The sequence below is a fragment of the Hyperoodon ampullatus genome (assembly GCF_949752795.1).
Source record: "Hyperoodon ampullatus genome assembly, chromosome: 17".
NCBI lineage: Eukaryota > Metazoa > Chordata > Mammalia > Artiodactyla > Ziphiidae > Hyperoodon > Hyperoodon ampullatus.
The window spans coordinates 27,312,910-27,384,998 of record NC_136930.1 but is presented as its reverse complement, the minus strand read 5'-3'; the positions used below and the strand labels follow the sequence as shown (position 1 = coordinate 27,384,998).

Here is a 72,089-nt window from a genome sequence, read left to right as displayed (position 1 = left end):
TTGGTACACAATCTCTAGATATACAAAATCAAGCTGGAGAGAGAGCAAGAGAGAGAGAAAGGGAAAAGGGAGAGATAGGAAGGGAGGGAGGGAGGAAGGGAGGGAGGACATATTGAGACTTTATGCTTTTATGATTTGCTTGTTTTGTTTGTCAATAATTTTTTAATGTTCTTCCATGTCGGTTAATACATTTCTATAAGGTAATCTTTAATGAAAAAATAGTATTCTAGTAAGTCATAGTATTCTAGTAAATGCTATAATTTATTTCACAAATCCTTTACAGTTAGACATTTGAGTTGTTGTCAATATTTCTTTTCGGGTGACTCTGAGGTGATTGTATTGAACAACATGTACATAAATATTTACACACTGTCAATTTTTTTCTTGGCATAAATTTACAAAAGATGAAAGAGTAGGCATATTTCAAGCTTTTGGTGCATAATGTCCTCTGAAAGGCACACCTGGTGTCCTAGGGACAGTGAGGAGTCCTCTTCCAAATGGAATCACAGTTGTCATTGCTCAGGGACAATCAACAAAATATAGGCTCTAATGCTTTGATAAAGAGAATCTCCTTAGGAAAAAATAATATCGGGTTTTTGCTCTCACTTGAGGGAAACTTGAGATTCCCTAAATCTTGCAGACTAGCCTTAGCACCCACAGCAGATCCATTGGGCCATGTCTGATCATCTGTGGTAGTTGAAGGTGGCTTGGGGAAATGAGTTTCCTGACTTTAACAGGGTGTCAGGAGCTCCTACCTGCCCTAGGGGAGAAGAAGGGGACATTGTTATTCTTCATTAAGTGGGATTTAGGGAATCCAAATCCATCCTCCCTCTACTATAAAGCCTCAAGTCATAGACTTGACAACTTTGAAACATGGCTCTTCCAACTGTGACTTATATTCACAGAGTGCAGCTGCTTTGCGTTTTCTCTATCATGTTTCCATGAATACACCCATGTTTTCTACCTTACATAATTTTTATAATCCTTTATAAACTATGTACCTCTTTATTTACACTCCCTTCTCACCCTCTTTTATTTACCACATACACTTCCCTCTTGCACAGAATTCCTACATCTATATTTTATTTCCTGTTCCTGAGTCTCCTTCCAGATGACCTGGCTCCTTCTAAGAAAGGGCAAGAGCTAGACCACTAATGATCTGAGAGTAACTTGGGGAGTAGTAGCAAACATCATGGAAAAACAACATAATTGATTTCTTTTCATTGCTGTCAAAATTTTCAGCAATTGTTTTGAGTTTAAAAGTTCATTTACACAAAGCCACAATGAGATACCGCATCACACCTACCAGGATGGTGTTGATGAGGGTGCAGAGAAATTGGAACCCTTGTACATTGCTGATGGGAATGTAAAATGGTGCAGCCACATTGGAAAAGAGTGTGGCTGTCCCTCACAAAGCTAAACCATACACTACCATATGATCCAGCAATTCCACAACTAGGTATATACCCAAAGAATTGAGAGCAGGGACTCAAATAGATACTTATATGCCAATGTTCATTGTAGAATTATTCACACTTGTCAAAACGTGGAAACAACCCGTGTCCATCAACAGATGAATGGTAAACAAAATGTGGCATATATATGCAATGAAATATTATTCAGTCATAAAAAGAAATGTTCTGTTACATGCTGTAAAATGAACAAACCTTGAAAATATTATACTAAGTAAACAAATCAGACACAAAAGAACTCTACTACATGAACTATCTAAAATAGACAAATTTGTAAAAACAGAAATCAACAGATGAATGGATAAAGAAGATGTGGCATATATATATAATGCAATATTACTCAGCCATAAAAAGAAACGAAATTGAGTTATTTGTAGTGATGTGGGTGGACATAGAGTCTGTCATACCGAATGAAGTAAGTCAGAAAGAGAAAAACAAATATCGTATGCTAACACATATATATGGAATCTAAAAAAAAAAAAAAAAAGGTTCTGAAGAACCTAGGGGCATGACAGGAATAAAGACGCAGATGTAGAGAATAGACTTGAGGACACGAGGAGGGGGAAGTGTAAGAAAGATGGGACGAAGTGAGAGAGTGGCAAGGACATATATACACTACCAAATGTAAAATAGATAGCTAGTGGGAAGCAGCCGCATAGCACAGGGATATCAGATCGGTGCTTTGTGACCACCTAGAGGGGAGGGTTAAGGAGAATGGAAGGGAGACGCAAGAGGGAGGAGATATGGGGATATATGTGTATGTATAGCTGATTCACTTTGCTCTAAAGCAGAAAATTGCACACCATTGTAAAGCAATTATACTCCAATAAAGATGTTAAAAAAAAAAAAAAGAAGTCACAAGGACTGACAGGAGGGAGGGATGAGGAGTTATTGTTTCATGGTTACAGAGTTTCTATTTGGGGTGATGAAAATGTTTTGGAAATAGTGGTGATGGTTGCACAACATTGTGAATGTAATGAATACCACTGAATTGCACACTTAAAATGACAAATTTTATGTATATTTTATTGCAATGAAAAAACTCAAAACTGTAATGCAATAAAAAAAACATTGAATTTTACACTTGAAATGGGTGAATTATGTCTCAATCGTGCTTTTTAAAATTTCACTTATAGAAATTCTCCCTCTCTGCATCTGCACTACTGTAGTTAAGAAGGAAGCACAGGTAAATTTCAAGCATGTTTAATACTTTTTCAATCATCTTTCAGGGGCTTATTTTCCTCTTTCCTACCTACAGCTCCTGGTAGTATAGAAAAATGCCTTACCTGCACTATGCTATACTTTGACTATATTTATTTACAGGAGTGCACATTTCTCTATGTAGCTGCTTAATTTACATTATCTGAATAAAGCAGTAGCTGATATTAATGGTTTCCATCAGAGCTAGGCTTCCTGTTGTGAAAAGGGTATAAACCACTCTCAGTGATGCTAAGCAAGCATTAGCTAACCTAAGGCTGAGATAACTCCAACTTTTTAATTTTTGAAATATTTTCAAAAACAGTTTGGGGAAAATAGTAGATATACATTTTTGCATCGTAGGTAGAAAACAAAACACAACTTCTGGAGGAAATCTTTATTGTGTTTCAATACTCAAGGATATGTAAGAAGACTAGGAAAGAGAATGACCCAGTCTTACCGTAAAAAAACTTCTGTTTTGAGGATGAGCAGAACCTGCAGGGCATCGTGATGGGCTCTGAATCCTTCTTCCCCACTTTTTGGATGGACTGTTTAACATCTTACCTGTAGTTTCACTTAACTTTTACCCACAGTTTTTCTTATATAAAATAAGAATGATACAAATCAGGGTAGTTGTGAGGATCAAATGAAATATTTTGTAAAGTGATCAATAGCATCTTAGTTCTCAGCAATGAACAAGTAACGCCAAGTAAGAATCAGCTAATAAGAATTTGTTTGATCATTTCCAGATTTCCTGGGCGGTGGCTAAAGATTTTATTTTCTCCTTTTTCCAACAGAACTCTTTTTTTTTAAAGTTAAGTTTTATTGGAGTATAGTTGATTTACAATATTGTGTTAGTTTCAGGTGTACAGCAAAGTGAATCAGTTATACAACTACATATATCCAATCTTTTTTAGATTCTTTTCCCATATAGGACATTACAGAGTACTGAGTAGCGTTCCCTGTGCTATACGAGGTACTTATGAGTTATCTATTTTATACATAGTAGTGTGTATATGTCAATACCAATCTTCCAATATATCCTTCCCCCCCTTTTCCCCCTTGGTAAACATGTTTGTTTTCTACATGTCTGACGATATTTCTGTTTTGTAAATAAGTTGATTTGTGCTGTTTTTTTAGATTCCACATGTAAGTAATGTCATATGATATTTGTCTTTATCTGTCAGACTTAGTTCACTCTGTATGACAATCTCTAGGTCCATCCATGTTGCTGCAAATGGCATTATTTCATTCTTTCTTTTTTTTATCTCTGAGTAATATCCTATTGTGTATATGTACCATACCTTCTTTATCCATTCTTCTGTTGATGGACATTTACATTGCTTCCATGTCCTGACTATTGTAAATAGTGCTACAATGAACATTGGGGTGCAAGTATCTTTTCAAATTACAGTTTTCTCTGGATATACCCAGGAGTGGGATTGCTGGACCGTATCAGAGCTCAATTTTTAGATTTTTAAGGAACCTCCATACTGTTCTCCATGGTGGCTGTATCAGTTTACATTCCCACCAACAGTGTAGGAGGGTTCCCTTTCCTCCACAACCTCTCCAACATTTGTTTGTAGATTTTTTTTTATTTATTTTATTTTTATTATTTTTTTTTGCATTACACAGGCCTCTCCCTGTTGTGGCCTCTCCCATTGCAGAGCACAGGCTCCGGACACGCAGGCTCAGTGGCCATGGCTCACGGTCCCAGCCGCTCTGCAGCATGTGGGACCTTCCTGGACCGGGGCACGAACCCGTGTCCCCTGCATCGGCAGGCGGACTCTCAACCACTGCGCCACCAGGGAAGCCCTGTTTGCAGATTTTTTGATGATGGCCATTCTGACCAGTGTGAGGTGATGCCTCATCGTAGTTTTGATTTGCATATCTCTAATAATTAGTGATGTTAAGCATCTTTTCATGTGTTTTTCAACCATCTGTATGTCTTCTTTGGAGAAATGTCTGTTTAGATCTTTCACCCATTTTTTGATTGGGTTGTTTGTTTGTTTGTTTGTTTGTTTTGATATTGAGCTTCATGAGCTGTTTGTATATTTTGGAGATTAATCCCTCGTCCATTGCTTCATTTGCAAATATTTTCTCCCATTCTGTGGGTTGTCTTTTCATTTAGTTTATGGTTTCCTTTGCTGTGTAAAAGCTTTTAAGTTTAATTAGGTACCATTTGTTTACTTTTGTTTTTATTTTTATTACTCTAGGAGGTGGATCAAAAAAGATCTTACTGTGATTTATGTCAGAGAGTGATACTGTACATAGAAAATCCTAAAGATGCTACCAGAAAACTAGTAGAGCTCATCAACGAATTTGTTAAAATTGCAGGATACAAAATTAATGCACAGAAATCACTTGCACTCCTATACACTACCAACAAAAGATCAGAAAGAGAAATCAAGGAAACAATCTCATTTACCATCACATCAAAAAGAATAAAATACCTAGACATAAACTTACCTAAGGAGGCAAAAAGACCTGTACTCAGAAAACTATAAGGTACTGATGAAAGAAATCAAAGATGACACATACAGATGGAGAGATATACCATGTTCTTGGATTGCGAGAATCAATATTGTCAAAATGGCTATACTACCCAAAGTAATCTACATATTTAATTCAATCCCTATCAAATTACAAATAGCATTTTTCATGGAATTAGAACAAAAAATTTTACAGTTTGTATGGAAACAAAAAAGACTCCAAATAGCCAATGCAATCTTGAGAAAGAAAAACGGAGCTGGAGGAATCAGGCTCCCTGACTTCAGACTATACTACAAAGCTACAGTAATTAAGACAGTATGGTACTTGCACAAAAACAGAAATATAGATCAATGGAACAGGATAGAAAGTCCAGAGATAAACCCACACACCTATGGTCACCTAATCTATGACAAAGGAGGCAAGAACATACAATGGAGAAAAGACAGTCTCTTCAATAAGTAGTGCTGGGAAAACTGGATAGCTACATGTAAAAGAATGAAATTAGAACACTCCCTAACACCATACACAAAAATAAACTCAAAATGGATTAAAGATCTGAGTGTAAGACTGGACACTATGAAACTCTTAGAGGAAAACATAGGCAACAGAACTATTAACTCCCTCCAACTGAGCGACACTACTGAATGGGAACTACCTCCCAGCTGATGGCCCCCATGAAGAATCACAATGAACTTTGCAGTGCATCCTTCTCTATGAGTCAGACTCAACTGTTTTGTCAGATATTTATAATTATTATCATAATGCATTCCTGTGTAAGTTTTCTATTGCTTCCTTAACAAATTAACACAAACTTGTGGCTTAAAACAAATTTGTTACCTTACAGTTCTCTAGGTCAGAAATTCTACATGAGTCTCATTAAGCTAACATCAACTTATTAGTATGACTGAGTTCCTTTTTTGGTAATTCAAGGAGTGAACCTGTTTCTTTAACACGTTTCTAGCTTCTAGAGGCCACCTGCTTTTCTTGGCTCATGGTCACTTTCCTCCATCTTTAAAGGTCACAGAGAAACAAATGGCCAACAGGTATATGAAAACATGCTAATCATCAGGGAACTGCAAACTATAATGAGATACCACTTCACACCTTTTAGGATGGTTATTATCAAAAAGATGAGATAACAAGTGTTATCAAGGTTATGGAGAATAGGGAATCCTTGCACACTGTTGGTAGGAATGTAAATTGTTACAGCCACCATGCAAAATAGTATAGGGTATTCTCAGAAAATTAAAAATTAAATTACCATATGATCCAGCAACCCCATTTCTGAGTATATATCCAAAGGAAATGAAATCAGTATCTCAAAGACATACCTGCTCTCCCATTTTCATTGCAGTATTATTCATAAATAGCCAAGATAATGGACAACTGAAATGTCCATCAATGGATGAATAAATGAAATGTGAATAGTATTCAACCATAAAAAATAAGGAAATTCTGCCGTTTGTGACAATGTGTATGAATCTGGAGGACATTATTTTCTGAGGACATTATTTTGTAATGCTAAGCAAAAAAAGTCCAAACACAGAAAGACAAATACTGTATAATCTCATGTACATGTGAAACCTTAAAAAGTAAAGCTCAAAGCAAAATACAGATTCAATGCAATCTCTATCAAATTACCAATAGCATTTTTCACAGAATTAGAACAAAAAACTTTACAATATGGATGGAAACACAAAAGACCACATATAGCCAAAGCAATCTTGAGAAAGAAAAACTGAACTGGAAGAATCAGGCTCCCTGACTTCAGACTATACTACAAACATACAGTGATCAAAACAATATTGTACTAGTGCAAAAACAGAAATATAGATCAATGGAACCGGATAGAAAGTCCAGAGATAAACCCACACACTTATGGATGGACCTAGAGATTGTCATACTGAGTGAAGTAAGTCAGACACAGAAAGACAAATATCATATGACATTGCTTGTATGTGGAATCTAAAAAAAAGGGTACAAATGAACTTATCTACAACACAGAAATAGAGTTACAGATGTAAAAAACAAACTTATGGTTACCAGGGGGAATGGGGGAGGGTTAAGTTGGGAGATGGGACTGACATATACACATTACTGTATATAAAATAGATAACTAATAAGGACCTCCTGTATAGCACAGGGAATTCTACTCAGTGGTCTGTAATAGCCTATATAAGAAATGAATCTAAAAAAGAGTCAGTATATGTATATGTATAACTGATTCACTATGCTGTACACATGAAACTAACACAACATTGTAAATCAACTATACTACATGAAAAATTAAAAAAAAAAACTACCCACCTACGGTTCACCTAATCAATGACAAAGGAGGTGAGAATATATAATGGAGAAAAGACAGTCTCTTCAATAACTGGTGCTGGGAAAACTGGACAGCTATATGTAAAAGAATGAAATTAGAACACTCCCTAACACCATACACAAAAATAAACTCAAAATGCAATAAAGATATGAATGGAAGGCCGGATACTATAAAACTCTTACAGCAAAACGGGCAGAACACTCTGATATAATTTGCAGCAAGATCTTCTTCCATCCACCTCCTAGAGTAATGAAAATAAAAACAAAACTAAACAAATGGGACCTAATTAAACTTAAAAGCTTTTGCACGGCAAAGGAAACCATAAACAAAGCGAAAAGACAGCCCTCAGAATGGGAGAAAATATTTGTAAATGAAGCAATGGACAAGGGATTAATCTCCAAAATATACAAACAGCTCATGCAGCTCAATATCAGAAAAAACAAACAACCTAATCAAAAAAATGGTTGAAAGATCTAAACAGACATTTCTCCAAAGAAGATATACAGATGGCTAAAAAGCACATGAAAAGATGCTCAATATCACAATTATTAGAGAAATGCAAATCACAACTACGATGAGGTATCACCTCACACCAGTCAGAACGGCCATCATCAAAAAATCTACAAACAATAAATGCTGGAGAGGGTGTGGAGAAAAGGGAACCCTCTTACACTGTTGGTGGAAATGTAAATTGATACAGCCACTATGAAGAACAGTATGGAGGTTCCTTAAAAAACTAAAAATAGAGCTCACATATGATCCACCAATCCCACTCCTGGGCATATATCCAGAGAAAACTGTAATTCAAGAAGATATATGCACACCAATGTTCATTGCAGCACTGTTTACAATAGCCATGTCATGGGAGCAACCTAAATGCCCATTGACAGATGAATGGATAAAGAAGATGTGGTACATATATACAATGGAATATTATTCAGCTATAAGAAAGAATGAAATATTGCTATTTGCAGCAACATGGATGGATCTAAAGATTGTCATACACAGAAAGGCTAACATCATACGATATCACTTGTATGTGGGATCTTAAAAAAGGGTACAAATGAACTTATCTACAAAACAGAAATAGAGTTACAGGTGTAGAAAACAAACTTATGGTTACCAGGAGGTAAGGGGTGGAGGTAAATTGGGAGATTGGGATTGACATATACACACTACTAGATATAAAATAGATAACTAATAAGAACCTCCTGTATAGCACAGGGAACTCTACTCAGTACTCTGTAATGGCCTATATGGGAAAAGAATCTAAAAAAGAGTGGATATATGTATATGTATAACCAATTCACTTTGTTGTACACCTGAAACTAATACAATATTGTAAATCAACTATACTCCAATAAAAGTTGTTTAAAAATATAAAGTTCATAGAAGCAAAGAGTAAAATGGTGGTTTCCAGAGGCTGAAGGACTGAGGAAATGAGCAAATGTTGGTCAAAGAGTGCAAGCTTTTTGTTATAGGATGAATAAGCTCTGGGGATCTAATGTACAGCGTGGTTAATAATAATTTAATTAATAATACTGTATTATACACTTGAAATTTACCAAAACAGTAAATTTTTAGAGTTCTCATCACCAAAAAAAAAAAAAAAGGTAACTATGTAAGGTGATGGATGTGTTAATTAACATGAGTGTGGTAGTCATTTCACAATGTATATATATTAAATCATCACTTTATACACCTTAAAAAACTTAAAGGTATATAATTTTTATTTTTCAATCTACTTCAATAAATCTGGGGAGGGGAATTATACAAAAAATTTTAATTAATATTATAAATAACAAAATGTAGCATCTCTCTGACCTTGCTTCTTTAGTCACATCTCTTTCTCTAACCACAGCCAGATATGGTTCTCTGCTCTTAAGAATTTATGTGATCAGATTGGACCCACCTGAGTAATCTGGGATAACTTCCCATCTCAATGTCTCTGCCTTTATTCATATCTGTGAAATCCCTATTCCCATGTGAGCTAATATATCCATAGCTCTGAGCGTTCAGATATGAGCATCTTTAAGGGCCATTTTATAACAATGAGGATATACATCTCCATGCAATGCCTGCTCTGAGGATGCTTCTCCCTGCATCTATCTCATAGAGCGCTCTGATCTCAAACCCAAAACCTAGTCCAAATAAGCCTTGGTTTAAGTCATATTCTTCCATTACCAAACCAAAACTTATTGTCATTACCCAGGTCAATTTTTACAGACTCCTACATCACAGATTGAGAGACTTCACTTCCCATGTGCCTCTTACTCTTTTCTGGAAAATGGTAGCAAAAGGCATAAAACTTCTTTAGAAGCTGTATTAAATTTTGGGAAAGCTGACAAGGGAGAGAAGAAAGACAATACGTTAAAATAGTTGAAAATAATATCACAGAACTGGTAATTAATAAATATTTTTACTTATACTGTGAAGAGCTTACTGTGCCTTTGCCAAAAAAAAAAAATCTTAATAGACTCTTCTGATGCTCCAGTGACCCTGGGTCTATAGTTTTGCATTTGCACATCTGGAGCCAATACTCACCCCTATACTCCCAAGGAGACGAGCAGCTCACTTCCTCCTACAGCAGAGGTGACATTTGTTTCTACAGTATCTTCAAGAGCATGCATCTCACGGTGTTGTACTCTATCACATCCTGATATAATAGAAGCAACATTGTACTATCTTTCTTAATTAAAAAAACCTCACTCTCAAGAGATGAACAAAGAAAACTGATAATACAGGTAAGAAAACTGTGAAATGTCTTAAGAGTTCCTTGCTCTTCTAGAACATCAGCTCATATACCATGCAGATGTTAATGAGCCATTTGCTGGAAAAACATTTGGCTTCCAAAAATAGGATCTGGTTTATTGAGTTCATTTTCTTTTCTCTTGGTTTTTTGAATGATTGAATATCCTTCTCAAAGGCAAGGGCTGAACTGCCTTTCCTCCTGATGTTCCCTTCTAGTCTTATATTTCTATGCATCTGGATTTTCCTCCCTGTATAGTGAACAAATGATTGTTGCCTCTGCACAAGTCCTTTTTTAAAATTTATTTAATTTTTTAAAATGTTTATACAATTATTTACAGTTACTTTCTATTTACAGTTATTACAAAATATTGGCTATATTCTCCACATTGTACAACACATCCTTGAGCCTATCTTACACCCAATAGCTTGTTCATCCCACTTTCCCACCCTTTTATTGCCCCTCCCTATTGCCGCTACCAGTGGTTATCTCACTGGTAACCACTAGTTTATTACCTATATCTGTGAATCAGCTTCCTTTTTTTTATATTCACTAGTTTGTTGTAATTTTTAGATTTCACATATAAGTGATATCATACAGTATTTGTCTTTCTCTGTCTGACTTATTTCACTTAGCATAATGCCCCCCCCCAAGTCCATTTATGTTGCTGCAAACAGCAACATTTTTTTCTTTTTTATGTCTGAGTAGTATTCCATTGTATATACATACCACATCTTCTTTATCCACTCATCTGCCAATGGACACTTAGGTTGCTTCCGTATCATGGCAGTTGTAAATAATGCTGCTATGAACATTGAGGTGCATGTACTTTTCAAATTAGTGTTTTTGCTTTTTTCGAATATATACCCAGGAATGGAATTGCTGGGTCATTAAGTCCTTTTATAGTAACCTCTGACCTTTACTAAATTCCAGTTGATTATCTCAGGTTGTCCTTTTATATGTCAGGGTTCATTAATAACTGGGACTCCTGGTCTCACACTGCAAAACTAGAGGAGGGCTCTAGCAAACCCTCACTCCAAGCCTATAAGGTAGGCTTATACTGAAATCAAAGACTAATGCAAGACTCTCTTCTAGTTATCTGGTTAAGCTCTCACTTTACCAGAAGAAGGCTGAGGATGTTTGCGGAGGATTGCTTTGCTGCTAGGACTCTTGGAACAGTAGAGACTCTCAGCAGGGTTCTGGCAATGAAGGATGCAATCTCTCTCTCTCTCTCTCTCTCTCTCTCTATTTCTAGCACCACTGCTCTTCTCCCTGGCATTACAAAAGCACCCAGGACTGTGCCCCTGCTGGTAAAAGAAAGAGGTATTACTCTTAAACATATATTTTCTGAGTAGTACAGGCCAGAAATTAAATATAGTTTAGATGTTTTTGCCACTTACACTCTTAACATGCCACTACTTACTCTAAATTCATGCAGAAAAAATCCAAATTTAAGAACCTTTTTCCATTTTGCAAAATAAATAAATGAATACATTCCACACTTATATGTCTATCTCCCTCACAAGGCTGTAAACCTCTTTCAGATCAGGAGCAATGACTTAGCCGTCTTCCAATACCAGTGCTCATCACAATGCCTGTCACATAGTAGGGACTCAGGAAAGAATGGTTGAATAAATAAGCAACAAATATTAGTAAACAGCCATTACTTACTTACTTTTTATTAATGCACCAGTAACTATAACCTATTTATAAATAAGTTTGTTCAAAAATATTAAACAGGGGCTTCCGTGGTGGCGCAGTGGTTGAGAGTCCGCCTGCCGATGCAGGGAACACAGGTTCGTGCCCCGGTCCGGGAAGATCCCACATGCCACGGGGAGCGGCTGGGCCCGTGAGCCATGGCCGCTGAGCCTGCGCGTCCGGAGCCTGTGCTCCACAACGGTAGAAGCCACAGCAGTGAGAGGCCCGCGTACCGCAAAAAAAAAAAAAAAAAATATATATATATATATATATATATATATATATATATATGTATATATATATATATATTAAACACATGCTATGTGTCTGAACTGTGTTAGTTCTGGGGGTAAAAACATGAAATAGACACACACCTTGTCCCAGAAGAGCTGCAGTCTGCCAGGAGTGGAAGAGGTAAATACAAAGAATTGTATTATAAGTCGGGCATGCTCCAAAAAAATACATGGTAGCAGATTTGGAAAAGCTCTTAGTTCTGCACAACAGAGAGAGATGGTCAAAGAAGGATTCTGAGAGGAGGCTACATTTGTGCTGCTACTTACAGGCCAAAGAAATAGACAAAGTGAACTTAATGGAAAAGAAGAAAGTATGAACACGAGCAAAGGTAGCAAAGAACAGGGCTTGCTTAGAGCTTGGCAAGTTGTCTGAAGAGTCCAGATGCTGGAGGGTAGGGGTGAGGTGCTGGCCAGGCACGAGTGGCAGGAAATGAGGCTGGAAAATGGAGTTGGAGACAAAGAGAGTAAGCTTTTGAAGGCAAAACCTCTTGAATGTTAGGACTCTGTCGACTGTGTAGTCCTCATCAAAGGTTTGTAGTCAAGGAAGAACCACCAGCTCTGTGTGGTAGAGAGATGATCAGTACAGCAGTGAAGCATTGGACTGAAGGCAAGACAGTGGGAGGTGATGAAAATAAAGACCTGAACTTGGGCAATGGATGTGAGGAAGAGTTCCTGCTTCCAAAGACCTTCATGCTGCACACAGGATTCCCAGGTTCACAGATCTGTGTGAATGTGTGAAGGGGGGTAGGTATTCAATGGACCCATTCATCCAATCCCTACTGTATCCCACAGGACCAAACTTAAAATGAATTTCTCTATGCAAAAAGGCAAACGTGACTTTTGCCAGTTAAAATCCTGGCATCTCCTTGCGCACAGATTTAACAAAAAAGACATATTCTTTCCTTGTTTGCTCCGCCCTTAATCCTAGCATCTGTGTGACATCATAGACTGAATGTTTCTGCTTTATGAGTAAAGAGCTTAGCACCACAGGACACTGTATGACATTCTTCAACCATTTGCCACCACCCTGCCATGGATGGTGTCATGTGAAGGTGAGGAAATTGTACAATTTTTCCTGCCGTCCTATTTTCTGCCTTGCAGACAGAAAAGCCCGCTGGAGGTTTTATATTTGACTGAGGAAAGTAAACTAGTGCTCTCGGATAAAAAACAGCCTTTATCCTTCATATTATACAATACATTGTAACTTACTGCAAATATGGAACTTACAAGCATGGAGTTACACCCAATTTATTTAGTTCCTTCAATTTTCCACTACATGATCCAATTTATAAAAAGTAAAACAAATTATCAAAACTTTATGACAGCAAGATGCACTAGAGAGTCATATGCTAACACATATATATGGAATCTAAGGGGGAAAAAAGGTCATGAAGAACCTAGGGGTAAGACGGGACGGGAATAAAGACACAAACCTACTAGAGAATGGACTTGAGGATATGGGGAGGGGGAAGGGTAAGCTGTGACAAAGTGATAGAGTGGCACGGACATATATACACTACCAAACGTAAAATAGATAGCTAGTGGGAAGCAGTCGCATAGCACAGGGAGATCATCTCGGTGCTCTGTGAGCACCCAGAGGGGTGGAATAGGGAGGGTGGGAGGAAGAAGCAAGAGGGAGGAGATATGGGGATATATGTTTATGTATAGCTGATTCACTTTGTTATAAAGCAGAAACTAACACACGATTGTAAAGCAATTATACTCCAATAAAGATGTTTAAAAAATGGCAAAATAGCGTGATATTGGTGTGGAAGTAAGAACATGAGTGATCTTTTTCTCTTTCTTTTTCTTGTCTTCGATAAGTGATATTTTAAAGCCACTATCTGCATGTGGTAAATGCATTAACATTTTCCCAATAGAACCTGTGAATGAGCTGCACCAATTAAATTCTGCCTGTCTAACTTTCAGAGGCAAGATATCTTCTGGGAAAGTCCAGTTGCCCAAGCTGGACATCCCTCTAGGATGGCCCCTCACAATTCCAGGAGGACCAGGGCCTCTTACCTTTTCAATGGTCCCTGAAGAACCTTTTAGGAACGGCTCCTGACAGTCTTCTACTTCCACAGACTCCCTGGACAGAGTTATACCATTTTCGCATGGACCCTCTGGCCACCCTACCACAGCCAACTCAGCTCAGCCATGGGCAACCTCCAGTTGTAGGCACCTCTTAAATTAGGTTATTTTAAACACACTAATTTATGTTGCTGATTTTTGTATTGGTTGGGGTTTTGTTTGATTTTTGTTTTGTTTTTTAAAGCTATTACTTTTGGGTTGTGGGCAAACTGCATGTGTGCTCACATTGCCATTGGCAGTGTAAATTGTAAATTGCCTTAGACAGGGCCACTTGGCAATGCTGCCTAAAACTCTTATAAACATCCATGCCCTGTGGGCCTAAATCAACTCTCAGAAATTTAAACTAAGGAAACAGTTTAATTAAAAAATTAAAACAATTAAAAGGAAAAAAAGAGATGCTCTTAGGAGTATTATTTATAACAATAAAAATAACAGAACTAACCTAAATGTTCAATAGAAGAATTATAAATTCTGATATATTTTAAAAGGAAAAATTAAAACAAAAGGAAAAAATTAAAGAGAATAAAAGATGCCCTTAGCAATATTATTTATAAAAATAAAAATGGAACTAACTTAAATGTTCAGTAGAGGAATTATAAGTTATGATTTAGTTAGTGATATTTAAACTTGGTTTAGCAGTGGGAACCTGTCCTCACTGAAACATTATACATAAGCTAAATACGCAAGTTGATGTAAAATATTTTATTTTTAAAGAGCAACTCCTCTAAGTGAAGCAGGGGATAGGGGCTGGACTAGAGGCCTTCCTGTTTGTGCTCCCATCCACCCTCCATGGGGCCCCAAACCACCACTGAGACATCCGTAGAGCACCATGAAGCACCATGATACACCATTTCTGTTGTCACGAAAAATAAGTGTATAGCCACAAAAAATATTTCTGAGACAATGCTATAGAGTGATGATAAATGAAGAGGGTGGAACACAGGCACACTATACATACATATATACATACAACTGTATAAAATGTACATAATTAAGAAGTGTGGAAAGATGGTGGATAGATGAACATAATTGGTCTTATCTTTCAAGGTTGTTTTAGAAACATACACCTTGACTTAATGGAAATGTATTTTAGCAACATCACTGCTTAGCCTCAATGCTTTAGACAATTAACCTGAACTTCCTCAGCATTCTCATCCATAAAATGGCAATAATTATAGTACCCGTGTCATGGGGTTACTGTGAGCCTTGAATGGGTTTATTTTTGTACAGAGTTTAGAGCAATGCCTCAACAGATATTAGCCATCATTAGTAATATTATCAGTCCCTTACACTCAATTGTAACATTTTTGAGGTAAAGTGTGATAGCAGAAGAGAAAAGTTCAGATTTAGCCAGATCCCATCTCCTTCCTCTTTTGCTAAACCCAGTAAATGCCTGCCCATGCTGGCTATGGAGGGCCACCCCTGAGCTAAGACTCTCCTCTACTGTAGAGGAATCCCAGGAAACAATGTTTATGAGGCTTCTAGACTCCCACCCACCCCCTTTTTAATATTGTTCTTGATAAAAATAGTATTTCCCTTTCAGACCTCTCATGCAATTAACATAATCAGCACAACTTGAAACTCCATTCTTCTTGGGTGTATACTGAATTCAGGAATTTTTACTTTAGAATATTTTCACTTAATCTGATATTCTATACACATACAGATCAAAGAAGTTACTTGAAATAAGGCTACAGTGTTTAAGTACATTGACTAAATATTTAATGGGAAGAAAAAGACCTATGTTTATATGACATCACCTGTCATACAAATACAGGGTCAGTATGATGCTTTATGTCTCATTGTTTTTCTTCCTTCTGTTATTCATCTGTTTGCTAACATTCCCTATCCATCTTCTCATCCAAGCCTCTAATTTCTGAGGCTGATTTCCTTGCTTTAAGCTTACATCAGAAGCAGCAGCATCTTAAATACAGCATCAGGATATATTTTTTATCAACTTGAATCGGTTAATCAGCAAACCATAGCTGGCTTACTTGATGTCTAAATATGTTGATTAAAGCCTTATGACTTTTCTAAATTTGACTCACTTTTATTATGATATTTAAAGGAATGCTTCCGGGATCATGTTCCTAAGAAAGCAATCCCCCCACCACTCCCATCCCTTTTTTTTCCTTTGGAACGTTTTTTTAACCTTCATTTGGAAAGTACCAAACATTGGCAGTGACATCGAGTGCCTAAATCTAAAAGGAACCTGGAACTACTGGATTGTCCTTGTATCTCCCTCATTGACATACTGTGTTCATTCAAAGCATGAGACTTCTTGGAGTTTCCCTTTGATGATTCCTTTAAGTGCCTCTGCTTGTCTAAGATGCACAACCAACTTATTATGTTGAAACTCTTCTCCTTTTTTTGTGGATTAGCAAAGTGAGACCCGAAGAAGTTAAGAAACTTGCCCGTGCTCACAAGCCATTAAACTTTTTCCTCCCTCCTGATTAGAATCAGTACCCCTAGGTGGCCACTGTCCTTAACCTCAAATCTAATAATGTGCAGAATGAAGTGCTCAGATTGTTCCCGGGTGATTCAGTGTGGGAGGGAAGGGTCAGAAACCCTGAAGGCTTTTCAAAAGCCTTTATCTTTTTGAGAAAAGATTGTTTTAAAAATTGCTTTTAGGGCTTCCCTGGTGGCGCAGTGGTTGAGAGTCTACCTGCCGATGCAGGGGACACGGGTTCGTGCCCCGGTCCGGGAAGATCCCACATGCCGCGGAGCGGCTGGGCCCGTGAGCCATGGCCGCTGAGCCTGTGTGTCCGGAGCCTGTGCTCTGCAATGGGAGAGGCCACAACAGTGAGAGGCCCGCGTACCACAAAAAAAAAAATTGCTTTTAAATGAGAAAGCAGTAACCTGGTTTCTCTAGAATTTTATGGCTAGAAAAATCCTAGTTATGCTCCCCTTCTTGTGAATATTTTTGTGGATATTTTGTTTTTTAATTCCGCTAATTGTAAGAATGGCCTGGGAGGAGAAGAGGTGTGTGTATGGTGATGGATGTGTGGGGATCTGAGGGAGAAAGCTAAGCTGAGCAAGGCAGTAGACTGCCTTTAATGAAATCTCTGAGCCTTGAAGGCAGGGATGAGGTTTTGTTTGTTTGTTTGTTTTGAATTTTATTTTATTTTTTTATACAGCAGGTTCTTATTAGTTTTTGACCTAACAGAGAATGAGGATTGAAGAAAGAATACCAGCTGGTCTACTAACCCCACCATGAATCTCAACAAGACTGAGGTGGTGCTAAAGAGAAAGGCTATGTGGTAAAAATGACACAGATGCCTTTGTAAGTAAGCCTCTGATAAGAAAGCTTTTAATAACTAAGTCTCTTATATCTGCTGATAAATCCTGAGCACTGCTTGAAGACCCCTGACTTAGTCCATCCCTTTTGCATGGAAAGAGAACAACAGTCACAGATGAGACTCTATGCCATTCATTAAAAAAAAAAAAAAACAGGAAAGGATGACATTTTTATAGAAGTACAAGTGAAGCATTAAAGCAGCCTTGACTCCAGGAAAATTTCATGCAAACTTGCTTCCACCTGAGGCTGCTTCCCCTGATTACGTGCTAGTAAAAGTAGACCACAGAGAGTAGATACATCAAATGTTTACTGTTAACGAGTACTTCCTCAGCTTTCTCTCCCTTGGCAGGGGCAGAGACACTGTGCAGTGGGATCCTCACAGTGCCCAAAGGATTAAAAGATACCCAGAGCAGGTGGCAGAGATGTGCCCAGAGGGAATGGTAGCCTGGAGATGCACCTGGGGGAGAAGGGAGAAAAGGAGTTAAGAACAAGAGAGAAGGAATTACAGGACACCAAGTAGGAGCTGACTTGACTTATTCATGAGCACAAATTAGACACTCTCTGTCTCGTACTAAAGAGTAAAGGAGAGGAAGCCTTTGGCAGGGATTGGAATCCAACACCAGCCAATGGAAGTAAGCATGGGATTCTATGTTAAAGCCCCTTGGTGTGCAGTCTCCCTGCGGTCTGTCCACTCCCAGGAGAGCAGATTAGCTTTTCTTCTCCAACAGCACCATCTGGAGGTTAACAATCACTGCTGTCTTATACCTTCATTTTTCACCCTTTTATGGAGATTATGTTCACATAAATTTTTCCTCTGAAAGTTTTTTTTAATTCCTGTTAAAATACTCTTTTTCCTTTACCATATACTCTCCATTTCAAATATTGACCATGTACTGAGAGAACATCCCCATCCTCTCCTGTGTTTCCTTTCTCTTAATGTGTCTCTCACACTAGCAATGTTGTTCTGGAAGATTTGGTGTCCAGGACAAAGTGACCACCTGAGTTTGGAAATATGGTATCCATTAATTTGTGAGCAAGAGTCTTCGAGGGAATCACCTACTTGACAGTAAGATTTATACATTTATACATTGCATGAAAACTTATAGGAGCCTTTCAAGTACAAAAGCACTATTGCAGATAGCTTGTGAACATATATGTATATGCAATGTTGTACTCACTCACATCTTAAAGACTGCAAAATCATGTAAAAGTTTTTTTAAGGAACACTGCACACTCTATATGTTACCAAACCTGACAAATAATTATAAGTCTACACTCAATCTTCTACAGAAGCACAAAACTACTGCAGAAAATTAAAGATTATATTGTGAATCTCTGTGTTATTTTACTTGTTTTTCATTGAGATATAACTGACATACAACATCGTGTAATTTTAAGGTGTACAATGGGTTGATTTGATACCTTTGTATATTACATTAGCTAACACCTCTCTCATGCCACATAATTATCATTTCTTTTTTTATGGTGAGAGCATTTAAGGTCTAGTCTGTCAACAACTTTGAAATATATAACACAGTATCGTTGGCTATAATCACTATGCTGTGCATTACATCTTCAGAATGTATTCATCTTCTAGTTGCAAGTATGTACCATTTGACCAACTATGTTTATTTTAAATATGCATGAAAAATATTCATTTGTTCATTAAATAAATATTTATTGATTTCTATCATATGCCAAGGAATATTTCAACACTCGAAACACTGGTTAACAAAATAAAACCCCTGTTCTTAAGAAGGTTAACATTCTTGTAGGAGAAGATGACATTAGAAATAAACAATATTATGTTATATTAAGTCTTATGAAGAAATAGTCAAGCAGAGTAAAGAGAGAGTAATGGTGCTACTTCAGCGAGCATGGTCAGGTCCTTTGACAGGGTGACCTTTGAACGAATGAAGGAGTGATCCATGTGAAGATCCAGGGAAGGGCTTTCCAGGCGAAGAGAATATCAGATGTAAAAGCTTGAAAAAGCCTGTTGGAGGAACCACAGGAGTGTGCGGGCAGTGGAGTACAGTGGGGAAGGTAGTACAGAGTGAGGACAGAGAGGCAGCCAGCACACAGGCCCCACAGAGCCCCACCAGCTCCCATAAGGACTTTGGCTTTTATTCTGAGTAAGAGGAAGTCACTGAAGTGTGGAGCTCAATGGAACGAAGCACTTTGATGTACTTTTTTTAAAAGATTCACTCTGGCTGCTTTGTGGAGAAGACAGTAGGAGGTGAGAATAGAGCTGGGAAACAAGTTAGGAGCTATCATTTAAGAGCAGAGTCCATAGGACTTGCTGACAGATTGACATGGTTTGAGAGAAAGAGAGTAATGTGAGATGACTGTGAGCCTGGAGATGAGTCTGGAGTGAGAAAGTGGCACCACCGTTCCAGATGTGTGAGTGCCATTTACTGGGATGAGCCTCCTGGGAGAGCGAGAGGTTGCAGGAAAGAACACGGGGTCTTGTCTGGACGCATTATTGTGAGTGTCCATCAGAAATCCCATGGAGCTGTCCTACAGGCAGTTGGATGCATGGAATTGGAATTTCAGGGGCAAGGTTGGGTATCATCAGTATAATTAAATGTTATTTAAAGTGATGGTGCTAGAAAAAATTCACCCAGAGAGAGAGTGAAGTAGAGAGAAGGGCAGATGAGAAAAAAGCAGCTGGTAAGGAGGGAGGAAACCAGGAGGTGTGCCTCAGAAAAGTGAAAAGATGCATTCACGTGTGTGCGCATGTGTATATGCATGAGGATGTATATATATACGTATGTGTGTATAGGTGTGTATGTGTGTGCATGTGTATGTATATATGTATGTGTGCATATGTATATCCATGTCTAGTAGTAAATAATTAAATTCATAATTAGGCACATAGTGTTTCTATGATTCTCTGCCAAGACTAAAGGAGATTAAAGGAAGGTGAGGAAGAAGGAGAATAGACGATTTTTGGCCTTGATTTATGACTTTGTTGCAGAGCCTTCATGTGTAAGCCTAGCTATATGAAATTATTACAGAACAATGGCATGTGATTAAGTTTTACCAAGTCACTTGTAACATACTATCTGACCTGATGATAAATTGACACATCTACAATAAACAATAATCAGTTATAGGGACTAATTTAAGAATTAACTGTTGTTGAACATTAGCAGTTCAGAGATATATCTGAAATATTTATTTTATTAAAAATATTAAAATAGAATATGTCTTCATAAGCTTGTCAATCTTCCTAATTTTTAAAAAGGATATATCTTCATTAAATATGACAGGGGTGTTTTGCTTGGGTAAGAATGAAGTGTATCCTTATAATAAAGAAAGTAATTAGAGCTCTTTACTTCCTCTCTTAATACTGGTTGGAAAGCCAGATTTGGCTTTGCTTTTTCTAAATAGAACCCTTTATGTAAAAGAATAATTGGGACTCAAATTTCAAACTCTCGTGATAAATAAGTAAACTAGGCCAAAAGTGTGCTTCTGGGTAGCTACAAAGCACCACAAAAACTTCCATTGTTTAAGGAAGGAGCACTTCAAGCTTGTGTTTGTACAAGCTCCCGTTTCTAAAGGGAAAAACACAGAAAGTATATTGACTACACAGGAAACAAAAAGATCAAATAGATGTAGGTTTAGGAATTGTTGTTTCCCTGCTTGATCTCAGGACGTCTGGGTCGAGTGGTGGCTGGAAAGCCCACACAGCAGAGTCCCTGTACCAAGAGAAAAAGGCATGGTGAGGTAAATGATATTTGGGAGACCCCTTGGGATCAGGGCTGCAGGAGTTTCCTGGGTCCCAAAGATTATTATATAACAACCCTGAAAATTGTCTTTAAAAGTCTTTATACATGCACAATCTTTACTTAGCCACAGAATTGTGATTAGTCTGATTCATATTTACCACAGTCAATACCTCCCATCTGTATCCCTGATTTTATCCTTTTGTTTCTCATCTCAGCTGGCTAAGAAAACAGTGCATTTACTTATAACAAATGTTAAGTTTTCCCAACCTAAATCCATCGACAGATGCATAGATAAAGAAGATGTGGTACATACACATACAATGGAACACTACTCAGCCATAAAAAAGAATAAAATAATGCCATTTGCAGCAACATGGATGGACCTAGAGGTTATCCTCTAAGTGAAGTAAGTCAGAAAGAGAAAGACAAATACCATACAGTATCCCTTATATGTGGAATCTAAAATATGACACAAATGAACTTATCTTTGAAACAGAAACAGACTCACACACATAGAAAACACACTTGTGGTTGCCAAGGGGGAGGAGGGGTGGGTGAGGGATGGACTGAGAGTTTGGGATTAGTAGATGCAAACTATTATATATAGAATGGATAAACAATAAAGTCCTACTGTATAGTACAGGGAACTATATTCAATACCCTGTAATAAACCATAATGGAAAAGAATATGAAAAAGAATATATACATATATGTATAACTGAATCACTTTGCTGTACAGTAGAAATCAATACATTGTAAATCAACTATACTTTAATAAAATAAAATTAAATTAAAGAGTTGTTTCCCTAGAGGAAAATTACCATAAAAATAAAACAGGATAAAATTAATAAACGGGCTATATTGAATTCTTTTAGGTATGCTGTCTCATTTTTTGTTTTCTTTTTTATCCATTCAATAAATAGATTTAAATGATACCATTGTCAGGCCTTGGAAGATTTACTGAGACTTTCCGAAAAAAAAAAAAAGAAAAACTTGAGAATAAGAAAAATAAGTTTAAAAGTTTACATATCAGCTAAACAGCTCTAAAGTTGGGCTTTGTAATCTATGTATTATGAATAAGAGTTGACATTTGAAAACTCTCTTTAAAGGGCAGAGTAGCCTTCAGATTTGAAACTCTTACTTGGGTGAATGTGACATATCCCAAAAAAGGATGTGCCAACTAGGGAAAAGGTTGATTTGTCACAACAGAACAGAAAAATGAAAACCACGGAAGTATTAATAAAGTTTTTCCAAGCATGATCCAATGTTGAGAAAATATTAGCCAACAGACCATGTCCTTCTGCCAAAATTATCCATATTTCAGAGATAATGCTGTGGAGATACAGCAAACAAAATTCTATCATTATGGTCTCATTGTTAAAAGCACCCTTTTAGTGAGTTGGCTGTTTCATACTCTTCCAGCTCTAATGTTTCTATTTATCTTCTTTGTTCTGAGTTCCATGCTCACCAAGCAAACTTTTGATTCAGTTTTCTGTGTATGGTAGCCTTCCTCGTGGAACTCAGTAAATGTTCCTTGAATGAATGCTCACGTTGGCTTGGGTATTCCAGCTAAGGTAAGACTCATATTACTCTTTCTAAATTAATAACTTGAATTTTGTTTTGTATATCAGCCTTGTAAGCTCACTTATGTTGGGTCTGCCCCTCTTCTTGTACTGATCGCTTTATCACTATATAATTCATTGTTGTGACAAATTAGGTTTCTGAACTTGCAGAAGGTCTCTAGACTTGGAGAGGTCTATCAAGTTATATCAGCTTGTGAGACTCCTTGGGAAAGTGGCGTGATGGCCAACATCTGACCACACATCCCCATTTTGTACTGCTTTGACATCGTAAGAAAGCTGAATTCTAACTAATCTGCCAAGATAGATTATTACTCTTTTTGAAGAGAAGAAGCAAGAACGAAGGTAGAAACCGTAGAGAGATAATTCCCTAAGGGTGGACTATAAGGAGTGACGGAAAGGGGAAGGTCGCAATAAATGTAAAAGATGAGGTTAGGAAACGGTATAGGAAAGAAACTTGCAGTTCATGGTCAGAGCATTCAGAAACACACAATGAGAAAAAGAGAAAGATCTGAAAAGAAACTTTTCAAAACTGAGTGCTTAGAACAGGAGGAAGAGCAGTTTGCTAGGAGCAAAAAATAGGTGGGAAATTTCTGTTGGTAGAACCCAGGGAACAGTTGGAATAGGACCTCAGGTGACTATAATAAGCAGTTCAGCCTTGAATTCAAGGAGTTAACCTAAACGTAGAGAAAATTATAATGTTAATTCAGCACCTAAACAGGAATTAATGCAAATTTCCTGGCCTTGAATTTGATGTTGGTAAGAGTAAATCTAGAAGTACCTGTAACAGAGCGTAATCCTGTGCCAAATACTGCATTCAATCTGTTGTGATATGTTGTTTTGGTTGAGTATATGAAGAAAATCTATTCTTACAGGGACATGAACGTGGAAAAGGGAAGAGTTTTCAGGTAATAGTGGGTATTCTTCTTTGATATCCCACCAAAATTTATAAGGAATAGTTCTTCAGGTTATTTGTAATATGCAATATAGTTTCATTAGAACTATATCAGGAAACTTTTTGTACTCTCTTTCATTAAAAAAAATCCTATATCAAATAATGTGAAACTATGTGACTACAGTTTACCTTTTTTGTATATGAGTTACATATATATGTATATATATATGGTTTTATTACAGCATAAGCCAGTCTGTTTATTAGAACTGATTACAGCTCTTTCAGAGGAAAGGAGTGCTGAGAAGAGCAAGGGATGGGACACTGAATCATGGTACGGTCTACGGGGGTGGTTAGATGTTTCTCAATCTTTTGGTCTCAAGATATTTTACACTCTTAAAAGTCACTGAAGACCCCAAAGAGCTTTTGTTTATGTGGGTTATATCTTATTGGTATTTACTGTATTAGAAATTAAAGAAGTATTTATTAATTCATTTAAGGATAATAGATTCATATCATAAAGTAACATAGTAGGTTTTATAAAAATAACAATATTTTATAAAACAAAAAATGTAATAAAAAAGTTGCACTTACATTTTTTAAACCCCTTTAATATCTGCTTAAATAGAAGACAGCTGTATTTTTATATCTGTTTCTGCATTCAGTCTGTTGTGATCAGCTGTTTTATTTGAACTACTTGAAGTAAATCCAGTCTCGCACTGACGTGTAGCTAGAAAATGGAGGGGCATATTAACAGCCTTTTCAGTAACTGTGAATAGTATTCTCCTTCAGTACTACACCAACGCTTAACAAGTGGTAGTTTCTTAAAATTTGTGCATAAATAAACCATATGAATGAACTTTTCATACTCTGTTCCATTCAAATCTATTGGTCTATCTCGTATTTTGAATAGATATTTTACTTGTGCATGATTTTGTAACACCATATACTGTCTCATTAGAAAATATTGATTCACTGAGTGACACATATGTTCAAAATGTTGACATAACTCATTATACAGTATCAAAAAATCACATTTGTTAACATTACTCCTGGTCTCATCAGAAATATCTTTAAGCATTGAGAAGTGGGCATGCTCACAGAGGCAGATAGAAATTTTCCAAAATCCTAATTTTCTCTTGAAAGTTCTAATTTTATCTTTGCCAAAAAATACTTTTCGCTGTTTTTGTTGAAGTGACAAACTCACTTTGTTCATTTGCAAGAAAATATTTGCCAGTTACCCAAGTCTGAACATCTGTAGTTTGTCAGTTGTTCTTTCAAATCAACATGATGCTCCATGAAAAAAGTGGTTAATTTAGTTTGCAACTGAAACCATCACGTAAGTGCTTTCCCTAAAGAAAAGCATCGTACTTTAATGTGCATCAGGACTTAATGCAGACTTTCCACATATTTGATTTTACACCAAATATTAAAAGAATATGTCCTCAGAGTACATGCCCAGTAGTGGAATTCCTGGGTCATAAGGTAGTTCTTTTCTTTTTGTTTTTTTTTTAAACATCTTTATTGGAGTATAATTATTTACAAGGGTGTGTTAGTTTCTGCTTTATAACAAAGTGAATCAGCTATACATATACATATATCCCAATATCTCCTCCCTCTTGCGTCTCCCTCCCACCTTCCCTATCCCACCCCTCTAGGTGGTCACAAAGCACCGAGTTGATCTCCCTGTGCTATGCGGCTTCTTCCCACTAGCTATCTATAATACATTTGGTAGTATATATAGATCCATGCCACTCTCTCACTTTGACCCAGCTTACCCTTCCCCCTTCCATATCCTCAAGTCCATTCTCTACATCTGCGTCTTTATTCCTGTCCTGCCCCTAGGTTCTTCAGAACCTTTTTTTCTAGATTGCATATATATGTGTTAGCATACGGTATTTGTTTCTCTCTTTCTAACTTACTTCACTCTGTATGACAGATTCTAGGTCCATCCAACTCACTACAAATGACTCAATTTTGCTTCTTTTTATGGCTGAGTAATATTCCATTGTATATATGTGCCACATCTTCTTTATCCATTCATCTGTCAGTGGACACTTTGGTTGCTTCTGTGTCCTAGTTATTGTAAATAGAGCTGCAATGAACATTGTGGTACATGACTCTTTTTGAATTATGGTTTTCTCAGGGTATATGTCCAGTAGTGGTATGGCTGGGTCGTATAGTAGTTCTATTTGTAGTTTTTTAAGAAACGTCCATAGTGGCTGTATCAATTTACATTCCCACCAACAATGCAAGAGTGTTCCCTCTTCACACTTTCTCCAGCATTTATTGTTTGTAGATTTTTTGATGATGGTCATTCTGACTGGTGTAAGGTGATACCTAAATGTAGTTTTGATTTGCATTTCTCTAAAGATTAGTGATGTTGAGCATTCTTTCATGTGTTTGTTGACAATCTGAATATCTTTTTTTGGAGAAATGTCTGTTTAGGGCTTCTGCCCATTTTTGGATTGCATTGTTTGTTTTTTGATACTGAGCTGTTTGTAAATTTTGGAGATTAATCCTTTGTCAGTTGCTTCATTTGCAAATATTTTCTCCCATTCTGAGGGTTGTCTTTTCATCTTGTTTATGGTTTCCTTTGTGGTGCAAAAGCTTTTAAGTTTTATTAGGTCCCATTTGTTTATTTTTGTTTTTATTTCCATTTCTCTAGGAGGTGAGTCAAAAAGGATCTTGCTGTGATTTATGTCATAGGGTGTTCTGCCTATGTTTTCCTCTAAGAGTTTGATAGTGTCTGGCCTTACATTTAGGCCTTTAATCCATTTTGAGCTTAGTTTTGTGTATGGTGTTCAAGAGTGTTCTAATTTCATTCTTTTACATGTAGGTGTCCAGTTTTCCCAGCACCACTTGTTGAAGAAGGTGATTTTCTCCATTGTATATTCTTGCCTCCTTTATCAAAAATAAGGTGACCATATGTGTGTGGGTTTATCTCTGGGCTTTCTATCCTGTTTCATTGATCTATCTTTCTGTTTTTGTGCCAGTACCATACTGTCTTGATTACTGTAGCTTTGTAGTATAGTCTGAAGTCAGGGAGCCTGATTCCTCCCGTTCTGTTTTTCTTTCTCAAGATTGCTTTGGCTCTTCATGGTCTTTTGTGTTTCCATGCAAATTGTGAAATTTTTTGTTCTACTTCTGTGAAAAATGCCATTGGTAACTTGATAGGGATTGTATTGAATCTGTAGATAGCTCAGGGTAGTATAGTCATTTTCACAATATTCATTCTTCCAATCCAATAGCATGTCATGTCTCTCCATCTGTTTGTATCATCTTTAATTTGTTTCATCAGTGTCATAGTTTTCTGCATCAGGTCTTTTGTCTCCTTAGGTAGGTTTATTCCTAGGTATTTTATTCTTTTTTTTGCAATGGTAAATGGGAGTGTTTCCTTAACTTCCCTTTCAGATTTTTCATCATTAGTGTATAGGAATGCAAGGGAATTCTGTGCAATAATTTTTTATCCTGCAACTTTACCAAAATCATGGATTACCTCTAGTAGTTTTCTGGTAGCATCTTTAGGATTCTCTATATATAGTATCATGTCATCTGCAAACACTGCCAGCTTTATTTCTTCTTCTCCAGTTTGGATTCCTTTTATTTCTTTTTCTTCTCTGATTGCTGTGGCTAAAACTTCTAAAACTATGTTGAATAATAGTGGTGAGAGTGGGCAACCTTGTCTTCTTCCTGATCTTAGTGGAAATGGTTTCAGTTTTTCACCACTGAGAATGATGTTGGCTGTGGGTATGTCATATATGGCCTTTATTATGTTGAGGTAAGTTCCCTCTATGCCTGCTTTCTGGAGAGCTTTTATCATAAATGGGTGTTGAATTTTGTTGAAAGCTTTTTCTACAGTTATTGAGATGATCGTTTGGTCCTTCTCCTCCAATTTGTTAATATGGTGTATCACATTGATTGATTTGCATATATTGAATAATCCTTATATTCCTGGGATAAACCCCACTTGATCATGGTGTATGATCCTTTTAATGTGCTGTTGGATTCTCTTTGTTAGTATTTTCTTGAGGATTTTTCAATCTACATTCATCAGTGATATTGGTCTGTAGTTTTTTTGTGTGTGACATCTTTGTCTGGTTTTCGTATCAGGGTGATGGTGGTCTCGTAGAATGAGTTTGGAAGTGTTCCTCCCTCTGCTATATTTTTGCAGAGTTTGAGAAGGATAGGTGTTAGCTGTTAGCTCTCCTCTAAATGTTTGATAGAAATTGCCTGTGAAGGGCTTCCCTGGTGGCACAGTGGTTGAGAGTCCGCCTGCCAATCCAGGGGACGTGGGTTCTTGCCCTGCTCCAGGAGGGTCCCACATGCCACTAAGTGGCTGGGCCCATGAGCCATGGCCGCTGAGCCTGCATGTCCAGAGCCTGTGCTCCACAACGGGAGTGGCCACAGCAGTGAGAGGCTAGCATAGTGCAAAAAAAGAAAAAAAAGAAAAAAGAAATTGCCTGTGAAGCCATCTGGTCCTGGGCTTTTATTTGTTGGAAGATTTTTAATCACCATCTCAATTTCAGTGCTTCTGATTGGTCTGTTTATATTTTCTATCCTTTCCTGGTTCAGTCTCAGAAGGTTATGCTTTTCTAAGAACTTTTCCATTTCTTCCAGGTTGTCCATTTTAATGGCATATAGTTGCTTGTAGTAATCTCTTATGATACCTTGTATTTCTGCAGTGTAAGTTGTTACTTCTTTTTCATCTCTAATTTTGTTGATTTGAGTGTTTTCCCATTTTTTTCTTGATAAGTCTGGCTAATGGTTTATCAATTTTGTTTATCTTCTCAAAGAACCAGCTTTTAGTTTTATTGATCTTTGCTACTGTTTCCTTCATTTCTTTTTCATTTATTTCTGTTCTGATCTTTATGATTTCTTTACTTCTGCTAACTTTGGGGGTTTTTTGTTCTTCTTTCTCTAATTGCTTTAGGTGTAAAGTTGGGTTGTTTATTTGAGATGTTTCTTGTTTCTTGAGGTAGGATTATATTGCTCTAAACATCCCTCTTAGAACTGCTTTTGCTGCATCTCATAACTTTTGGGTCATCGTGTTTTCATTGTCATTTGTTTCTAGGCATTTTTTAATTTCCACTTTGATTTCTTCAGTGATCTCTTGGTTGTTAAGTAGTGTACTGTTCAGCCTCCATGTATTTGTATTTTTTACAGATTTTTTCCAGTAGTTAATACCTAGTCTCATAGCGTTGTGGTTGGAAAAGATACTTGATATGATTTCAATTTCCTTAAATTTACAAGGCTTGATTTGCGACCCAAGATATGATCTATCCTGGAGAATCTTCCATAAACACTTGAGAAGAAAGTGTATTCTGTTATTTTTGGATGGAATGTTTTATAAATATCAATTAAGTCCAGCTTGTTTAATGTGTCATTTAAAGCTTGTGTTTCCTTATTTATATTCATTTTGGATGGTCTGTCCATTGGTGAAGGTGGTGTGGTAAAGTCCCCTACTATGATTGTGTTACTGTCGATTTCCCATTTTATGGCTGTTAGAATTTGCCTTATGTATTGAGGGGCTCCTCTGTTGGATACATAAATATTTACAATTGTTATATCTTTTTGGATGATCCCTTGATCGTTATGTAGTGTCCTTCTTTGCCTCTTATAATAGTCTTTATTTTAAAGTTTATTTTTTCTGATATGAGAATTGCTACTCCAGCTTTCTTTTGATTTGCATTTGCATGGGATATATTTTTCCATCCCCTCACTTTTGGTCTGTATGTGTACCTAGGTCTGAAGTGGGTCTCTTGTAGACAGCATATATATGGGTCTTATTTTTGCATCCACTCAGCTAGTCTATGTCTTTAGGTTGGAGCATTTAATCCATTAACATTTAAGGTAATTATCGATATGTATGTTCCTATTCCCATTTTCTTAATTGTTTTGGGTTTGTTATTGTAAGTCTTTCCTTGTCTTGTGTTTCCTGCCTAGAGAATTTCCTTTAGGATTTGTTGTAAAGCTGGTTTTGTGGTGCTGAATTCTCTTAGCTTTTGCTTGTGTGTAAAGGTTTTAATTTCTCCTTCGAATCTGAATGAGATCCTTGCTGGGTAGAGTAATCTTTGTTGAAGGTTTTTCCCTTTCATCACTTTAAATATATCCTGCCACTCCCTTCTGGCTTGCAGAGTTTCTGCCTAAAGTTCAGCTGTTAACCTTATGGCAATTCCCTTGTATGTTATTTGTTGTTTTTCCCTTGCTGCTTTTAATATTTTTTCTTTGTGTTTAATTTTTGATAGTTTGATTAATATGTGTCTTGGCGTGTTTGTCCTTGCATTTAGCCTGTATGGGACTCTCTGTGCTTACTGGGCATGATTAACTATTTCCTTTCCCACATTAGGGAAGTTTTCAACTATAATCTCTTCAAATATTTTCTCAAATATTTTCTTTTTCTCTTCTTCTGAGACCTCTATAATTTGAATGTTGGTGCGTTTAATGTTGTCCCAGAGGTCTCCAACACTGTCTTCAATTCTTTTATTCCTTTTTCTTTATTCTGCTCTGCAGTAGTTATTTCCACTATTTTATCTTCCAGGTCACTTACCCATTACTCTGCCTCAGTTATTCTGATATTGATTCCTTCTAGAGAATTTTTAATATCATTTATTGTGCTGTTCATCATTTTTTTTTGCTCTTTAGTTCTTCTAGGTCCTTGTTAAATGTTTCTTGTATTTTATCATTCTATTTCCAAGATTTTGGATCATGTTTACTATCATTACTCTGAATTATTTTTCATGTAGACTGTCTGTTTCTTATTTGTTTGGTCTGGTGCGTTTTTACCTTGCTCCTTCATCTGCTGTGTGTTTCTCTGTCTTCTCATTTGCTTAACTTACTGTGCTTGGGGTCTCCTTTTCACAGGCTGAACATTCATAGTTCCCGTTGTTTTTGGTGTCTGTGCTCAGTGGCTAAGTTTTGTTCAGTGGGTTGTGTAGGCTTCCTGGTGGAGGGAACTTGTTCCTGTGTTCTGGTGGTTGAGGCTGGATCTTTTCTTTCTGGTGGGTATGACCATATCTGAGGGTGTGTTTTGGGGTGTCTGTGACCTTATTATTATTTTAGGCAGCCTCTCTGCTATGGGTGGGGTTATGTTCCTTTCTTGTTAATTGTTTGGCATAGGGTATCCAGCACTGTAGCTTGCTGGTTGTTGAGTTGAGCTGGGTTTTAGCGGTGAGATGGAGATCTCTGGGAGAGCTTTTGCTGTTTGATATTACAATGAGACAGGAGGTCTCTTGTGGACCAATATCCTGAACTTAACTCTCCCACTTCATAGACACTGGCCTGACACCTGGCCAGAGCACCAAGACCCTATCAGCCATATGGCACAGAAGAAAAAGGAGAAAAAAAGAAAGAAAGAAAAAAATAAATAAAATAAAATAAAGTTAGTGTAATAAAAAATAATTATTAAAAAAATTTAAATAATAAAAAACAGAAAAAAAGAAAGAAAGAAAGAAGAGAACAACCAAACCAAAAAACAAATCCACCAGTGTTATCACAAGCAGTAAAAACAATACTAAAAACAAAACAAACAAAACAAAATGGACAGCCAGAACCCTAGGACAAATGGCAAAAGCAAAGCTATACATACAAAATCACACAAAGAAGCATACATATACACACTCACAAAAAGAGAAGGAAGAAAATATACATATCTTTGCTCCCAAAATCCACCACCTCAATTTTGGGATGATTCATTGTCTATTCAGGTATTCCACAGATACAGGGTACATCAAGTTGATTGTGGGGGTTTAATCCACTGCTCCTGAGGCTGCTGGGAAAGATTTCCCTTTCTCTTCTTTGTTCACACAGCTCCTGGGGTTCAGCTTTGGATTTGGCCCTGCCTCTGCGTGTAGGTCACCTGAGGGCATTTTTCCCGCCCAGAAAGGCCGGGGTTAAAGTAGCAGCTGATTAGGGAGCTCTGGCTCACTCAGGCCTGGGGGGCGGGCGGTGGGGGGCATATGGATGTGGGGCGAGCCTGTGGCGGCAGAGGCCAGCATGACGTTGCAACAGCCTGAGGCATGCCGTGTGTTCTCCTGTGGAAGTTGTCCGTGGATCACGGGACCGTGGGAGTGGCGTGCTGCACAGGCTCCTGGGAGGGGAGGTGTGGATAGTGACCTGGGCTTGCACACAGGCTTCTTGGTCGCTGCAGCAGCAGCCTTAGTGTTTTGTGCCCATCTCTGGAGCTCATTTAGGTTGTGCTCTGAATCCCCTCTCCTGGCGCACCCCGAAACAATGGTCTCTTGCCTCTTAGGCAGGTCCAGACCTTTTCCCGGACTCCCTCCTGGCTAGCTGTGGCACACTAGCCCCCTTCAGGCTGTGTTCACGCAGCCAACCCCAGTCCTCTCCCTGAGGTCTGAACTCCAAAGAAGCCGGAGCCTCAGGTCTCAGCCCCCACCCCCCACCCCTGGCCGGCAGGTGAGCAGACAAGCCTCTCGGGCTGGTTAGTCCTGGTCGGCACCGATCCTGTGTGCGGGAATCTCTCCAGTTTGCTCACTGCACCCCTGTTGCTGTGCTCTCTTCCATGGTTCTGAAGCTTCCCCACCACCACCCGCATCTCCACCAGTGAAGGAGCTTCCTCGTATGTGGAAGATTTTCCTCCTTCACAACTCCCTCCCAGTGATGCAGGTCCCGTCCCTATTCTTTTGTCTCTGTTTATTCTTTTTTCTTTTGCCCTACCCAGGTACGTGGGGAGTTTCTTGCCTTTTGGGAAGTCTGAAATCTTCTGCCAGCGTTCAGTAGGTGTTCTGTAGGAGTTGTTCCACATGTAGATGTATTTGTGATGTATTTGTGGGGAAGAAGGTGATCTCCACATCTTACTCTTCCACCATCTTGAAGGTCTCCCTCGGGTAGTTCTATTTTTAGTTTTTTAAGTAACCTCCATAGTAGCTGTATCAATTTACATTCCCACAAATAGGACAAGAATGTTCCCTTTTCTCCACACCCTCTCCAGCATTTATTGTTTGTAGATTTTTTAATGATGGCCATTCTGACAGGTGTGAGGTGATACCTCATTGTAGTTTTGATTTGCATTTCTCTAAGAATTGTGATGTTGAGCAACTTTTCATGTGCTTTTTGACCATCTGTATGTCTTCTTTGGAGAAATGTCTATTTAGATCTTTCACCCATTTTTTGATTGGTTTGTTTTTTCTGATATTGACCTGCTTTTCACTTTCCCCTCCTTGCCCCACCTCCTCTCAGGGGACAAGGCAGCCCAGTGCAGGGCATCACAATCCAAGCTGAGAGAAAAGGGCATCCATGACTGTGTGGGTGAGAGGTCGGAAGTGGTGATGGGATACTGGTTACACACAGAAGAAGTGGCCAAATAAGTAAATGTATTGAGGGTAGTGGGAGCCAGGTTTCTCACTGTTGGAGAAGGGGATTCGAAATATGGAAATGGAGAACTAGGATGAACCCTGTAGTATTGGATTGAAATTAGAGATATGAGTGTGAATTTGTGACTTTTTAAAATATAGATGCAGAAATATAGATGTTGTACATGTGAGTACACGTGCGTCTGTGTTTGTGTGTGCATTTCTGACCTCTGTTCACTAAGAGGATCTAGGGGTAGCAGTGCTCCAATAGCCATGCACTCATCTAGCACCCAGACGTTAGTTTTTTCAATACTATTTTCCACTAAAAGAAACCAGGGTTCCTTGGAGAAATGTTAGATTCCAGGGCAGGGGAAGGTGCAGAATGAGCTGAGCCAGGAACATCACACTGCTGTCAGAAAGTAAGAACATGGGGATGAAGTGTCAAAAGGGCACAGAAGCCAGCTTGGAGGTGCTCCTCCTGGCCAATTAAGAAAAATATGCATGTGAGAATAGATGGTAATAGTGATAACAGTCTTACAGCCCACTGAATAAAACAGGGATCCCTTAAATCCATAGTGGAAACAAATGAATAAATTGGAGGTTTCATCAGAAACAGGATATTTACATAGTCTCAAAGCACATTCCCACACAAATATTTGTTAATTACAAAGGAAAAAAGAGTAACTTTGCAGTGGAGAAGCCAAGCAGACACCATCTTAATCAAGTGCTGAAGTGAATATACTCCATTAGAGGAAAAATCAATTTGCCTGATAGGACCCAGCATTGCTTTTGTGATCTTCCTGCCAACAATGCAAAATCTGGATCTAATCACAAGGAAATCTCGAACAAACCCAAATTGAGGGGCATTCTGTAAAATAACTAGCCTATCATCTTCAAAAGCGTCAAAATCATAAACAGCAAAGAAAGACTGAGGACCAGTGCCCGACCAAAGGAAACACAGCTAAGTGAACGAGTTACCCTCAAATGGCATAGTCAGTGATAATAAAGCAAGGTTAACCTCATGGTTGCTTTAGCTGTACTATGGCTCTGTAGGATAATGTCCTAACTTGTGAAAATATACACTGAAGTTTGTGGGATGATGCATGAACAGGTTGGCAACTTACTCTCAAATAATTCAGTGGAAAAAATTGTGTTTCCAATTTCTCTGTGAATTTGCAATTGTTTTCTAAATAAAAAGTGTAAAAATGTAATCTCATTCTGTACCTTGCATATACAAGTTCAAAGTTTGTCTTGTAATCTTTATTGTGGTTGAATCCTATTTAAGTTAAAATACAAAATGCTTAACAAATATAAATCAAATACAAGTGGGAAACAAGATTATCCATGTTAGTATTTACAACTTTTTAATCTTTTCAAAATATAACAACTTAGACTTTAGATAAAACTTAGACCTTTTTGCCTCTAAGAGATAAATTATCAGACAATCTTCAAGGAAATCGGTGCTGTGTAGACGTTTTTAGTCTACTAAAGTCCAATTTGTAGCATAGAACTGATGGAATACTGTAGCAGAAACCATAAATTATGAAGTGGTAATGCTCATACACAGTAATTAGAATCCCCATCCTACATGCTATTTACTTTCTCTGAGAAAACAGACTCCTTTCTCTGACTAGGATACTTCACAACATGTCTTTCCAAACTACAGAAGTTCATTCAACACTGGTATTTTTAAAACCAGTGAGAACTTCTGGTTACACAGGTAGATTTAACAAGTATTCCTTTAAGAAAAAACAATTTTCAAGGGATAACTTGCACTTTACTTGTTACATGAACTTACTGTGCATTTGATTGCAAGCAGCAAGATAATTACCAAAGATACAAAATAAAGTTTTTTAAATATTCAATTAATTAAATATTTGCTACTTGTCAATCACCTGCAAGGCCTCAAGCTAGATACTGTGAAGGGGAAACAAAAACCAAAGGAGTTTTCATCTTCAGGAACTTGTCTTAATGCAATCCTATCTATCATTATTACACAATTTACTGATAATCAGTGATCCTATGAAGAACTATCACGGGGAATTCCATGGTGGTCCAGTGGTTAAGACTGTGCTTTCACTGCTATGGGCCCGGGTTCGATCCCTGGTCGGGGAACTAAGATCACACAAGCCATGCGGTGCAGTCAAAAAAAAAAAAAAGAAGAAGAAGAAGAAGAAGAAGACTATCACAGAATACTTCCAATTATTAAAATCTACATTCAGGGGAAGAGAGGTGTCTTAATAAATCGTCAAAATTAAGGAAACTCAGTTAAACTTTTCTCAGAAGATGACAGAAGTGTAGCATGTGTTCAAGTCTTAAACGTGATTATTAAGTTAATGCTTAGTGTCACTGTACTTGTACCAGAAGGAGCAGAAGGACCTCCCCCATCCTCCTTCACCAAAAACAAACAAAAATATACAAGAGATAATAGGTTAAAGTGAATATATCGAGCCAACTTACAAAATTAAGAGATGGAGGGACACGTGTGTAAGGGGAGAGGTGTGTTGTCATGGAAATGGGTTGAAGGGTTTGTGACTGATTATTTCTATGAAACTCAAGTAATTTTTCCCCATCAATTGACAAAACAATGACCTTCACAGGACTGCTCCCTGCTCTGTTGCCAAAACACAGGACAAAATTAGCCAACCTGTGCCTCATGCCCATGGGCAGCTCTGCCTGCACTGGTACCTTGTAATCTGTTTCAAACCATGCTAATGCCATAAATTGACAACCACTTTGATCAATTATTAGCCAGCTTATCATTAACATCACCAAGTGAATGAGACGTATGGCATAAGTCATTAAAGTTTAAATAGCCATTTATATCCTGGGGAATTCCTCACCAAAATTGTATTGACTTTTTTTATTTTTTTTTTTATTTTTTTTTTTGCGGTACGCGGGCCTCTCACTGTTGTGGCCTCTCCCGTTGCGGAGCACAGGCTCCAGACGTGCAGGCTCAGCGGCCATGGCTCACTGGCCCAGCCGCGCCATGGCTCACTGGCCCAGCCGCTCCATGGCATGTGGGATCTTCCCAGACTGGGGCACGAACCCGTGTTCCCTGCATCGGCAGGCGGGCTCTCAACCACTGCGCCACCAGGGAAGCCCCTGTATTGACTCTTTTTGAGCTGTGGAATAGATGCTTTAATTCGCTATATCCCACCCCCACCCCCACCCCTATAACTCTCCTCTTGTTCATTTTATTAGAGGTATCCTGCAGTGAGAATCAGCAACACGATCCAAACGAAAATTCACTTTAAAAGGAAATAGTATCTACTTTTATGAATTGGAATGATAACAAGATATTAAGCAGGATCACTTGTTTAGGAAAAGGTATCACAATCCTATCATTCTGGGAATGAATTTAAGTATTTCACCAAACATCACTGAGAGATGTGACTGATCAGTCTTTATGGCAAGGGAAGATTTTTAATACATTTTGAGGTTTGCAATGCCTGCCACGTTGTCACGCAGGTTGAAGTAGATGTACTCCGTGTGTTTTAAAACACACCAGTGTTTACTGCTTATATACTGCAAATCTGAGACAGATGACTTAAGTTAGTTTGATTAAAAAGATCTGATTTTCTTTGTGCTGAAGCTGACAGCAAAATGGCACCCCGTAAATTAGAATTCTAGGAAAGAACTGTTAGTAGGGATTTTTGTGTTTCTTTTGTTTTGTTTTCTCTCCACAGACATGTTTGGGGTGGTCTGTTGGTGACAACTTTTAATGGAAAGAGGCTCTCACTTTTCGGCCCTTCAGAGGCTGTGGTGGACGGTGATTGCTCAACAAAAAAGCCTCTGCTTTGCCCTCCCCTGTACACAAGAGGGTGCGGAATGTGGCCAGCTGTTGAAGAAAAGAGAAGAGTTAGTTTTAGCATAGAAAGTCACACCAATGTTAATGAATTGCCCTGCACAGAAATTTAAGAAACTTATAAGCTTTCTTCTACTGGGAACTAAATGTACTTCAATGAAAATTTTCTAAGTTATGGGTCATACATCATAAAGCAACTCTTCTGCTAGATTCTTATCACTATACAAATACCTATGGGTTAAAAAATTAAGTATATAAGCTTTCTTCATTTGAAGATCAAAGTAATAAGAGGAAACAACATTTAGAAAGTGGTTTAAAGAGTACATATCTAGAAATCAGAGAATGTCACCTGCAAAGGCATAATGGGACAGTGGAAAGGGTTTTCCAAGCTGGGTCCCAGTCCTGGTTCTGCCACTAGTGAGCTGTGTGACCTTGGGAAAATCATTTATTGTCTCTAGTTTCCTCATCTATAAAGTGAAGCATTGGATTAGATTACCTCAATAGGTATCATCCAGCGTTTGGAATTACACTGAATACTCACGAGCACTCCAATATAACATGGCCCAAATTTTCAAGGGAACCATGTGGTACTCATCCTACAGAATTTTCATCTTTTATTTACTGTTTTCCTTAAACAGTGATTTTTCTCTCACCGTATGTGTGCCTTGTCAGCAACTAACTCTGGGAAAAGACTAGGAGTCTTCAACCACTTACAATATTTCAATACAATTTAAGCGATATAGGCATATTTCTCAACACAAGGGCTTACTTTTTCTTATCACACACACACACACACAATGCTTAATTATCTTACAAACTTCATATAGTACACAAAGTGTCAAGAAGAAAATAGAAATTACAAGAAATCACATCACAAAATATAACCACTGTTAACACTATGGAGTATATCCTTCTAGATGTTTCCTTATGTACAAGCACTATATGCACATGCACCAGTGCACACGCTTGACATGTGTTATTGCAAAATAAGCTCAACTATACTTACTCTTTTGAAACCTTATTTTATCACTTAATATATATCCCTCACATGTCAATAGATATATCTGTCATTATTTTTAATTGCTGAAAAGTTTTCTATTATAAGCTTGTTTTATAAACTATTTAGCAATTCCTTTGCGATTTAATATTACTTTTTAAGACTAAGCACAGTTCTACAGTAGTAAAATGAAGACTGGGTAAATTACCTGAATAATTCTACTGTCTCAGAAACGTTCACTGAAATCATATTGCCACACAAGTAAGTTTTTGGTGTCTGTTTTGCTGTTTTGAGTGAGTACAAAGTATTAAATTGTTGAGAATGAGAGCCTTCATTCTCTAAGTTTCGTTAGTCACCTAATCAAAGAGTCAAGGAAATTCAGACTAGGACACATATATTAGGTTTCCATCATCATCATTTACATGAAGCCTAAAATATTTCTTTTAACAGTACTAGCAAGGATGGGAGACAGAGGTGACGCAGGTCCTTCATAATAAATAGGCAATAGTTTATAACCGCACTCTATGGAGATATGTTCAGGTATCATATACAAGCAGCTCTGTATTTCCACAAGTCATATTTTGAGGTGTCTTTTCAAAGAGTATAGATATGGGAAGAATAAGATAAATATTTACAACTTGCTATTACTCATGTTTCATTAGACCAGATCATTATGGCTAAAGCCAGATGGGGCATATATAATTCTCTGGTAAAGTCAAGTAGCAGAGGCTAATGAAATCTAACCTCCACAGCCACAGAGAAGATGTCCAGCCTTCTGCAGATCATGATGATCCAGGTCTATCTGGAGTGGCCACTCCAGGTGACTGTGCTGGAATCCCAAGTCCTGAATCAGGGCACTGATTTACCGGCCTCACCTAACACAACTAGCCTCCCAGGGAAACCGCCTATTCCTCTGAAGATCTTGGCTTTAGTTATCCCCCTATCCCCCTTTGACTCCTCTGCAAATTGATCATGGCTCCCTACCTCTGCAACATCTTAGCCTCATCCATCTAGAACTAGACCTTATTCTAGATCTTTCTCTGACCAGCCTGCTCATTTTGGTAAGAGTCTCTGAACCTGTCCTGATGTCTCATCAAACCCCTTCCCTTTTTGGTGCTGGATCATCCTACTGGTCCCTTAGCCCAGCTAGGTAGACCCTGATCTGCTAGGCTCTGCTTAGATTGGCTCCTATCAGTGTCATGCCCTCACCAGGCCTCTGGCTTCCTTTAGGCAGAAAATCTGTCCCTCTCTCACTAAGGCTGACTCAGTATCTAAACAGCTCCTGGCAAGAATCTTCCCAGCTCAGAGTGAAGGTTGTTTTGCTGTTTTCTTTGTCTCTACTACTGAAAGTTTAAATTTCTTCTGTAGTGACCCGAGTAAGCAGAAATACCCTTTTCTAAAATTTTGTAAACAGCTTTGATTAGTCACTCTAGTGCTCAAATGTCTTTATTAGCTCTCCACTGCCTGCTGAAGTTGAGTAACAATAAAAATAATCTCTCTCTTATAGAACATGGTGGGCCACGTACTATGCTAAGTGTTTTACATTATGTATCACATTTAATCCTCCAAACAAACCTATCAATAATATACCATTAGGGGCTTCCCTGGTGGTGCAGTGGTTGAGAGTCCACCTGCCGATGCAGGGGACACGGGTTCGTGCCCCGGTCCAGGAAGATCCCACACGCCTCGGAGCGGCTGGGCCCGTGAGCCATGGCCGCTGAGCCTGCGCATCCGGAGCCTGTGCTCCACAACGGGAGAGGCCACAACAGTGAGAGGCCAGCGTGCCTCAAATAATAATAATAATAATAATAGTAATAATAATATACCATTATACCTATTTTAAACATGAGGAACTCGAGGGAGAGTTAGGAAATTTCAATAAATAAGCCATCTGGCAAATAAGCCATGCACTAACCACAGCACTACACTGTATCTGTAAGTGTTTTTCTTTCATTTTTTTTTTCCATTTTCCCCTAATCTCTTCTTATTTGCTTCTTATTATGGAAACTGGCAGATATACAGAAGGGTAGATAGAGTAACATAATAAACCATCACCCGGCTTCAACAGTCATCAACACGTGGCCAATTCTGTTTCATCCACACTCTCACCCATTCTCTCTCTCCACCTAAGAATCCTGCTCAAACTGTATTATTTTGAAGCACATTCCAAATATCATATCATTTCAGGTGTAAACATTTCAAAATATATCTCTAAAATATATAACATTTCAAGCCCTATTAAGGCTCCAAAACAAAGTTGTTAGCATGGCTTCCAAGCCTCTTGACCACCCAATTCCAGCTAATCCTTCTAGATTATTTCCTATTATTCCACACACAGGTCCCACTCTAGGTCAGTTTTATGAAGGGGGGGTCCAAGAGCATCTGAATGAAAAGATTTTGAGGTGATTCTTAAAACTTGAGATTCCTGGAACCCCCTCAGGCTTTTGAATCAGAGTTTCTAACAAGGCCCAAGGATCCACATTTTGGTAAACTTCATCAGTTGAATTCTTGCATACTCTCAATTTTGACAACCACAGGTACAAAGTTGCCCACATTTTTTTTTTTTTTTTTTTTGTGGTATGCGGGTTTCTCACTGTTGTGGCCTCTCCCATTGAGGAGCACAGGCTCCGGACGCACAGGCTCAGCAGCCATGGCTCACGGGCCCAGCCACTCCGTGGCATGTGGGATCTTCCCAGACCGGGTCACGAACCTGTGTCTCCTGCATCGGCAGGTGGACTCTCAACCACTGCGCCACCAGGGAAGCCCTGCCCACATATTTTTTACACTTCTCTTTTTTGCCTTTATTTATGCTATTACTTCTTGAAATTCCTCTTTCCTTTATACCCCCAACCTGTCTTCACTTTTTGAACCAACCCAAATGTAAGCTCTTTCATGAAGTCTCTTCCTGATTTCTCCATTGAAAACTAGTCTCTCCCCTTCTGAACTTCCCTTACACCTTATATTCTCTTACAGTACCAAGCAAAGCCACTGTGTTACAGTTTTTTATGCATTTATTTTATCCCCTCTGTTAGACTATAAACTACAGGAGGACAAGGGCCTTTTTAACACTTGTTTATACCTCTTGCATCATGCCTTGCAAAAATTGGCAATTATTAAACAATTCTAGAATTGACTTATACTGTCTTCTAAAATTTAAAACTTTAATTTCAAAGATAATTAGATAGTTTTATATAGTAAGTCAAAATTAATATTCAAGTGAATGAATTATTGCCTCAATTCACACATAGTCTGAAGATGCAGAAGTTAGGGAAATTTTCCTAGATTGTTAATTATCATTAATTACAAAATAAAAAAATTTACTATTAAAAAAGGACATTAGAGTTTTGATTCCAGATTTACTGGACTAAGACTCTGCAGACAACCTTCCTGTAGAAAAAGACAACTGTAAAACCCAGACACAATACAAAAAAACAACCAGCTGCAGGTACTAAAGAGTGAACAGAAGTAGAGGGATTCAGATGGGGAGTTCATGCTCACTTGGAGAGATGGGAGCCCTCAAGTGAGTTCCTGTCTCTCCAGTTTTTCACTTGGACAGGGTGGAGTCTGCAAGGTGCATAGAGCTGCTATGGGGCATACCTGTCTCGCAAGGAAAGAGCCAGAGAGAGGATCCCCAAACTCATACCCAAGAACTACACATGTACTGAGACTGAAGCTACTGCACAAGAAGGAAAATCTGCAACTCAAGCCCAGCCAAGAAAATAACCTGCCAACACAAAGGAAACAGTAATCATCAGAGAAAAATAACAAATCCAGAATCTCCACAACTTAATGTTTGTAACATCTAGAATGCAATAGAAAATTACTCAATGTACAAAGACTCAGGAAAATGGAATACATTCTTAAAGAAAGAAAAATCAACAAAGTGAGACTCAAGATTTCCCAAATTTGGAACTTACAAGGATTCTAAAGTGGCTACTTCAACTACCTGTGGGTTATATGAAGTTAAACAAAGCATACTTTTTAGTGTGTGAAAAATCTCAGCAGAGTAATGGGAAGTCTCAGAGAAATAGAAATAACAAAAAAGAATGAAGTATAAATTTTAGATCTAAAAATATAATTTCTGGGCTTCCCTGGTGGCGCAGTGGTTGGGAGTCCGCCTGCCGATGCAGGGGAAACGGGTTCGTGCCCCGGTCTGGGAAGATCCCACATGCCGCGGAGCGGCTGGGCCCGTGAGACATGGCCACTGGGCCTGTGCGTCCGGAGCCTGTGCTCCGCAGTGGGAGAGGCCACAACAGTGAGAGGCCCACGTACCACCAAAAAAAAATAAATAAATAAATAAATAATAAAAATAAAAAATAAAAATATAATTTCTAAAACAAAAATTCACTGGATAAAAATAACAGACAAACTGACATGACAGAGAAAGAGCAAATGAACTTGAATATAGATCAATAGAAATTATCCACAGCGAAGAACAGAGATTTTTTAAAAGATTTCAAACTAATAGAGCCTCGGAAGGAACCTGTTAGATGTTATTAAAAGGTCAAATGTTTGCATAATTAGAATATCATATATGAAAGCAACTTAAGTGTCATCAACAGATGAATAGATAAAGAAGATGTGGTGTGTGTGTGTGTGTCTGTGTGTGTGTGTGTGTGTGTGATGGAATATTACTTGGCCAGAAAAAAAGAATGAAATGTTGCCATTTGCAACAAAATGAATAGACCCGGAGGGTATTAGCTTAGTAAAATAAGTCAGAGAAAGACAAATACCATATGTTGTCACTTATATGTGTAATCTACAAAATAAAACAAATGAACAAATATAACAAAACAGAAACAGACTCAAGATAAGAGAACAAAATAGTGGTTACCAGAAGGGAGAGGGGTTGGGGAAGGGCAATATAGGGGTAGGGGATTAGAGGTACAAACTACCAGATATAAAATAAAGAAGTTATAAGGATGTAATGTACAGCACAGGGGAATATAGCCAATATTTTGTAATAACTTTATGTAGAGTATAATCAATAAAAATAATAAATCACTATGTTGTATACCTGAAACTGATATAATATTGTAAGTCAACTGTACTTCAAGTAAAAAAAAGAATATCAGAAGGAAAGAAAATGGGACACAACACACATAAAAATTAACTCATAAATAATAGAACACTTAAATGTGAAAGCTAAAGCTATTACTTAAAGTAGGAAAAAATATTTTGTGGTATATAGTTAGGCAAAGATTTCTTATCAGGAAACCAAAAGCACAAACGATAAAAGATAAATTGATAAAATGATCTTCATCTAGATTAAGAACTTTTTAACTTTTGCTCTTCAAAAGATATAGTGAAGGGCTTCCCTGGTGGCGCAGTGGTTGAGAGTCCGCCTGCCGATGCAGGGGACGCGGGTTCGTGCCCCAGTCCGGGAAGATCCCACATGCCGTGGAGTGGCTGGGCCAGTGAGCCATGGCCGCTGAGCCTGCGCGTCCGGAGCCTGTGCTCCGCAACGGAAGAGGCCACAACAGTGAGAGACCCGCGTACCACAAAAAAAAAAAAAAAAAAAAGATATAGTGAACAAAAAAAGAGAGGCAAACCACAGACTGAGAGAAAATACTCTGTCAGAGTGTTTTGAATGCTCCCTTTTGGAAAAGGCCTTTAATTCCAAACCTGAAGGAGGAGCAGGAGTGTTTATGTACTATATGATTCCATTTAAATAAAAATTTAAAAAGATAACATTCTAGTGACAGCATCTCAGTGGTTGCCTGGGGCCATGGACGAGGAAGAAGATGGAGTACAGAGGGGCACAAGGAAACTTTTTCAGCCAAGGGATCCATTCTATGTCTTGATTGTAGTGGTTGTTACAATAACCAAAATCATCAGTTGCACACTAAAATTCATGAATTTTATTGTATGCAAATATCATAATAAACAAAACAAGAAAAAAATTTCTTTAAAAAGGAGTACAGAATTAAAGCAGAAGCACATCAAATTTCAGCAGGTCAGTAAGTCACTTTAGATAATCTGGCATAAACCAAAGAGACTTGGCAAGAGAAGTCAGCCTTCCAAAAATGACAGATCTGTTATCGGAAGTAGCAAAAAACAGTGTATCTGTTTACTGGCCTGGCAGTTAAATCAAGCATTCCCGTAAATGACTCTTTTTCTTTGGGGAGAAAAATGGACTTGGATCAAGAAAAAGAAAATGAAAACCATCTGATTTGCCCTTTAGGTCAAACAATGACTTGGCAAGAAATAGCAGCAGGAAAAAAACCTAGAAAAAAATTGGCACCAACTTACTAAAAAGAGGATTTAATCTTCACAGATAGTGACATTATATGGTGGAATTGAAAAAATAAATAAAAATACTATTTTCCAGTGGTTTCTAAACTAAAGAGCTGCTAAAATTGCGATTAAAAATTCTCTTTTGAAAAGTAATCCTTAAATCAATGGTATACACAAAAGACATTTTCATTTTACTTTATACAAAAGAGTTAAGCAACTAAATAATCTTATCAACCCTTTCATGCTTTGGATTTTTAAAATATGCTTTCTATCTTAGAACAGTTTTGGATTTACAGAATTCTTGCAAAGATAGAATAATTAGTTCTCGGATACCCCACACTCAGTTTCCCCTTTTATTTTTTTTTCATTCACTTTTAAGGACACACACAAAAGTTTCCCATTATTAACATCTTGTATTAGTATGGTACATTATTCACAATTCGTGAACCAATATTAATATGCTATCATTAACTGAAGTCCATCCTTTATTCAGATTTCCTTTGTTTTTACCCAACATCTTTTTCTGTTCCACGATCCTATCAGGAAATAGCATCATATTTAGTTGTCTTGTCTCCTTGAGCATTTTGTGATATGACAATTTCTCAGACTTCCCTTGTTTTTGATGACCTTGACAGTTTTGAGGACTACTGATCAGGTATATTGAGAATATTTCTCAACTGGGCATTTTCTGATGTTCTTCTCATGGTTCAAATGGGATTTGACTCTTAAAATATCTTTTGCTTCATTCTTTAAATCTTAAAATCACCATAATAATTTGGATTATTATGATACTATAATCATCATGATAATTTGGATTATTAAGATATTATAATCATCATAATAATTGGGATTATTACTCAGATAATCATTTCAATCTGGTTAAAAATAAAATGCCTGAAAGTGTTCCTGCTACAGTAGATTTAAGTGAATGCCTCAGAGTGAATTACCACTCACACTAAAGCTCTAAAATACAGCTATTATTTTATAAACTCTAACTGCATAAAAACCACATTAACAATTAACATTAATGAATTGAGCTTCAAATAAGATACAGTAGTGAATTGACAGCTAGGCAGTCAGTCATTCCTAAACTTGCAGGGAGTTATTTTTGATTAGGTTAACTTTATGTATTTTAAGTAACTAAATATATATTTTGATATATATTGTTTTCCAGGTCACAGGTGGATTGAAAAAAATTATTTTCCAACTGGCTTTAAGGAATAAAGAAATTCTTGAAATATGAGGGAAAACATGATTCCCTTAATATTACTAATCTGATGTTATAATGTATTAACTCTTACTATTAACCTATTCAAATTTAATAAAAGAATGTAAAAGTAAACAGTTTAGCACGTGAAGGGGAGGAAAATGAACCCCATTAATAAAGCCACTGAATCTGTGACAGGTCATTTTTCTCATGATGCAACTCACCTTATTTATGATGGAAAAAATTCACAGGAATTTCCGTGTCAGTCAAGCTCCAGATTTCTACCCAGACTTTTATAAAATATTTTAATAAGTATGCCCCAGATTATTATTTGGCTTTCATTCTAAAGACAAGGTCAACAGAAGTTGGATGTGTTCAACACCCAAAGGGGAAAAGTTACCTGATATGACCTTTGTAAATGTGAACCAGCTCTAGTCTTTGGACAAAAGATATAAACCACTAGGCAGGTGGGCCAGACCAGGACAGGAATACTATATTAGATGCAAAAATTACTAGGCTATTTTCTTACTAAGATTTCGCAGCATATAATTCAAAATGGAAAACAAAACAAAACACGTTAGGTACAGCATCCCAGAGCACAGAGCATCCACCCAGCAGATTCGTCAGTCACAGGGTGGGTTCACAGCTCTGGCCAGAGTCTCTGGGCATCAAAGACAGTCCGAGACTGACTGACCGACTGACCATGGGGGCTCTATAAGCATTTATCAGAAGAACCAGTGAGGAAATGTCCTCACAAGAAGAGCACAGGCAGCCACCCACAGCCTCTTAGCAAATGCTTAAAGCCCCTCAGGCAGCTTCACAACAGTTTTGTCAATAAAAGCCAAAAGATCAGATGGACTTCTTAAATTTAACAAGTACACACATTTTTTAGGGTGCTATGCCCATGGCTGTTCTCACCGTTCCCTTTCTAAATGTGAGATCATTAGGGGAGGCAGGTCCAGGGACTGAGGTCAAAAAGGAGACTATCACCTTTTGAGAGAAGCCTCTCTCCTGATTTTCCCGTTTGTATCCCAGACTGTTAATATCTCAGACCACACAAAATAAAATAAAAACAAACAAGTATAGCCCTTAAAGTGGCACTTCACTTCCATCCGTGCCTGTTTGCACATTGCATTTCTAGGAAATGGGAAAGAAATCATCTAATCACAGAAGGTCAAATAAGAAAGGGACATAAATCTCATCTTGTCCAACCACACATCTGACTAATGAAGAGAAAGGTAAAGCCTTAATTTCAGGCTTCACAACAGCAGAAATGAGGGCAGGGTTTGAAAAAAAATACACACACACACACACACACACACACAAGATTAAGCCCAGTTTCCTCTAGTGAATCAGGATCAATGTGGAAAAAGCGATATACCTGTTGAGAGCTGATGTTTATAGGTTGTTTTAAAATGATCCATGTGACACTCTCTAGAAGAGGTGGGACTGTAAGGGAACCAGGATACGTCCAATAATCCCAGCATGGAGGAAGCAGAGATAATGGGTCAAAATTTGTGAATCGAGTTTGTTTACCCTAAGAAAAGAGAATTCCCACAAATTACAATGGGAAAGCTTTACACAGACCTCAAAAAAACATACATCCATTGAAATATTATTTCACTAGAATTCTGTAATTCATGGAATTATTTAGTATCTGCTTTTCATATCTTAAAAAAAAGAATCTTCCTTAATCTAAAAATTTAAGATGAAGTAGCGCATCACCTAGATTTATTTAAGAAGCTCGAGATTTATTTTTTAATGTAAGTGGTCTTTAAAATGTGTTGCAACGAAAGGCTTACTCTGCAAAACTCCAATAAAAGAAACTAGTTATGCAAAAATAGACATATTAGTGATTGTTTTAGATAACTTAAGACCCCTTCATAATTTTCAAGAGATAAGTAATAATAAGCTACTTCTGTTCTATTGGTCAAGTATGTTCCAAACCTGCTTCCAAGACGGCAGCATATGCTGTGTCAAAGTCTAAATTTTTAAAAGAAGATAAGAGAATTCAGGAAAAACCAAGGAATATATTAGTCACTAGTAAATAGTAATTAATTTTACCTTCTCTTTAATGGAATCCAAAATGTCAGTAATCTTTTGCAGTTGGGGATTATGCTCACCAATCTGTAAACACAAAATTTCAGAAGAAATGGCCACTGTAGCACATCAGGTCTGAATCACTCCATTTCAGTTGCTATTTTTAAATTCTTTAAAAAAAAAAAAAAAAAAAAAACCTAAGCCAGCCCAGAACAAACAAACAGTGATTGTTCTATACTGAGGCTCTCTTTCACCTGCCAGCCTTATCACGCCAGAAAAATCTAAACAACAAGATAATATTACAGGGCTCCTTGGCTGAACTATAACTTCGATTCCAAAACTAGCAGTAACAGCTTCATATTTGTCAGCTTTATGAATGTTCAGGGTACAGATTCTCTTGAGAGAAACTTTGCTTAGGAAACTCCTACATAACACCCGCACTATTAAACCAGATGTGACTTTCAGACCCTAGATCCAAACCGACTATTGGTGACAAAACATTAGAGGGAAACATCTCCCACTTTCAGCTTAAAATGACTTGAGGTCCTGAATCAAGGGAATATATCATCATGAGGAGAATCCTTCAGAAAAATATATGTACTTCTTTTCATTTATTTGGGGTGTCCTGAATCTCTCTGAAGGTTTGAAGTCCTTGGGATTCAAGTATAATGCCTTGCCCCACTTGGATCTCACTGCCACCACCAGACTTGGGGACCAAAAAAAGTAGCTGCTGCTATGCATGCCAGTCTCTGCTCTGCCCCATGCTTCCCCCTGTCCCAGTGCAACGACTTACAACATCAACATCACGCAGAGTCAGGGGCATATGGAAAGTGCACACCCTAAAGTATGTGGTCACAGTGGGAGTTGAGCGGCCCAGCCCACCCACAGGTATTACGACAGTGATACCTCCTGTGAATATCAGATAAAGGAAAATACAACAGAATCTTTTAAAATGGTCAGTGTGTTTGGGACAAAACACTATTGTGGTCAAACTAGTGCTTCAAGAATCAGGAACTTGAATTTTACCCCATCCTGTATCTCCAAATATTGAGCAGTCAGGAAGAGCCTATTATAAAGATTTTCTTCTGAAGATCTCAGTTGATACTTCTGCTACTATTGTTGCTGCATCTGCATTTGCTATTCACAAAAAAAAAATGATCAATGGACAATGAGATGTATCATAAGACAACGTTCCTAGGGTAGTTCTGGGTCCTTAGATGAACCATAAACTAATATACAAAACTTCAAAATTCACTTCAAAAGGAAAACATTAAACCTAGAACTAGTTTACTATTAAAAAATGATAGAGGGCTTCCCTGGTGGCGCAGTGGTTGAGAGTCCGCCTGCCGATGCAGGGGACACGGGTTCGTGCCCCGGTCCGGGAAGATCCCACATGCCGTGGAGCGGCTAGGCCCGTGAGCCATGGCTGCTGAGCCTGCGCGTCCAGAGCCTGTGCTCCGCAGCGGGAGAGGCCACAACAGTGAGAGGCCCGCATACCGCAAAAAAAAAAAAAAAAGGTAGACTGTCTACCCCATGAATGAAACTCTTTATCCAACATGGCTGACTAGTTATTCAAAATGAAATTAGTGATTCTCACCTGTAAAAATACACCCAAGACAGCTAGTCCATCTGGCTCATGAGCTGCCTCAACAAAGCTGGGGTATTTGTCTGAATTCCAGTGAACAACGTGGAGCTGAAAGGGAAGAACACAACATAATTCAAATGTTTTTTTAAACACCCTTAAAAACATAAATGCAAATAAAACATTTATATAGATCTTCTGGTGTTGTGCACTTATATGTATAATGTCCAGAATCCTCCTCTTTACTTTTGTCTAGAAACTAAAGTACACAGGCGAAGGACCATGTCACTTTGGTCTGTGGTGCACTGTGCTGAAGTCCACATCACTAGAAGTCTCTGGAGCATCTTGTCAAGCCTCTTTAGGCCTAACAATCTCCAACCATTGCTCCCAAGTGACTCAGGGCTCCCCCATGTCCACAGATGGGACTGCAATTGTGAAGCCTTCAATTAGACCCCAGGTGGTGGCTGAGTCCAACGCACAAGTGCAGGGTCATAGGCAAGTGGAGAAGTCAACCAACACACAGTAGGTATTTGGGGACAATCCTGATGCCGAGGACAGCGCCAGTTGTTCCTTAAACTGCCAGTCAATTGTTCATCACTGCAGTTTAAGACTTTTTATGGTTTGAAAATGCAAAGTCTCCTTGGGGTAATTATTTTTAGTGGTATTTACACATTTTCTAACTTCTAAGAATATGTTCAGATCCTCTGTTGAGAGCAAGTTTTAAGAGGGAAAAAGAGGCTTCAGGGTCTTGTAAACAGAGGCATCTGAGGAAGAAAATGAGAGGCAGCTGGTGCTACTGATGATGGGGGAAAAAAGAAGGAAGAGACAAGGAGTTGGAGAGCCTGGAACTCTAGAAAACAGGCTTCACCCACTTCACAACTTCCAAAGGTGTCCTAAATGTCCTATGAAGGGTTGTAGAATGACAATAAGGCAGAAGACCACTCTTAGAGGGTCTTCATTCCTGGTTAAGGGAAGGACAAACTGAGATAGAATCCAGAGGGCAATGCAGGCACCAAAATGACTTGGCCAAGATCATGACTCGGCCATGTTGTCCAAGGACCCTCCATGAAGGATGGACTTCAGATAAGATCTCTTTCAAATGAGTCCTTTTGTCACCTCAGGGAGGAAACACTTATTCACGAAGGGATTCATGCACAAATCACCTTTCTGGCTGTTACAGAGAGAATTTAGTATATTCAAATGAATGTTTTTATCCCTTACTTTAAATATAACTTCACATCTTACAGGCAACTAATATGGGAGGATTTCTAGATAAATAAGAGTTACCATAAACTTGGAACTATAAAACTATAAAATAGTGCACCATTCACAAACAAGCAAGGAAGACTGTGGCATATCCAGATGCAAAATACAAAAGCGGATTCTTCTGGTGCCATGTTCTATGTTGATGTCAGATAGCTGGGAGAGGCACAAAGCCTGAAAACATTGGATGATGAAACAAAATTCATGTGGTTCACGTGAGACAGATGATGTTCCACTGTAAGGGAGAGGTAGGAAAGTATGCTAAAGTTGTTTTAAGTGGCTCCTTGCCAACATAGTTCACTTTGTAAGAGATGACATCAAAGAGATAGAAAGACGTGAAATGCCCTCTTTATGTTCACAACTCCAACGGATTAGAAAATGAATGTGTAACTAAAGAGACATGAATCTATCTGTATATCCTTCCACTGGTTAAAAACAACAATTGTTTGAAATATTATAGGAGACTAAAGCAAGAAAAATGTTTTGTTTTTTTAAACAAGTCCTTCTCTCTGCCACACACTTTGCTTAACTGGCAGCAGTATTTTCAGAGCCACTGATATCAGCTTTATTAGCATTTGAATTTGAACTAAAACTCAAACAAACAACAAACTCACATTTCTTAACAGTGATAGCCAAAGTGATTTGAACTGAATGACAAGAAGTTATAGTAGCCACTGCAAAAATGGAAATAAGATTTTTCCCTATTGGAAAGCAATTTCTAAATAATAGTATTTTTCAACTTTAGTATTTTTAAATTGCATACTATTGCTACATAAAATGTGCTCATTAATGTTGAAATTGTAATTTTACTATCAACTACATATTTAATACACTCATTATGTATTTGGCATAAATTGTAATCAGATAAAGTTCCAAATATGCAGTGAACTATTAGCCTACATTTTGTAGATAGGTGACTCTCGGGATAAAGTCTTTCATGATTTAGATTAGTTTAATCTGTGTAATGTCACAAATCATTAGATTAGGCTCCAAATTAAATTTTTATAGGTTACAGCTTTAAATGTTTTTTTTCCTTTCTTTTTTTCTTCATATTTTTATTTTTTAAGAGGACACAACTTGATGATAGTCCTGAAGTTAGGTACGAAAGTAGCTGGAAAAACTAAACAACCCCTAGGAATCACTTCGATAGCCAAGCACAAAGGGATACTTTTTTTTTCTTTTTTTTCAAAGGGATTTTTTGAACCTGAAACCCAATGCAAATGACTCCCAAATACCTCCATCTCCCACCCTGACCTTTTCTTTAAACTCTAGGTTTGTATCCAGTAGCCTATTTGAGCATGAGACTAGAATATCTATAGTTGTCTCTCCAACTTAACATGTCCAAACAGACAGTTCATTCCTGTCTGCAGCCTGCTCCTCCCTGGACTTTCCCATCTCAGCAAATAGCACAACCATTCTCATGGTTGCTCAAGCCAAAATCTTAAGAGTGTTTCTAGATTCCTCTTTTTCCTTCCTCCAATCTTGACATCCTTCTCCTTGGCAAGTCTCATGGATTTTATCCCCCAAACATATGGATTCGTCTAGCTGTCTTCATCTCCACCACCCCATAGTACAAATCACCATCATCGCTCGTGTGAACACGTTCATAGGCTTCTAGCTTGTCTCCCTGCTTCTTCAATGTTGCCCAAACTCTTAGCCACGGAGCAGCTAGTTATATTTTATAAAATGTAAAGCAGAACATGCCATTGCCCTGCTCAAAACCCTCCATTGTCTTTGTCCTGCTACATGAAGATAAACTCCAAACTGCTCACCAAGCCCCCCCAAAGCCCAGCGTGGTATGGCCCCTGCAGGCCTCTCTGGAACATGGCTAATTTCTCCTCTCTCATTAATTCCAATCCTGGAAGCTAATGTCTTTCTCTTCTAGAACATGCCAACCTCATTTCTGCCTGAGAGCACCTGGACCTGTTGTTCCTACTTACCAGAAAGATCTCCCTAGATTTCCTCAGAGTGGCTTCTGCTGGTCATTCAGTCTTAATTCACTGATCACTTTGAAGAGGCCTTTCTTAAGCACCCAGTTACTCTACCAGATCATATGGTATTGTTCCTATCAAAGAACTGACCACATCCAATTTATTTATTTGTTTATTGTCGACCTTGAACACCCACCAACCCTGAGGTCTGACCCAGACTTCCTCTTCTTCCAGTTACATTCCTATCTCAAGCCAGAAACACTGACTCCTTCCCTCCCTCACCCTCAACCCCAAGTAATCACCAATCACCCCACTGAGGCGGCACTTCCAGCCAGCCAGCCCTCCAGCTGCACTATGTCCTATTACCTGGAACATTCCCGAAAGCCTCTTGACTGGTTCCCTTTATCCACTCCTGCTTCAACCCAATCTATTCTCAAACTATAGTTTGAGTGATATTTTTAAAACACGTGTATGATCACTTCCTGATTCAAAGCCAATCAGTGGCTTCTTGTTGCATTTAGAATACAGTTTGCAATACTCACGTGACTTACCTTAATAAGATCAGATGCCTCTAGCCTCCCAACTTTACCCCTGACAACTCTCCCCTTTTTACTTCGTGCTCTAATCACACTGGCCATTCTGTTCTTCAGATATGTGAGAATATGTTATACTCTTTCCCAGCCCCAGTCCTCATACATGAGTCTATGCAGGTGCTCTCCCCTTTGCCTGGCTCACTCCTACTCCTCTTCAGGTTTGGGTAAAGCCTCTTCCATGAGGAAGTGTCTCCTGACCCATCCCTCCTCCTTCCCAGCACTCCCTTCAGGATGAGTACGAGTAAGTTGGGCCAAGATGGGGACATGCTAGGATCTCAATGAATTCTTCAAAGAATGAATGAATGCATTAATGCATGAACAAATGAAATAAATAGCCTTAAACATACATTAAAAAACAGTGTGAAATTCCAGTCAAAGCTTCATCTTCTTATTTATTTATTTATTTATTTATTTATTTTAAAGCTTCATCTTCTTCAAGAAGGAAAACCTACAAAGACGGCCCTTGCTCTGCAAGTAAGGACTCTGAACCTCTGACTAATTTCAGGATATATGAGGGCCCTTTCCAGGAAACCACTTGCCAACTCAGAGTCAACCTCTCTGAGAGTATACTTTCAAGTTTATGAAGTTAGAAGGTGTAAACATAAAGCAATGTGACCAATTTCCCTAAGTGGCTTAGGAAAATTACAGTTCAGTGATCCAAAGCCAGCTCTTAAACTACACAAAGCTTTTGAAAGTTAGAACATGTCAAATTTAGAACACAAAACTTTAGAAAGCAAGCATGAAAACTATTCAGTAGGTGATATAAACTGAGACACTGTACAGATTCAGGAGTTCTGCTTTGTACATTCTTGGCATCTTTTGTCCACTTTGGATGTAGGTTTTATTCCTCCACCCCAAGGAAAGAGCAGGTCCCATACCCTAAGCACTTGGCCTCAAGCAAGAAGTGTTTCAGTAGGCAAAAAGGACATTTTGGCTGATAGTGTCAGAAAGCAGATGTATAAGTCAACAGAAACATAAAACTGGAAAGAAGTCTGTTTGCTGAATCTCTCTGAACAGCAGGGCTATAAAAAAGGGTCTCAACTCCACAGGTCAGTAATCACAAGATAAATGAAGAAAAACTGTACTTACCTGGTAACATTTGCTCTGTCTTGCCTAAGCGACTCACAAGCCACATTATATATTTTCATATAAGTAGCTTTGGTTGAGTCACACAATAATTCACTTTCATCTCATGGTAAAGCTGGGTGTTAGCAATATTTAACTGTTTTAAAGCTTGAAGCATATTACGCTTTGTCCTTTAACCAGAGGATTAGAAAAAGTAGAATATTATTAATGAATATGATTATAAGGAAAAGAAGCTCACTACCCAATGGAAAAAAACAAGTCAATGAACACTTCATCCTATTCTGCTTTACCAATGACCTGAATAATTAACAGAAACTCCATTTTAATACCTGGGGTTGTAGCGGTAATGTAGAGTTTAGGAGAGTTTGTGACTTTACTTTTTTTCCCTAAGAGGAACTTGGCCAGTTACTGTTAACTCTATTATATGGACTTTACATGATCTTAGTATATATTTGTGTCTGGACCAAATGTGTACACAGTTGGCCCTAAGCCAAATGTTTCTTTCTCTCCCTTCTCACTGGCTTTTCAGGAAATACAACCGAGTTTATAACTGGTATCAGACAGACCTGGGTTTCAAGCCATCTCAACTGCTTCCTAGCTGGATAAGTTACTTAGTCTCTCTAAGTCTCCAGTTTATTCATTTCTAAAATGGGCACAAAAACCCTAATCTCTAAGACTCAGAAGGGCCAAACGTGTGGCTCTCATGTTGATAAACTCTCATGCTGACAGAATAAAGTGATTTCAGCCACTGAGATACCTAATCTGGCATAAGGAGAGTTGTCTTCTGTGTCCCCCAAATCCCATCACATAGAAAAACTCTGAATGATGAATACAAGTCTGATGGCTCACCTCTGCAGCATATCCCATGCCGTCCACAACGTGTTCAGAGCCGTGATCATCGGTGGACCCCCAGTGAAGGTGAAACTGTCGTAACCTGTAGCTTCCGGTGAGAGGACCCCCACGCAGAACTAAACACCAATACATTTTAAATTGTCAGCAAGAAAAAAAAAATTACACATCCTGTCACAACCCACAGCATCTCCCTGGATCACTCAACAATGTCCTCCAAGGAATTTTCTATAAATGTCATTCAGATGGCTGATAGGAATATAACTTTTAAATATATGAAGAGTAAAAATAAACATTTTAAAAGGTTAAAGAGTCCACAATACAGATTTTTAAGGAATATCTTGTAAATCAAAACAGACACACTGGTTAAAAGTAGCAGAAACTGGGAGTTTGTAGAGGTAAAGAATTGCTCTGTTTAACGGACGATATCAGCCTCTCTATATAAAAATGTAATGTGCTGGGCTTCCCTGGTGGCGCAGTGGTTGAGAGTCTGCCTGCCGATGCAGGGGACACGGGTTCGTGCCCCGGTCCAGGAAGATCCCACATGCCGCGGAGCGGCTGGGCCCGTGAGCCATGGCCGCTGAGCCTGCGCGTCCGGAGCCTGTGCTCTGCAACGGGAGAGGCCGCAACAGTGAGAGGCCCGCGTACCACACACACACACAAAAAAATGTGATGTGCTAAGAGCTCCATCTTGAACACGGTAGAGCAGCCTAGCAATACGGTCAGAGAACAGGTTTCAGCATTAGGAGTCCAGGGGCTCACGCTCTATTTACTAACTGTGTCATCTTGCACAAATCCTTTAACTTTGAAACCTCAGCTCTCCTGTCTATAATCTCCAGAGAGTAATGTTACCTCCTCCTGATGCTGTTGTGAAAACAGAAGGAAAATTGAACACAAAGCACTTATCACTGCCTGGCAGAAAGTCAGCATGCTGGACACGGTAGTTATTATTACTATTTTATTGCTGTTATGATTACTACAAAAACTGGCAAAGTAAGCATGTCTTTTATACTTGAAATTCTATCTTCTTGGGGAAACATGAAATACAGGACAAAATTAACTCTTTTGAAATAATCCATCATATCTTTGTCACTTTGGCAGAGTATATTTTAGTACTTTGCCTCAACACATATGATCTCTAAAACCGTGGCAATAGAATCATATCTTAAGTATACAGAAAAGCTTTTTAGTAGAAAACATAGTCCTAAGCTGTCTCCTCCCAATTAATCTTTATTGAGCATGTTTTAAAGGATATGTGAAGATATGGGAGCATCGCATGCTGATTACATCAAAAGCACTGCTAATGTCTCATAGACATTCCAACAGGATTAAGTGTTGGATTGGTATGGTGCAGCCTTAAACAATAGTTTGATTTAAATTACCCTCCTCTTCAGAAGATATATATATATATATATATATATATATATATATATATATATATATATATATATATCTCAAAATTTGTCAAGAATTATGCACCATATATAAGAAGCAAAAGATGTTAAGAGGTATCACATGCAGTTTTCTACAAACAACAACAACAAAAAAAGGACAAGATAATACATTTGCCTAAGGCACACTCCTCTTTGAGCTATACTGTAGGAGAAAGAATGATCCAGACTGCCATCTGTATTGACCAGACCAACTGAACTCATTTCTCCCTTACTTGGTTTGACTCGGCTAAAGTTGAACACCAGTAATTAAGAGTTGGTATAGTAGTTGGAATCAGCAGACGTGGGAATAGTCCCAGCTTGGCTACTAAACTATGCCACCTTTCAAAACTCATTTAAGCCTCTATGGGCTTCAGCTTTCTTGTCTATATTTGTGATTGTTTGTTTAATTAGGAGATTGGACTGGATGTTCTTTAACTTCTACAATTCCTGAAACTGACTAAGGGGAAAAAAAAAATGGGAGCGTATGTAATAAAATCTTTTGTAAGGTTGAATGGTTGGGGCTTCCTTTAGATTCATTTGCATCCAGATTTCTTTACAATAAATAAAGATAGCTATGTTCAGAGCCCTGTGAAAAATAAAAGAGAAGGGAGAGCCACTTACACCAGACTCTAGGGCTCGCTCTTCTGTTACTCTGTCACAAACAGAAAATTGTACTGTTTCTTCTCCCACGGAACAATGTTCACGAGGGCAGAGACCATCTGCTCGGGTCTCTGTTGTACCCATCCCATCACCTAGCACAGTAACCATCACAGAGGAGATGCACAATAAATATTTGATGAAGGAATGAATAAAATATTTGATTTGTATTTAAACAAACAGTTTCAAAGATGATTCACAGATAAATTAATTTAAAAGGATCATTTCCCTGACTCCATAGAGCATGGATGCAATGGCATTCCAAACAAAAAGAAATCAACAGCTCTATTGTCTCTTTTTCCCTTGCTATTGCATAATAAGACCTGAGCTGAACCATGAAGTCATTCCTTCACAGATAAAAAGCAGCTTAAGAGCTTGAGTGATGGATGTGGAATTGACTTTGGGAGAAGATGCAAACAAGCTGGCTCAGGAGAAAGAAAGTGATACCAAAAGACACACACATTATTAGGGAAACATCCAAGAGTACTGGTTGATCTCTGGAAAGCCTGCTCTGAATCCAGGGTTTAAAGCCAGATTAGCACAGCTCTGCTTAGTTAAGCAACAGAGATTGCCTTACTCTTTACATATCTGGACTTTGAGTGTTTTAACTAAAATATCCAACCTGGGACTATGATCAGCAAATGTCTAATCATGAAGACCATTATCTTGGAGCAGTGCTCTACCAAAGAAACACAGAGGGGGAAAAAATGAGTCAAAATATGAAGGTTAATCACCAACGTTGAGATGGTCTATAATAAAACAACTAAACAGCTAAACTATGATATAAAATGAATAATGGTGACAAAAAGTAATTTTTAATGAGGATGATTTAGTGTTGTTTTTTGTTTTTGATTTTGTGTTTTTTTTTTTTTTTTTTTTTTTGGCGGTATGCGGGCCTCTCACTGCTATGGCCTCTCCTGTTGCGGAGCACAGGCTCCGGATGCGCAGGCTCAGCGGCCATGGCTCATGGGCCCAGCCGCTCCATGGCATGTGAGATCCTTCCGGACCAGGGCACGAACCCGTGTCCCCTCCATCGGCAGGCGGATGCCCAACCACTGTGCCACCAGGGAAGCCCAATTTAGTGTTTTAAAGACTCAAATTATTCATCTTACTTTCCAACCTAGATGAATAAACATATATTATTTCCATCTTATGTTTGAAAACTAGTAATTATTTCTCCAAAATCACACTTAGCATATATATATATATATATATATATATATATATATATATATATATATATATATATATATATATATATAATACTCCATGTATCCCTCCATTAAGATTTTTTTAAAAAGTCTATTCCAAATAAAACTTTCATATAAGAGATCTACAGAGATCAAGAAACCAGAGTTAATTTTAAAGTCTGAGAAAATTTTAATAACTTAGTAAAATGATATCTGTCATTTGCTATATGCTGCAGAGACCAACTACGAACATATGCATTACTCTATTGAACATAACTTTTTTTTTTTTTACAACTTTATTGGAGTATAATTGCTTCACAATGGTGTATTAGTCTCTGCTTTATAAAAAAGTGAATCAGTTATACATATACATCTGTTCCCATACCCCTTCCCTCTTGCGTCTCCCTCCCTCCCACCCTCCCTATCCCACCCCTCCAGGTGGTAACACAGCACCGAGCTGATCTCCCTGTGCTATGAGGCTGCTTCCCACTAGCTATCTACTTTACGTTTGGTAGTGTATATATGTCCATGCCTCTCTCTCGCTTTGTCACAGCTTACCCTTCCCCCTCCCCATATCCTCAAGTCCATTCTCAAGTAGGTCTGTGTCTTTATTCCTGTTTTACCCCTAGGTTCTTCATGACATTTTTTTTTCTTAAATTCCATATATATGTGTTAGCATACGGTATTTGTCTTTCTCTTTCTGACTTACTTCACTCTGTATGACAGACTCTAGGTCTATCCACCTCATTACAAATAGCTCAATTTCATTTCTTTTTATGGCTGAGTAATATTCCATTGTATATATGTGCCACATCTTCTTTATCCATTCATCAGATGATGAACACTTAGGTTGTTTCCATCTCTGGGCTATTGTAAATAGAGCTGCAATAAGCATTTTGGAACATGAGTCTTTTTGAATTACGTTTTTTCAGGGTATATGCCCTGTAGTGGGATTGCTGGGTCATATGGTAGTTCTATTTTTAGTTTTTTAAGGAACCTTCATACTGTTCTCCATAGTGGCTGTACCAATTCACATTCCAACCAGCAGTGCAAGAGTGTTCCCTTTTCTCCACACCCTCTCCAGAATTTATTGTTTCTAGATTTTTTGATGATGGCCATTCCGACTGGTGTGAGATGATATCTCATTGTAGTTTTTTTTTTTTTTTTTTTTTTTTGCGGTATGCGGGCCTCTCACTGTTGTGGCCTCTTCCGTTGTGGAGCACAGGCTCCAGAAGCGCAAGCTCAGTGGCCATGGCCCATGGGCCAAGCCGCTCCACGGCATGTGGGATTTTCTCAGACCGGGGCACGAACCCGTGTCCCCTGCATCGGCAGGCGGACTCTCAACCACTGTGCCACCAGGGGAGCCCCTCATTGTAGTTTTGATTGGCATTTCTCTAACGATTAAATATGTTGAGCATTCTTTCATCTGTTTGTTGGCAGTCTGTATATCTTCTGTGGAGAACTGTCTATTTAGGTCTTCTGCCCATTTTTGGATTGGGTTATTTGTTTTTTTGCTATTGAGCTGCATGAGCTGCTTATATATTTTGGAGATTAATTCTTTGTCAGTTGCTTCATTTGCAACTATTTTCTCCCATTCTGAGGGTTGTCTTTTGGTCTTGTTTATGGTTTCCTTTGCTGTGCAAAAGCTTTGAAGTTTCCTTAGGTCCCATTTGTTTATTTTTGTTTTTATTTCCATTTCTCTAGGAGGTGGGTCAAAAAGGATCTTGCTGTGAATTATGTCATGGAGTGTTCTGCCTATGTTTTCCTCTAAGAGTTTGATAGTTTCTGGCCTTACATTTAGGTCTTTAATCCATTTTGAGCTTATTTTTGTGTATGGTGTGTTAGGGAGTGATCTAATCTCATACTTTTACATGTCCCTGTCCAGTTTTCCCAGCACCACTTATTGAACAGGCTGTCTTTTCTCCACTGTACATTCCTGCCTCCTTTATCAAAGATAAGGTGACCATATGTGCGTGGGTTCATCTCTGGGCTTTCTATCCTGTTCCATTGATCTATCTTTCTGTTTTTGTGCCAGTACCATACTGCCTTGATTACTGTAGCTTTGTAGTAGAGTCTGAAGTCAGGGAGCCTGATTCCTCCAGCTCCGTTTTTCATTCTCAAGGTTGCTTTGGCTACTCGGGGTCTTTTGTGTTTCCATACAAATTGTGAATTTTTTTGTTCTAGTTCTGTGAAAACTGCCAGTGGTAGTTTGATAGGGATTGCATTGAATCTGTAGATTGCTTTGGGTAATAGAGTCATTTTCACAATATTGATTCTTCCAATCCAGGAACATGGTATATCTCTCCATCTATTTGTATCCTCTTTAATTTCTTTCATCAGTGTCTTATAATTTTCTGCATACAGGTCTTTTGTCTCCTTAGGTAGGTTTATTCCTAGGTATTTTATTCTTTTTGTTGCCATGGTAAATGGGAGTGTTTTCTTGATTTCACTTTCAGATTTTTCATCATTAGTGTACAGGAATGCCAGAGATTTCTCTGCATTAATTTTGTATCCTGCTACTTTACCAAATTCATTGATTAGCTCTAGTAGTTTTCTGGTAGCATCTTTAGGATTCTCTATGTATAGTATCATGTCATCTGCAAACAGTGACAGCTTTACTTCTTCTTTTCCGATTTGGATTCCTTTATTTCCTTTTCTTCTCTGATTGCTGTGGCTAAAACTTCCAAAACTATGTTGAATAAGAGTGGTGAGAGTGGGCAACCTTGTCTTGTTCCTGATCTTACTGGAAATGGTTTCAGTTTTTCACCATTGAGGATGATGTTGGCTGTGGGTTTGTCATATATGGCCTTTATTATGTTGAAGAAAGTTTCCTCTATGCCTACTTTCTGCAGGGTTTTTATCATAAATGGGTGTTGAATTTTGTCGAAAGCTTTCTCTGCATCTATTGAGATGATCATATGGTTTTTCTCCTTCAATTTGTTAATATGGTGTATCACGTTGATTGATTTGCGTATGTTGAAGAATCCTTGCATTCCTGGAATAAACCCCACTTGATCATGGTGTATGATGCTTTTAATGTGCTGTTGGATTCTGTTTGCTAGTATTTTGTTGAGGATTTTTGCATCTATGCTCATCAGTGATATTGGCCTGTAGTTTTCTTTCTTTGTGACATCCTTGTCTGGTTTTGGTATCAAGGTGATGGTAGCCTCGTAGAATGAGTTTGGGAGTGTTCCTTCCTCTGATATATTTTGGAAGAGTTTGAGAAGGATAGGTGTTAGCTCTTCTCTAAATGTTTGATAGAATTCGCCTGTGAAGCCATCTGGTCCTGGGCTTTTGTTCGTTGGAAGATTTTTAATCACAGTTTCAATTTCAGTGCTTGTGATTGGTCTATTCATATTTTCTATTTCTTCCTGATTCAGTCTTGGCAGGTTGTGCATTTCTAAGAATTTGTCCATTTCTTCCAGGTTGTCCATTTTATTGGCATAGAGTTGCTTGTAGTAATCTCTCATGATCTTTTGTATTTCTGCAGTGTCAGTTGTTACTTCTCCTTTTTCATTTTTAATTCTATTGATTTGAGTCTTCTCTCTTTTTTCTTGATGAGTCTAGCTAATGGTTTATCAATTTTGTTCATCTTCTCAAAGAACCAGCTTTTAGTTTTATTGATCTTTGCTATCGTTTCCTTCATTTCTTTTTCATTTATTTCTGATCTGATTTTTATGATTTCTTTCCTTCTGCTAACTTTGGGATGTTTTTGTTCTTCTTTCTCTAATTGCTTTAGGTGCAAACTCAGGTTGTTTACTCAAGATGTTTCCTGTTTCTTAAGGTGGATTTGTATTGCTATAAACTTCCCTCTTAGAACTGCTTTTGCTGCATCCCATAGGTTTTTGGTCGTCGTGTCTCCATTGTCATTTTTTTCTAGGTATTTTTTGATTTCCTCTTTGATTTCTTCAGTGATCACTTCCTTATTAAGTAGTGTATTGTTTAGCCTCCATGTGTTTGTATTTTTTACAGCTCTTTTCCTGTAATTGATATCTAGTCTCATAGCGTTGTGGTCGGAAAAGATACTTGATACAATTTCAACTTTCTTAAATTTACCAAGGCTTGATTTGTGACCCAAGATATGATCTATCCTGGAGAGTGTTCCATGAGCACTTGAGAAAAATGTGTATTCTGTTGTTTTTGGATGGAATGTCCTATAAATATCAATTAAGTCCATCTTGTTTAATGTATCCTTTAAAGCTTGTGTTTCCTTATTTATTTTCATTTTGGATGATCTGTCCATTGGTGAAAGTGAGGTGTTAAAGTCCCCTAGTGTGAATGTGTTACTGTCGATTTCCCCTTTTATGGCTGTTAGTATTTGCCTTATGTATTGTGGTGCTCCTATGTTGGGTGGTTAACTTTTTGTTTTTTGATTGTTAGTAATTTGCTTACTCTACTCACTTTCAGAAACTACACTGTAGTCAGCTGCCTAAAATGATAAGCAAGGCTGGCAAAACAAAAATCAGAAAAAATTCATTTAAAAAGCAAAACACTTGGCTGTTCACTCATTTACTGTCTATCTCATTAGGATACAAACTCCTTTAAGGCAGAATTGATCTCATTCTCTTGTATACCCAATGCCTGGGACAGTGCCCGGATCAATAAATGTTACTAACATAAAGTAAGAAAGAGACCTCACCTGTAGAAACACTCCCCCATAAACTTCAGTTTGTAAGGATGCTACTGAAGTGACCTGGGCATCACTAAAGAGCATAGTCTTAGGACTTGTGAATCTAATAAAAGTCTTTGATTGATCACTGTATGGCAAACAGTTCTCTGAAGTAAAACTAAATGAACAGCATGTCTGTATTTTGCTTGGAATCTAGGAAAAGAAGAAACAAAGAGCACAGATCTGCCAGGATTATAGTGAGAGAGAGAAAGAGAAAGAAAGAATGAAGATAGGAATGGTCCTAGCTACTGGGGCTTGAATTCTTTTCAGAGCCAGGACAGTCTTCATTAGTCTGGCTTCTTGCTTCCTTTGCTCTGAGCATGTGCACACCAAGTTACTCTCTGATCATTCATTCATTCAACAATTCTTAAGAGCTTATAATGGGCCAGCAACTGTGTTCAATACTAAGTACACAATGAACAAGGCCATCCCTATCCTCAAGAAACTTACAGAAGGAAACATAATTATAATAAAGTTTTATAATACATCATTGTCACAGATTGCCAATTTAGTTTCCTGTATATCTTGGCTCAGGGTGGGGGGGGCTTGGATCACACAACTAAGGTATGCTTACCCCCCATCTTTTGCTGGTTTTTTTTTCTTTTTTAATATATAATTTAAGATCTTGTACATTTGGTTAACTTCAGGCAGTTACCTAGAACTAGATAACAGGATTATAACTGAGAAATTGACAATTTTTAGAGATGAAAATTAAAGAACAGTCACTGAATCCATCAAGTTACTAGCATTCCTAGTAGGCCTTTCTTAGCAAGAAAGCAGCTTCCTTCCTTTTGACATCTTTTTAAAATTTCAGCACAACATATCTTGTCCACAGAAAGGACACAGACCATTATTATTTATTATTCTTTTATTACTAGTTATTAGTAGTTATTTAGTATTTACTATATGCCAGGAACTATTTCATTTATTAAAACTTAAAAAATTAGTACCACAGCTTTTAAAAATTAAATGTTCAAACAATGAATAATCCACCAATGTTCAAACTATTTAGGTGTCAAATGGTAAATATTAATTGATTTCTGGTGGTTTGTAATTCTATCGGGACTTCACCTACATATACTAATGCATTCTGTACCCTAATGCCATACCATGGTGTTGTTCATATCCTCCAAGAAACATCAGACCAAAAAAATGCTTTTAACTGAAACATACGTTTATTGAGTACCCTCTGTGTGCCTCCCTGCTGCTTACAGGGAGCCTTTAGCTGAGTGGAAAGAACCAACTGGCAGTCACAATGCAATGTGGGAAGTTCTGTAAGAGGACAGGCCTGGGATGCCACAGGAGGGGTGACGGGGCCAGTCAGGTGTGATTCCCTGAGAGAGGGGACCTTGTCTGTGTTCTGAAAAACCAGAAGCTAGGGGGAGAACACCCTTGTCTGCTACAGCCAATAGGAGTTGTCTCTAATGAATTTCTTCCTGTGTGAATTTCACATCTACCTGTTGCTTTTTAAAGGACTATTAAAATTCTGAAGAGTGGCTCCCCACAGGTTAACCACTGGTTGTGCAGCTGCCCAGCCAAAGAAGCCCTGCCAGGACCATGAGGAAGGTTTCACGCCTGTGGTCTCTTGACTGGTGGGACTGAGAGTTAACCTTGGTAAGAATGGCTTCTTTATAAAATGGAGACTGTTTTACTCAAGTTAAAATGGCTTGTTACAGAAGTATCTTTATGTTTTTTATAGTTTGTACCAAAGAAAAATAAAAACCAGCAACAATTTATTTTAGCCATGGCGGTTTCTACGTTTTAATTAATTTAATCCACCAAATCACCATGAAACATTCTCTTCATTTATCTTGAGACAGAAGAATGAGAATCATGATGCAGCGTCAAATCTGGAAACACAGACAAACTATTTCCACTGATTAACCCAAAGTAGAGGGAAAATGAGAGGAAGAGAGAGGGAAAGAGAGGGAGAGAGAGAGAGAGAAGACCAGGATCATCACTGAGCAAATTAAAGTAAGAATTTTTTATGACTAAGGTTTTTTGTGAGAAAGTTTTAGATGAAGTACAATCTAATCATTTCTTATTCTAAAAATAGGAATGGATAACCTCAGTTTTTTGAGAGATCATAAACAGTATCAAACTACCATTATGGGTGGTATAAACTTTGTACTTAGAAACCTCGGACTACTTTTATAATGTACCATCACATCAACCATATCTATTAATACAGATTCATAAAACTGAGGGCCTGAAGGAAAGACAATTTAATATATGTAAAAAGTGAGGTTACTTCTCCACCCACCTAAAAGTTGAAAAATACCATGTGTTAATCTTTCCTTATGCATTTTTTAAGTTGCTCTGATGAAAGTGAATCACTTTTATGAATTTAACAAATATGAGGAAGAAATGTAATGGGCTTATAATTTTTGCTAACAATATAGCACTACATAAACACAAGATATTATTACTAAACTAAATCTGAGCTTAATGAATAAGTGAAGATTTTCTTCCAATTAAGGATTTTTAAAATTTATTTTTCGTTAATAGAGTAAATACAGCATTATCCTAATATTAGCCTTAAAATAAAAATAATTTTTCGGAAGCCTTAAAAAGTGTTCCAAAATATGATTCTCTCTGATCTTCTCTTTAATCTTACTTTTAAACTTGATATCATCTATTCTTTGGGCAGGAGGTATACTTGAATAAGGATTAAATGTTCATTTTAAAAGGAAATGCTCTTTTCTACTTCACTCAGTTTTTAAATTAACATATAAACTAGTTTTTTTTCTTGGGTTGGTCTATTATTTATTCACCATGTGAAAGACATTATTCCATGAACTAATCAAACAAAACTTTTACTATAAGTTCTAGCAAAGTACTAATAAGGAACACACAGTGCATAGGTAATTCAAATATGAAAGATAAGAATGTGCCATCCAATCAACCAAGCTCCTCACCCCAACCAAGAAAAAAAAGAAAAGCCAACCTGATTTGTCCTCTGTGTCATCAAAGTCAACATTGAAGGAATGGCCACTATTACTGATGATTTTAGCTGAGCTTGTGTCATACTTGATACTAAGAGGTCGGAGGGAAGAATCATATTGCACTTCTTTGGTTTTAATCTCAATTGGAGATTGTTGATTTCCATCAGCAATAGGGAAAAATTCACTCCAATGAATAGGACCTTTAACATATAGGACCAAAAGAAAAGGACTGAATAAGTTATTTCATTCAACAAATACTTGTTGAGTGCAATGCACTGTACTTGACATTGAAGAAAATACAAAGATTAATAAAATGCGATCTTTACCTTCAGCACTTTGTTTTACAAGACCAACTGCTTTTATTATAGGTATGGAAACTTCCTGGTTTGCCTTAATTCATCTTCAGAATTAAACTCACCCTTGTAGACAAAAGAGCATGTAAGTTTTATAAAGTACTTCACAAATGCCTTCTGCTGAACTAAAAACAAGAGTACAATTCATCGTTGAAAACAATGAGATTCAGTCTCAGCTCCAAGAATGAGCTGTGATAGCTCCACAGGTCAGGTTTATGGGCTGAAAGAACTAACGGAGCTGAGAAAGCTGTGTAGCAAAAAAGGGTGTGGTTCTTTAAAATGCTCTCCCCACTTCTATCACTCACTGTATCTTCACATGTCACCCAGTCCTCAGCTCAATTTCCTGTGAATGTGCAACAGGCAAACTAAGGAAATATGTAAAATTTTCACATATAAAATGACTGCACCATGTCAGGAAATGTAATATTGTTGGTTTTCTGCAGTAGAGTCAGGCAACAATTTATTTCTCTCTTTCTATATTTCGGAAGGTCCTTCCAGGGTTGTTTTGCCAATATTAGATTTGAATTCCAATACAAGGTACAATTGTCATCCCGGTCCTCATTCACAAAGTCAAAACCGCATCAAGTTCCCGAATCGAACACATGTTTGATAAACTGAGGTGAAGCAATAAACTGACAATTCCCTTGTCTACTCTCACTTCTCTGGGAGACTCATTCAAGTTCTGCCTCTCAAAATCAACAGCAAGGTTGCAGCTTCAAGTAAGCTCCAAGCCAATCTACGGACTTTACAGGTTAGAGGTTCTTATTTCCTCCTCTACTCTGCCTGCAATTTACACCGCCTCCACCAGGTCTGTAGAGTATGGCTGCTGATTAAGCTTTTCCCTACTTCACTAACCAACTAATTTGATTTCTCTAAAAGTCAAGTACTAACTAAAATGACACAGCATGACAATGAATTAAGCATTTGTTACTAACAACAACAAATATTTTTTAAAGATAAGGTTTAGAATGAAATTTCAAGAAATGCAAATATATCACAATTATCAACAGCTTCAATCTCTAAAGCTAATGCTCCTTATTACTCTTCTTCTTTGCAAAAGAGAAAGCATAAATTATTTCCTTTACAGGTACAAAAAAGTCATAGCATGAATACATAACCACACACATAACTTAGAAATTGTTCTCTTATGAATCATACATTTTGGACTTGAAAGCAACCTGAACATCAAAAGTCCTTCGTTACATCTTATTACAGAAAAGGTATTGAATTTCTTTATTTACTAAGTACTTTCATTTACCTTTCTATCACTCTTTTTGTATACAATCTCGTCCTTCTTTCATGTGAAAAAAATGTTCTATTTCACTGCCCACAAGTATGAGTTAACCTAATGAGACTCGGATTTCAAGTATGCAACACATATGTCATAATATATTAACTTTTTTCCAATCAGGAAAGAGCATCTTTCTCCTCTTAATTCCTTTATGCTCCTATTTCCAGTCCTTTATAACCAGAACTATTTTTAAAAGCAGAGGCAAGCCAAAATAAAATAAAAATAATAGCACTTTGCATTACTCAATATTATCTATTAACCGTGATGGTAGGTTCATTTCCCTTGCCTTTTACGTGCAACGTTAAACCCATTTAAATAGTTATAGAGATATACGGAAGTTCTTCCATTGATTCAGGAACTTTCTGAATATCCATAGAGATAGGTAGTTTTCAGTGATTGTCACATTTCCTAAACTAAACTAATAAAATTGTCAAAGGTTTGTGGAAGAAGTTGTAAGCTGTTTGTGAAGGTGGTAACCACTTCCAATGCCTCACTTCTTGATGTTCCATTTTATCACTTCTACTATTCCCAGCTAAAGTTTCCTTTTGTCTGCTCATTCACTGCTCTTGCCAGTCTAAACTGGCAAGCAACAAAACTTGCCCAGTCAGGATACAGCACATTTCCAATAGGATTTTGCCAAAGTTGATCTACTTAAAGGTGTGGTCCTCAGAAAGCTATTGAATCTAAAAGCAGGGAATGGTCCTACAATTCTTAGCCGAAATACAAAATCACTCCTTGTTAATGGCTTTTCTAAGATGAATTTTTTTTTACGTTTTCAAATTTTCATTTTTTTCTTCTGTTTTCTCCAATTTTATTGAGATATAATTGACATACAGCACTATGTAAGTTTAAGGTGTACAGCATAATGATGTGACTTACATACCCCATGATATGATTACCACAATGTTTAGTGAATATCAATCATCTCATATAGATACAAAATTAAAGAAATAGAAAAAATATTTTTTTCCTTGGGATGAGAACTCTTAGGATTTACTCTCTTGACAACTTTTATATATAACATACAGCCGTGTTTATTATATGTAGCATGTTGTGCATTAAATCCCTAGTACTTATTTATTTTATAACTGGAAGTGTGTACCTTTTGACCACTTTCATCCAATTCCCCCTTCCCACCCACTCTGGTAATCATAAACCTGATCTCTTCTTCTCTAGGTTTGTTTGTTTGTTTTTGAAGCATAATTTACCTATGTTAGTACCTAGTGAACAACACAGTGATTCAATATTTTTATACACTTCAAAATGATCACCATGATAAGTCTACTTACCGTCTGTCACCATACAAAGACATTACATAACTTTTTACTTTAGGTAAAAAGTTTACATAACTTTATTCCCCACACTGTACATTTCATCCTCGTGATTCATTTATTTTGTAACTGGAAGTTTGTACCTCTTAATCTCCCTCACATATTTCTAAGATGGATTTTTAAAATTTCAAATGCACTTCATTGGAGCCAATATTTTAGAACATATTAAAGAGTAATCAATACTCATTGATTGAAAATACGCTTCTCCTTCCTAATCATAGTGAGGGCACTGTTAACACCCAGTGACTATTAAATAACAACAGAAATTATTCCAGCAGAGAGGGAAATTAAAAGAAATTTGTTTTGAAGGTTTTTTCCCCAAACATAAATTGAAAATTAGCAAAATGTAAGATTATAATTGTAGTCTCAAAGAGAAATCCACCTAAATTATACCTTTCATTATTAAAACTCTAACTTTCACCTGCTGCCATTTTTTAACTGGCAAGTTAGTCATAGCCTCAAAAAGGCTACAATTAGAAATGAAACTTTTCTGTTTCTTTGTGAAAGTACGCTTTCTATAAAATTAACTATACAGTACTGCTGAATAATATGCATGTTCATCCAAGAAAGTATTATTATTATTACTATCATTATTCTCAGACCTAATTTTGACAGTGATTCACTGTAAGGCTTTCGTGGTGTCACTTTGCAAACATTTCAAGTAATGGTTGTTTGAAAATCATCAGTTCAGTTTAATATAAAAACAAGAAAAATGGTTTACTTTTGATAATTTAGGATATACAAGAAGAAAAGTATACATCTTATTATTCCTGTTGGTTCCATCAATAAACACATTTTTACCAACGTGTTACAATGTCAATGATCCTTTGCTAATTCCTCAGTCTCTGAAAGGATGTGTAGGAGAAGGAGAAAGCATGCAGACGTAGCTTAAAATATAACTTCATTTCTAAGAAAGAACCTAAAATCTTGCTAAAACCAGCAGTACCATTCAACCAACTGCAAGTTGCTGTGGGAATATTTTATAGTTAACAGCTATTAAGAAAGTTGCGGTACATTGGTTGACAAGAAGGCAGCGTACATCTTCAATGTTGCAATTCAAGTCATTGAAATTTCTTAAGTATATTTTCAAATATTTTCCATGATTTGTTTCCCCGTAGAGATAATGAGCTTAGAAGACTGAAAGCAAACTTGTCCTCAATTCATTGAAATATGTCCTCAGGTTTCTAAACTCGGTGCCTTTGATTGATAAGTAGTTACTACTAGAGAAAGTTTTTGGCTTTTCAAATGAAAGCGAGGGGACATATCTGAAGATTTCGGGGTCTGGGGTATCGTGACAGGGCTAACGCACGCCAACTCACCCCCACTATCAACAGCCTCCGAGACGCTTTCCCTGTCCACGCAGGACTAAGCCTTCCCTTCGCTTCCTGCGTTTGGCTCCGGGGAGCGCTGCTCATTCAAAAGACAAACCGAAAAGTTTCTCGCTAAGTGTCGATTGGCAGAGTGCGGTCGGTGGACCCCGGGAAGCGGGCGGTCCCCCTCGGCCGCCCCCGGCTCAGAGCCCCCTCCCTCACCCCTCCCATCAGCGGAAGGCGCTCACCATTGTGCTCGCCGTATCCCCAGCTGAACCTCGCCATGGTCCCTCGGGGTGGCAGGCAGAAGAAGTAGTGGCGGGGCAGCTAGCAGAAGGAGGGAGCGGGCCGGGCGAGCGAGCTTGCGTGGGGGTGGCGGGGGCCCAGCTTAGGGCGGGGGCCGCGGGGGACCGGGAGAGACCTTGAACCCCGGGGCCAGGGCGCTCTCGTCCTCGTCCGCCAGGGGGCAGTGGCGGGCAGAGAAGGCGCCCTCGAGGGAGGGCGAAGGGGCTGGGGGTAGGGGGGTGGGCGCTCGGAGCCCGGCTGAGTCCTGCGGTGCGAGTCCTCTCACTGTTTGAACTCGGGAAAGAGATAGTGCTTGATAGGAAGGCGGGGAGATGGAGAGGGAGGAGGGAAAGAAAGAGAGAAGGGCTTCAGAGGGACTTTCTTGCCTTCTGAGAAGCGGTCATCCTAGAGAGGAAAGTGTTGCCCAGCGGGCCCTCCAGGGAATCAATGAGCCACCCAGGTCGGGAGCCGCCCGGCTGGAGAAGTGAGGAGGGCGGGGATGGACGTGGTGGAGGTGACTGCAAAGACAATACAGCGCAATAATGACAATGATAAGAGCCACAAAAAGAATTCTGCTATTTATTAAGGACTTACCACAGGCCAGGGTCTTAGCCAAGACGTTTACCCGCATTTTCCCATTAGATCCTCACAACAGTTTTTTGAGGAAGACACTATAAGTTCCCAATAGTTAGGAAACAAGGGAATGAGGCTTAAAAACTAAGTAACCGGCCCCAGATCAACGCAGCTACTTGAAGCCTAGAGGTCCCTCTTAAAGAGGAGCCGATCCCCACCCGCCCATTCTTGCTGCCCCCTTCCCCTAACGCTCACCCTCTGTGGGCCTGTGGCTTGGGGAGTGAGGGACCCAAGCCTGGTTATTGATACTCGGCCCTGAAATTCTGTTGCCCTTTTGACCCTGCAGGGATGCTTGGTAGGCTTGCTGCCCTAGACGGACGACGGAACTGACTGCAGAGCCTTGAATTTCTGTCCTCGTGTGGGTGTTCTGGGTTCCCAATGAAAAATAAACTGTGTGACCTGCCGGGATTATAATTACTGTTCCAGCCGTGTAAGGGTTTGAGTTAGGTCTATGTGAACTTTCAAATTGAATTGTGCAGTGTTACTTAGAGACAAACTAATGCAAAGAGGTCTTAATTGGCATGAGCCTCCATAAAAGACTTAAGAGTGGCGTTAAAATATCTTTCATTTTCTCTTGCCATCACATCGCAGCTGCATAATGTGGCAATTGCAAGTCCCAGGAAGTCCCTCTTTGGGTAACCACTGCATTGTTCAGGGACCACTAAGTAAGGATCAATTTGAACTATTCTTCTTTAGACCTGACCTAAATAGCCCACAGTGAGCCTGTAGCTCCTTCTGCTTATATAGATCTTAATGAGGTTAGAATGAAACAGAAGAAATGCTGCACTTCATATAGCATTAAACACAATAAACTTTATGCTTCTCTTGCACCTAGGAGAAGGCCTAGGCTTCCACATTCCACATTCTGTGGCACAACTGGGTTCATTTATGCCAAGAATATAATAGGAACCAAACTTTTAAGAGTAATGTCTGATCTATATTCATTTTCACCACAGAAGACAATATGCATATATATATTTATATACACACACATATATGGGTGTATATAAAATATATAAATACAATACATGTAAGATACATAAGACATATATAAGTATCTTAAATTTATTTAAGAATGTTATCTTGAAAAGTTAAGTCTGGGTTACTTAGCTAAGCACCCTTATTCTCCACTAAGTCTATAGATATAGTTGGGGATACATGTATGCACTGTATGAATGCAGTGAAAGAGATCGCGAAAGCTCAGAATTCCATGAGCCATTTTCTCACGGTGCCCTTGTCTCAGATCAACTGTTTCATATTTTATAAAC

The 72,089-nt window shown here is 38.1% G+C and overlaps 1 protein-coding gene across 1 annotated transcript; it reads right to left on the bottom strand.

Moving 5' to 3' along the window:
- Nucleotides 1–36,852: 36,852 nt before the first annotated feature.
- Nucleotides 36,853–70,188, bottom strand: CA13 (carbonic anhydrase 13; the record flags this gene model as incomplete). The annotated part of the gene is made up of 7 exons (XM_079722242.1): nucleotides 36,853–36,972; nucleotides 46,762–46,917; nucleotides 47,445–47,507; nucleotides 49,018–49,113; nucleotides 54,725–54,843; nucleotides 65,621–65,818; nucleotides 70,152–70,188. 7 exons carry the CDS (start codon nucleotides 70,186–70,188, stop codon nucleotides 36,853–36,855), a joined length of 789 nt encoding a protein of 262 aa, XP_079578368.1.
- Nucleotides 70,189–72,089: the final 1,901 nt, after the last annotated feature.